General features: G+C 44.0%; 3 protein-coding genes across 3 annotated transcripts; 1 reads left to right on the top strand and 2 right to left on the bottom strand.

The window, feature by feature from the left end:
• Nucleotides 1-31939: 31939 nt before the first annotated feature.
• LOC133064564 (olfactory receptor 9Q2-like) lies at nt 31940-32884 on the top strand. The gene has a single exon (XM_061154832.1). It carries the CDS (start codon nt 31940-31942, stop codon nt 32882-32884), a length of 945 nt encoding a protein of 314 aa, XP_061010815.1.
• Nucleotides 32885-43878: 10994 nt separating this feature from the next.
• On the bottom strand, nt 43879-45553 carry LOC133064572 (olfactory receptor 1S1-like). The gene is made up of 2 exons (XM_061154846.1): nt 45534-45553; nt 43879-44818 (listed from the first exon to the last, which is right to left on the bottom strand). Exons 1-2 carry the CDS (start codon nt 45551-45553, stop codon nt 43879-43881), a joined length of 960 nt encoding a protein of 319 aa, XP_061010829.1.
• Nucleotides 45554-56095: 10542 nt separating this feature from the next.
• On the bottom strand, nt 56096-57055 carry LOC133064577 (olfactory receptor 10Q1). The gene is given in 1 exon segment (XM_061154859.1): nt 56096-57055. A coding segment is annotated over 1 exon segment (960 nt).
• Nucleotides 57056-60948: the final 3893 nt, after the last annotated feature.

The following is a 60948-nucleotide window of genomic DNA, read 5'->3' on the forward strand; positions in this document are numbered from 1 at the left end:
GGGTCCCTGCAGGAGCATCTCCCCCCTGGGCCAAGTGCAGGGTCTACAAGCTTCCCTGCTGCCGTCTACCCAACGCTTATAAAATTATGCTTTCATATTTTTGTAAATAAAAAACGAGCAATCTTAATTCATATCGAAATGATTTTTGATGTTGTATGCCAATTTCCTAAACGCTGTTACTTATTTTCTTTATTCATTAATTTTACGCTTTGTGTTTATATCATGTTTCTAAATTTACTTGAGTTTGTTTTCAGTGTTTACTTTTTTGTTCCACAGATGTATTTTAACCCTATAATAGTTTTAACTCTATTCCAATTCCTGAAGCTTTGAATTGTCCTTTGATATCAGAGAGGGTGAAACATCTTATTCTTCTTCAGAAATTTCCTGGCTTTTATTATGTGTCTAAAGTTCTAGATAAGCTTTAATATCAACTGGTTCTGTCAAATGTATCAGTATCTACGTGCATGCGTGCATGCTAAGTCACTTCAGTCGTGTCCAACTCCTTGCAGCCCCATGGACTGTGGCCCACCAGGCTGCTCTGTCCATGGGGTTCTTCAGGCAAGAAGTCCCGGCATGGATTGCCATGCTCTCCTCCAGGGGATCTGCCTGATCCCGGGATTGAACCCTCGTCTCCGAACGTCTCTTGCATCAACAGGCAGGTTCTTTACTGCTAGTGCCTCCTGCGGAGCCCGTATCAGAATCTACTTCATAATAACTCAATGGATGAAGACGAAGAGGTTTGGTTATTGCTCATACTCTAGGGGTTAGCCAGCTGGTGTTTCTGACTTTAGCTGGGGAGCCTTATGCACCTTCAGTGAATCCTGGATACGGCCGCAGCTTGGCTGTCTCTCAGCTCTTTAATCTGGGGTTGGCTGGCTAGAGGGAGCCCTTGGGCCCTCCACGACGACTGGGTTCTCCACGTAGTGCCACAGACCCCAACAGAGTAGCCTAGACTCTGCACAGGACAGGGGCCGACTCTAAGAGCCAGCGTCTCTCTCTCTTTTTTAAAAAGTTATTTTATCTATTTACTTAGTTTCGGCTTTGCTGGGTCTTTGCTGCTGCACAGGACTTTTCTCCGGTTGCGGGGGCGCGGGCCCCTCTCCGGTTGCGGGGGGACAGCTCTCACTGTGGAGGCTTTCGCCGCGGGGCGCAGGCTCTAGGGCGCGTGGACTCAGCGGCTGCTGCGGCACACGGGCTTAGTTGCTCCGCGACGCGTGGGATCTTCCCGGACTGGGGATTGAACCCGTGTCTCCTGCCGTGGCAGCGGGCTCCTTACCCCTGAGCCATCAGAGAAGCCCAAGTCAAAGCCTCCTGAAGCTTGGTGTCAGCATACACGGTGCCACCCCTTCAGCCACGTTCTGTTGGACAAAGTCACAAAGCAGGACAATGTTGGAAGAGGGGACAGATGGATTCAGTCTCTGGGAGGCTGGAACTGCAGTCACATTGCTAAGGGTAGGCTAAAGGGAAGCCCTTGATCGGGGTCATTGATACAGTCGTGACACAACCAAGCAACATGAGCAGAAAGCTCACTGGGTTGGATTTGCACTAAAATAATGGATTTAATTCTATGAGAAGTGACATTTTCACATTTTTGAGCCTTCTCTTTTAACAACATGGCAATGTCCCCCAATTTATCTATTTATTCTGTTATGTCTTTCTATTGTGCTCACTCACTCATGTTTGACTCTTTGTGGCCCCATGGACAACAGCCCACCAAGCTCCTTTGTCTATGGGATTTTCCAGGCAAGAATACTGGAGTAGGTTGCCATTTTCTACTCCAGGGGATCTTCCCAACCTAGGAATTGAGGCTCCATCTCTTGTGTCTCCTGCATTGGCAGGCAGATTCTTTACCATTGAGTCACCAGAGAAGCCTGACTTAGTCACATATCAAATGCTAAATGCCAGGTGTAGTTAGCTGTTACCCTAATGGACAGTTCAGCATTGGTCAGTTACAGCTATAGTTATCTTTTATGTTTTTCTTCCATGGACATCAGACTAAGATCTTTTATTAGGTCATGATAATTTTTCAGTTGGTTCTCTCTCTCTCTCTCTCTCTCTTTTTTTTTTTACATTGCAATATAACAATCTGTCAACTGTAACTTTTTTATTCTACTTAAATATTTAACAATTTATTTAATTTTTTAAATCTGCCATAGTGGTTATGATTATCAGAAATATGTTAAATAATTACTGTTAGGGACAACTGTTTTGTTCCATATGGGATGTTAATGGAAATGACTTTAGTATTTCACATTCAGGATGATGTTCACTGCTAATTTCTGGAACATACCTTTCCTTACCAACATAAAGAAATCTACTTTTATTCCTAATTTTAAACTTGTTATTTTTGTTGTCCCTAAAGTGTGTTATATTTTACCAAATGCTTTCTGGGCATATGTTATGATAATCATATTTCCTCTTTTAATATATAATAAGATAAATCATATTAATAGACATTCTAACCTTGGAAGGAATTCCAACTTTAGTTTTTCATACCAATAAAAAAGACTCACTTGGCTAATCTTTTATTTCAAAGCTTTTGCAATTGACTAAATGGAATTTTCTGTGATTTTATTTTGGTGTGTGTACATGTGCTATCTGATCCTGGCTTTGATATCAGTGTTATATCCATTGTGTACTCAAGAGTGTTTAAATATCACAGGAATTATCAGTTCCTGGCAGGTTCCAAAGAACATCAACATACAAACCATCATATTCTGATGTCATTGATGGCAGATGGAGCTTAGGCTACTTTTCAACTCTGATAATGTATTTACTATTTTTTCTGTTTCTTTTGTGTTAGCTTGTGTGTGTGTGCGCTCAATTGCTAAGTCGTGTCTGATTCTGCAACCACATGGACTACAGCCCACCAGCCTCCTCTGTCCATGGAATTTTCCCTTCAAGAACACTGGAGTGGGTTGCCATTTCCTCCTCCAGGGGATCTTGCCCATCCAGGGATTGAACCTCATCTCCTGTGTCTCCTGCATTGCAGGCAGATTCTTTACCCCTGAGCCACCTGGGAAGCCCGTGTGTTAGTTTAATAATGTATGTTTTCCTGAGAAATAAAGCACAATATTTAGATTTTTAAGTTTAAAATTACATAGGATACTCTCTTGTAAATTTTATTACACAATATTTTAATCATTCCCTAGAACATAGAGAATATCTGATGGATATGCACTCACCCAGCACCTATCAACATTTGACTATATTTATTTAATATTTTAAAAAAGCAATAATAATACTCTTGAAGTTTTTGTGTGCCCATCTCTGATCTCATTTCTTTTCTCTCCAGAGAACTCACATTTGTCATTAACATTCCCATATCTGCTTTTCTATTTTTACTACATATTTATGTCTCCATTATAGCCCATAGTTTATTTACATTTATTTTAAAGCTTCACATCTAGGATGTCCTAATGTTCATAACATTCACACCTCTGGCAATTTTTCAGTATAGTGGTTCTGAGATTTATCTGTACTGATATACAGAACTCCTGGTCACATTTAATTTTTTTTGATCAGATAAAAATGAACTGTTCTTTCTCATAATTTAAAATTACCTCTAAGAACTTTCCCCCCTCATTTCTCAGTCCCAATGACATTTATTTGTTTTGTTTTCTATATCTTTTTTACCTAAAGGACTGGTAATATGTTTTCTATTATACTGGTCATTTTAAAGATCTAGTTCCTGGTTTTATTTATCAGATCCATTAAAGGATTTGTCTTATACATCACTACTTTCTGCTTTTGCTGTATTTATCTTTAATTTTTTTCTAGATTCTTTTGGCTGTGTGTATGTATGTATGTGTGTGTGTGTATGTTGGTATTTGCTTGCAAAGTGTTCATTTACTTTAGTTGTCCACATAGTCTAAAACACGCGTTTACAAATATAGTTTTTCTCCTTTACCACTGTTGCTTCCATTCACAGATCCTGATACATACTTAGCGTCAGTTATTTCTAAATAGTTTGAAATTTGAGGATGAGCTTCACTTTATCTCGAGTATAAATACACAGGCTATTTCAATCTGCCAGAATGGTTGATATTCTTGACTAGACTTTCGTTAATTTCTATGGTCCTTACATTGTTGTCAGAGAATGTGTCTTGTATAATTAGTTCATATCTGAATGATAGTTTGGTTGGAAGTTGAATTCTAGATTCAAAATAATTTGATCTTGGTAGACATTTTTCTTTCCTTTGACTTCTGGTATTCTTTAGATGCAAAATCTGATGGCAGTCTACTTCTTGGTTCCGTATAGATCACTTGTATTTTTCTTTATCTTCCATTAATGTGTGATGTATTCATTCTACCCTTGTGGCTAGAAGCACGTCTAATTTTCAGTGTTGTTGGCAAGATCTTGGCGAGCTGTTTGGATATTAAAGCTTAAGATACTTTTTCAAGCCCAAAGAAATTTCCTTCTGTTGTTTAAAAGATTTTATCATCCTCTTGTTTATTTGTCCTGAGCTTTTATTAAACAGGTATTTATTTCTTGTGTCTCTTAACTTTGGTTCATGATTCTCGTTCCTGCTGCGGGCATTTCTAATAATTTTATAATTTATAGTCCCAACACCAGTGTGAAACAAAAATAACTTCTTAATATTTCATTATAACTGAACTCAATATTTTTTCCACTGAGGGCCAAAAAAAAAAAAAAAAAAGGAATTCTTTCCAATCTAAGGCAACTAAGTCAATTTCAGTTGTAAACATGGCCCATTCAGGATTTAAACAACTCAAGTCAGTTCAAAATTCTCTCTCCTTTTTACTCCCTTCGTCCCCCTGGCAGGGATCCAAGCCCCCAGCACGTTTCTGTGTCGTCCTGGCACTGCAGGTTGGACCTTTAGCACGATGCGCTCTGAAGTGAGGACGTTTAGTACAAGGTGCTTCTCTGTTCTCACCAGCTCTGTGCGGACCGAGCTGGTGCTTCTGGTTTCTGTTGTCATGCACTCATAACCGCTGCTGCTCGTAGCCAAGCCTTGGCGTCTCTGTTAAGAAATGCATACTCAGTGCACCAGGCCCGAGCACTTGTCTCATGCATCCAACCTGGGCTGATGATCTGTTTCACCCTTGATGATATACATGTTTTGATGCTGTTCTCTCGAAACATCCCACCCTCGCCTTCTCCCACAGAGTCCAAAAGTCTGTTCTGTACATCTGTGTCTCTTTTTCTGTTTTGCATATAGGGTTATCGTTAAACATCTTTCTAAATTCCATATATATGTGTTAGTATACTGTATTGGTCTTTATCTTTCTGGCTTACTTCACTCTGTATAATGGGAAGACCCAGAGGGATCGGGTGGAGAGGGAGGTGGGAGGGGGGATCAGGATGCGGAACACATGTAAATCCATGGCTGATTCATGTCAGTGTATGACAAAAACCACTACAATATTGTAAAGTAACTAGCCTCCAACTAATAAAAATAAATGGAAAAAAAAAAGAAATGCATACTCTGGATTCTCTTTGTGTAGTTCTGAGGGGCCTTCAGTTTTCTAACGTTTGTTTCATAATTTTTTTTCCGTAGCTTATCAGTGTTTTCTCCTGAGGTGTCAGGACTCTGTGAAGTCACTCTTGGCCCTTCTGCCTTCATCATCCATTGCTGGCATATTGTTTTGCTGCCATGTTGGATGCAGAAAAACCCTAGAAGGCTTGACATGACCCTAGGAAGTGAGGCACAGGTATCTTCTCTTTCAGATTCCTCTACAAAATGAGGGGGTCTTTTAGCACCTATACTGACCTTCTCTGGGACTCATCTGGGGTTGGAGGTTAAATGGGGTACTGGGTCCCTTCTTAAGATCCAGACAGCATCTATAATCTAATCAGGTATATTCAGTTTGTCCTCTTGCCTACTGATCATATCTTTTGTTTTTTTGCTGCTGTCAGTCTATTGATAGTAATGCTATCCCTAGAAATGCCTAGGGGCCCAGTGACCTTCCCACTGACATCTGCTCTTTGCAAACTAATGTTGTAACTAGACTAACTCATGTGGTTCTTATTATTATGGGAAGATACCCTCTAGCAATAACCATTAGGGAACTTTGAAGACAGAAAAAGTTTATTACTTACAAGCCCAAGAGTGTATAAGGCATGCCAGGGGGCGTACAAGGAAGCCTCTGGTAGAGACACACGGAGAGAGTTGACCACAGGCCTGGGAATTTGCTTTGATTGAGGTTGAGGGTCGGGGTCTAGGGTTTCCCTGGATTGCCCTTTATTAGTGAATTAAAAACATAAGAGTGGGAATTTAAAGCAAGGGAAGAGAGAAAAAAAGAAAGACAGAAAAAAGTACCCAAATGGCCACATAAACCAGTGTCTCTAAAACAAAGGAACCTATGGGGTAGGGAGCAGAGCAGATATTCGAGATGGCCTTCCTAGATGTGTTGAAGCAGATGCATCTTTGAAGTGGATGTTTCAGCAACCAAAGCTTCAAGTCAGACACTTGTATTACAAAAAGAAAAGGCAACTGTCAGGGCTTACATTGCAATCTCTTTTTCCTTTTAGGTAAGAAAATGACTCTCTATTCATAGTGTGAATTTTAGCTTCTTGATATAAACTCTTTGCTTCCTGTCTTCCAGGTCTTTACAGTAAAAGGTCCATGTTGGGGCATTCCAAGGAAAATTCTTTGTGTTTAACACAGCCTTTTTTGCAATTAAAATCAACACTATTCACTATTTTTCTTTAAGGCATTAGACAAATATATTTAGACATTTAATTGGTTTCTTTAGTTCAGGATGTATCAGGCCCACTCCTGAAGGGAAACATTTTGACAAATAATCAGTGCTTTCTGAATCATGGGGATAAAACAGGGCTATAAGGAACACAAGGTATTGAATGGTGGTGCTGGCCTGAAACACAGACTGCCAGCTATTTCTCCAGCAAAGGTGGATTTATTTGGATTTATTTATTTATTTGGATTTATTTTAGTTGCAATTTGAGAATTGCAACTCAGGGTCTCCAACCACGGTGAGCGTGTGCAAATTCCCACACAACAAGGAGGATATTTTCATAGAGGGGAAGAGGGAGTTGGGAGGGTTACAGTAAGCAAAAAGCCCATGACTTTTCATTGGCTGAGTCTTTGCCAGGGAGGAAAGTGAAAGTTGCTCAGTCGTGTCCGACTCTTTGCAACCCTATGGACTATACAGTCCACGGAATTCTCCAGGCCAGAATACTGGAGTGGGTAGCCGTTCCCTTCTCCAGGGGATCTTCCCAATTCAGGGATCGAACCCAAGTCTCCCACACTGCAGGTGCTTCTTTCCCAGCTGAGCCACCAGGGAAGCCCAAGAATACTGGAGTGGGTGGCCTATCTCTTCTCCAGCAGATCTTCCCGACCCAGGAATTGAGCTGGGGTCTCCAGCATTGCAGGCCGATTCTTTACCCGTTGAGCCACCAGGGAAAAGAGCAGCTTTAGTTCTTCCTGCTGGGCTCTGCTGTTGTTGCCGGATGTGAGAGCTCCCCCTGCTTGGCTCCTAGCTTTATTTAATTGAAGTTTCTTCTCATTATTATTATTATTTTTTGCCATTCCCCCTTTGATCAAGGCCTTTCTCTGAAAACATTACTTATCAAGAATCAGGTTTTCTAGTTTCATAGGCTTTTCCCTCCCAGTTCCATGAAAGATCTTTTCTGGGTGTAGTGTCTCATGTTGGAGGGAAAACGCATAGATGGGAAATCTATTCAAGTCAACAGGGAGGGGTTCAGTTCAGTTCAGTCACTCAGTCCTGTCTGACTCTTTGCAACCCCATGGACTGCAGCACGCCAGGCCTCCCTGTCCATCACCAACTCCTGGAGTTCGCTCAACTCATGTTCACTGAGTGGGTGATGCCATCCAACCATCTCATCCTCTGTGAGGGGTAGGAAGGAGAACTCTAAGGTACTTTTTATCTGTTAAGTTTACATGTTATCAAGATCATAGACATGAGAAATCATCTGAAGTGTTATTTCATCCTCAAAGCTTTGGGAAGGAATTTCCTACAGGCCTGGTCTGGATATCATGGGAAAGTGGTCTCATCAGATGGCTGCTTCTATTCCAGAAAATCTTTACTTTTAGGTCACTAGATGATATGCAGGTACAGTCAGTATCTGGTACTTTCTTGAGGGATGTCACACGAATCTATGAACCTATTCCTTGGCATTTGGTGACACAAGAATTGGTTAGCACCATCTAATGCTACTGATCTTTCCAATCAGGTTGAAGAGAATTCACCTGCAGTTGTCTTTTCCAGTAGACAAAATCTCTAGGTTGCAAGGTGTGATGCTTAAGGTCCTTTTCTCCCAAGGTCACCCTGTAAAAAATTGCCCGAGCAAAACATGATGATCTTTAATAGAAGCAATTAGGGCTTTGCAATGTTAGAGTATCTCTCCTTTTATCAGTTGTGGGTCAAATGAATTAGGAGCACAGTACATTGGGCATCCTGTGATTATCTCAAAGGTGAGAGTTTATGAGTTTCTAAAGAGGTAGATACAAGATTTAGGACTAAGCCAATGCTTTTGGCCAAGGAATCTTGAGGGCCTCTACAAATTTTGCCGACTGAGTCTTAATAATGCCATTGGTGTGTTCGGCTAACCCAGAGAATTGAGAGTGGTGAAATGAAATGTTGAAAACTGGCCAACCAGCATGGACTGGCTTAGGCACCTGGCCACTACAGCGGGTTCCTTAATCACTATGAAGTTCAAGAGGAGTTCACCAGGGAGAGATGATCTTTTCCAAAAGAACTTTCGCCATCGAGGAGGTATAGTAGCTTGTCTGCAATGGAAGGCTTCTGTCCAGTGTGGAAACATACAGGCTATGTCTAAAACATATTTATATCTATTATTCAGAGGACATTGCGTGAAATCCATTTGCCAGACCCTGAAAGGTCTGTTAGGCAGGTTAAAAAGTCCAGAAGGTTTTTGGTCAGGCTTTTGGGCAGTATGGTCAGGCTTCCTGGGTTGTACTTCGGACAAGTGGGACAAGTAAGGAAGGCACTTTGGGGGCTTATTAATACTTCCCCACCAATACTGACTCATGAAGACTGTCATTTGTCAGTAGACCACTTGTTTAATGTATGTGCAGCATTGAGGATTGGGGACTTTATAGAGTGTCCGGTAGGACTTTGTTGCTATTTGATCTAAGCAACAGCTTTCTCTTTTCATCAAACCAACAATTGTTGAATTTCCAATTTTGCTTTTCCCTTTTTGAGCCCAGTTTTTCTAGATTATCATTCAGGAGACTATGTCTTTGCACCATGATGGAGGTTTGGCTACTGTAGGTCTCTTTAAGGGAAATAGCAGAAGGTACGGGAATAGCAGCAAGGTGATTTCCCCACATTTCCAGAAAGTTGAGTTTAGGATGCCCCAGAATCTTAATAGAAGTATTAAGTAAAGTAATACTTTTACTTAATGCAGAAAAAGTATTGCATTCAATAATTCTTCAACATAGGGGCCAATTTTATTTCCCCTGGAAGTAAGGAAGCCATATTGCTTCTAAAACATTCCAGAATCATGAGCTACTCTAAAAATATATTTACTGTCAATATAAATATTGGCAGTTTTGTCCTTGGCTAATGTACAGGTCTGTGTAAGAGCTCATAATTTAGTCCGTTGGACGGAAGTAGCCATAGATAAAGATGCTGCTCAACAACCTCAAAAAGAGTTCTAATAGCACCTCCAGCACAGTCCTTGCTATTGTCCCCTTTTCAGCAAGAACCATTCGTGAGTCAGGAGAAGTCAGGGTCCAGATTACCCGGTGGAATCTCCTGTAGTTCATCATCAGGAGTCAGGGGCTGGTCCACCAGCGCTGAGCAATCCTAGGTGGTCTGTCAGTGCTGAGGAGGAGAAGAGTAGCCAGGTTAAGGGTATTAAAATGCCAAAGAATTATGGGAGGTGCAGTTAATGGAAGGACTTCATAGGTGGTGAGATGATTGGCTGGAAAATGTTGACATGATGAAAATTCAGGAGAGATTCTCCTGAATGAGGAGCAGAAATGATTACGGGAGAGCCCTCAGTGGTTTTCCTGGTGGCCTTCACTGGGAGGGCCGTGGCCTCAGGGGCCCCAGGCAAGCCTCATGCCTTTATGCCCCTGGGTCCTGTCGCTGACTATTCTACACTATGGATCAGTGGTGTCTCTGTTCTTCTGGATGAGCACCCCAAGGGCGCTTCCTCCCTTTTCATGAGAAAAAAGAAAGGGAAAAGGGAATCTGATCATCGGGATGCTCAAGGGCAGGTGGGTTCATCAACGGATATCATTCCGTTCTTCCCATAACATTGAGTCAAGGTTGTTTTTATTGAATAAACACATGGAGGAGAGGTTTGGTCATGAAAGAGAAATTGGAATCCAGCTTTGGCAATAACAGATCAGCTGAGAAAACCTCATAGTTAGTGCTTAGTTTTGGGTTTTGGGAAACTTGGGTTACCATGAAGTCTATTTGGGTCTAGATGTAGTCCTTATTCTGGTATCAGATGCTCTAAACACTGAACTTGGATTGGGCAAACTGCAATTTTTCATTTCTTTTTCCCCCCCAGTTTACTTAATGTTTTAAAACACTTTTTTGATTAAAAAATCTTTATTGAGGGATAACTTACATACTGTACATTCATTCACTGTAAATGTACACTTTGATAATTTCTAGTAAATTTGCAAAATTGTATAACCATCACCACACACCAGTTTGAGAACATTTCCATCCTTCCAAAATGTTTCCTCATGTCCATTTGCAGCCAATCTCTACTCCCACCCTTAACCTCAGACAACCACGATCTGCTTTCTGTCACTACAAATTTACCTTTTCCAGATATTTTATCTTTAAAAATTTTAATTGCCACCACATTTTGTTTATCCATTCACAGTTGTTGGACACAATAGGGACAGACTAGGAATAATCCAAGTGTCTAACAACTGTGAATGGATAAATAAAAATGTGGTTGCAATTAAAATTTTAGAAGATAAAGTATCTGGAAAAGGCAATTTTTCTTCAGTGACCTTCTGTCCCTTTAAAAGGAAGGGCATGCTGTCATCCTATGAGGAGGTCATCATGGTCTGTGCGCAGGTTGGAAAAGAATTTCCAAACATGAGGCAGAATGAAAAAAGGAAGAAGTTTATTAGAGTGGGGAAAGCTGTTAGGACTGCGGGCAGGCTCAAGGGAGAGCCGAGCCCTTTCGCAGGCTGCATTGATGTGCTCAGTGTTATCTGACTCTTTTGCGACCCCATGGACAGTAGTCCACCAGGTTCCTCTGTCTGTGGGATTTTCTAGGCAGGAACACTGGAGTGGGTTCCCATTTCCTTCCCCAGGGGATCTTCCTGACCCAGGGATCAAACCCAGGTCTCCTGTGTCTCTGGCATGGCAGGTGGATTCTTTACTGGCTAAGCGAATGGGGAAGCCCAAGTTAGTAGCTAATTTTTCAAACCTGGAGATGGAGAAAATTCCTATTGGAAGGGTGGCATAGGTGATGGTTAGGACGCTAGAGGGTGGATAATAGGGTGGGTATTTACCTAATATGGGGCCAGGGAATGGTCAGATTTAGATCCAGAGGCTCACAGCAATAGTGGCTATGGGGCTTGGTTCAGTTCCAGATATTTTTTTCCTGTGACCTTGGTATGGAACTCCACATCTGTGACTTTGGTATAGGGCTCTACAGAGGCCTGGTGAGGAGAGCAGAGAAGCAATTCATCCACATACTGCAACAAAGTAGAACCTCTAGGGAACTTTATATTATCCAGATCAGCCTTCAGGATTAGAACAAATAAGAAGCACTCTCAGTACAACCCTGAGGCATGACTGTCCAGGTGAACTGTTTCTCTCCTTAAGTGAATGGAAAAAGGTATTTTCTAGCTTCATGAACTGGAATACTAAAGAAGGCATTGCAGAAATCACTTATAGTAAAAATAACTTATTTTCAGTGGGAATGAATGTTAATAATGCATGTAGATAAGGAAAGCAGGGTGTCCAGGGATAGTGGTGTTGTTTATTGCTTGAAGGTCTCGGACAAACCTCCAAACTCCGTCCTTAGGCTTTCTCACCTAAAATGGCGATGTCACAGAAACTAGAACAAGGGCTGATGAGGCCCTGACACTTGGAATCTTCTGTTACAGGATTTACGCCTTGAAGGGCCTCTTTACTTGTAGCCGCTCTTGTTCAGTTGCTAAGACAGGTCCAACTCTGTGACCCCTTGAACTGCAGCACACCAGGCTCCTCTGTTCTCTGCTATCTCCATTGAATTGGTGATGCTATCTAACCATCTCATCCTCTTTAAATGATTAAGTCTGGAAATACTGAGGGGTCTATTTGAATTTTGATGGGAGATGTCCTGTGAATTTTGCCATCAGCAGTTGGAGGTTTTGCCCCTAAGAAAAGTGGTCACTGACTTAATAAGAATAAATGCTCAGTGTTTAGAGCAGAGGAAGTGCTAATATTGTCAGAAACAGAACAAATAAAAATGTCAAAGCATCATTTACTTCCTCTGGTTGGTTACTTTGATGATAACTGTCAAAGTCTAGAATCATTTTTCCCCTTTGGGAGAAAGAAATTCTGGCATGATACTTCTCTGAAAAGTCTTGGCCTAATAAGTGGATAGAGGTAGTGGAACTAAGGGGAGAATGGTAGGTATCTCTCTAAGGGCTTAAACAAAAAGGGAAAAATTCAGAGACAGGAACCTCCTGAGGTTCATTAGAGATCTCCACTATTTGAGGCGGGGGCTGCTTTACAATAGCAGGCTTGAGCACTGCGAGTGTGGTTCTGGTGTCAACTAGGACTGGAAGAGATTCATCCCCAATCTGGAGAAGTGTTCTCCAAGGCAAATGTGAAGAGTGCCTGTAGTTCTCGGAATTTTGTCATTGAGAACTGGGAGACCATTGGAAAGGCTGGCTGCTTAGAGGGTTGAAGGTGTCAAAGCCCTTAAATTTGTGACATTCCACTTCCCGCCTCCCTGGCCGTGTCCTGATTCGGCAATAGCAGAAACTGGAGGTGTTTTGGTTCCATTTAGGAGCCTTCATATACTGGAGTCGAAGATTAAGAATTTTAATGATCTTCTTTTGAGATGACTCATCTAGAGTGCAAGCGGACTCATTTGCCAGATTAACTGAATCTGGAGTGGACATAGTTTCTTGGTCCATCCTGGTCCTTTTTTACTGGAAGAGAAAGATCTTGGTTCAGCCCATTTATAAACATGGAGTTAAAAGCTGCTCCGGTGGAATTAACATCTGAAGGAAGATCAGAATTTTTAAGTCAATTGTAATAACCATGAATAAATTCTTTAGAGCTTTCGTGCGTGCAAGCCTGAATTTTGTTGCAATCAACAGCATTTGGAAAATCCCAGAAACTGCTTGATAAAGTCCCCTAGCCATTGCCTACGCCTGTTCGTATAATAGAGCTTCTCTAGCGGCTCAGATGATAAAGAATCTGCCTGCAGTGCGGGAGACCCGGGTTCCATCTCTGGGTATAAAAAGCTAGTAGACTGGTCTCCCAGCTCTAATTCTAGAAACTTTTCAGGGCTTTTCCTATTAGCAGGTTTCATCCAGTGTTGAGCCTGGCCCTCCCGACAAGCATATGACTAGCTGATATGAATCAGAGAAAGGAGGTTGATGAGTTTGAATGACTGTATTAAATTCCAGGAGAGAGGAGGCTTCCTTCCTCCTGCCGGCCTCCGCTCTCATCACAGGGCACGAGAGCGCCCCCTGCTGGTCTCCCAGCTCTAACTGAGGGTTCTCTTCACTCGGTGTTTTTACAGTGGGAATGGACGGTGGTGGCGAAAATCCAGTGCTTAAGATCCCCAAGCATTACTAGGCTGAAATTAGGCCCTCATCTTTGGAAATACTAGTTATATTGTCAGACGTGTTTGTGATTATTTTGTGGCCACTGTTGGCCCCTGCTTTATGCCCTATCAGGACTCCCAAGAGGTCTGGCAGAAGTTGGTGACAGCACATTTGAGAGGGTTTGACATATACAATTCTGTCTACGCATTTCACCTTCTTTGTCTGCCTCCATGGCCCTTATAAACTGGTTTTATTTTCTGTGACTTCCCATTGTTATTGGCACAGTCCTGAGAGATAGCGTCCCCTAGCAGCTGCTGCTATATATATAATTTCTCTCTGCGTAATTTCTGTTACATATATGAATTGCTCTCTGTATGATTCTGACCAGACTAACTGTGATCCTGTTCACTCACCTGTTCATCAGCAAGTCCATCTCCACGTCCGCACATCAGGTCGCCAGGCAAAGGCCTGCTCTACCCTCGCCTCCTGTGTAACTGAAGTAGGGCTGGTTTCTGTGACTTGAGCTTTAATCTACGTGTGCAATGATATAGGCAAGTCCCTAGAAGGGGAAAGGGCTGTGACCATATTCTACACAACCACGAGCCCCAGACTGCATTTTCTGATTCTACAGCCTGAGGAACAAGGAAGTGAAGGAGGCCCTGAGGAAAGCTCTTCATAAAGCCAAGTTGTACTAATTATCTTCACAGTTCTGCAAAGTGCTCATCAAAACCCGCCTCTGTTGTACCAGCCGTCTGGGCTCCGGTTATCATTTGCCAGCGGTTGCCCCACACGAGACGTGGAATCAGCTCCCCAGAGGTCGGGTATCTTCCGGTAAGGAGTTCCCCATGAAGCCTGCCTCCAGGGAAGGCAGTGCAAGACAGAGGCAGAATACCAACAATGAAATCCCATATTTTAATGGGGGGAGAAACGCCAATAAAGATTTGAAATTAAATTGAGTAATGGCAGCAACAGGGAAGCTTGACATCAGCAGTAACATTAATATTGAGCTAGAGTAAAACGGAATAGGGGGATGAGGAGATGACAATTGCACGTGGATTTATGAGAACTACTAACCAAAGATGGCTTTATCATCTATGAGGGTATTTCCTTATGTGATTAGGAATGTTGCATTTTGTCTGAGCAACTTGTAATTTTATTTTTAAGTGAGAAGTTACATGTAAAGTGCTTGGCCTGATGCCTGGTACTTCGTGGCCCCTTAGGGATGTGGGCTGTTCCGTGGCATCAGTTATTATTGGTGGATTCTACATTCTTTAAAAAAAAAAGTGTTAGTGGCTCAGTCATGTCTGACTCTTTGCCACCCCATGGACTGTAGCCTACCAGGCTCCTCTGTCCATGGGATTCTCCAGACGAGAATACTGGAGTGAACTGTCATTTCCTCCTCCAGGGGATCTTGCCGCCCCAGGGATGGAACCCAGGTCTCCTGAATTGGCAGATGGATTCTTTACCACTGCACCACCTGGGAAGCCCACGAGTGTGAGAATAAATTCTTACTCCTGTGTGTCACTGAATTTGTGCGTAGCTTAGTAAACATTCTATTGTCATATACTTTTGAGAATTGCTGCACAAAACATGCTTCATTTTGGAGATTTATAAAGCATATTATCACACTAAAGTGTCCGAGAAATTATTTAGTAACGACAGTTTACGTCACTTAACCCAGTTTCCAGGGCATCTTTGAGCACTAACTCGTTTTTTGGTATGTTAAAAGTAAAAAAAAAAAAAAAAAAAATTAAATGCTAGCTGGAATTTGACCTAATTTTTTTTCTATTTAGGAGAGACATTTCCCTTTGTTGAGGAAAACATCTTAAAGGGCATCTGGATTATGGAATTTAAGAACCTCTAATGTATGGTCTAAGTGGAAGGTATTTGGGTATTAAAGATTTAGATTATCATGCATAACAATATACCAAGAATTTTGAGTGTTCTCTTGGTGGATTGGATTGGATGGGGATTTGGAAGATGGGGGAACTGGGAGAAGACAGATATAAATAAAAGATGATCTCAGTAGAGAAAGATATGGGTCATACAGTAGCAGGCAGGTTTCAGGTGGGGGTGGGGAGGAGCTGGTGACTAATTTCTTGCGATGGGCATGACTGGGGGATTTGTAGCACAATGACAACAATTATTTAATTCTAATTTTCTCCCTTTTCTGTGTAGTACTATGAACCTAAGTTTCTTGCAATAAATTTTATTAAAAATCCGTTACCCAAACAAGCACACCATGTTGATTTTGTTTAAGAGAGTGCAGGATGAAGAAAACAGGCCATGCTGTACCCTGGTGTGATGTGGGTGCGAAGTAACGGGAAGTGGGCGAGAGTGTAAATAACACTTGAGCGGACGCAGGAAAGCAGAGCCTCACGAATGCAACCGTGAGCCCTTGCTCGTCCTTGGAAATTCTGGGGGGAGTTCTGGACCTTACGCTGCACAAAGGATGCACAAAGGGTCAGGGGCGTGGCAGAGATTTTAGCCCAAGCAGTTGTTGGCACAAAGACCTGTGTGCTTCTCTACATTTTCTAGATTATGTAAGCAGGAACACTGAAGCCACATGACCGGATTCTGGCCACTGGGATGTGGGTGGGAGGGAGGCAGACCAGACCTGGTCCTTAGTGACATCCTCGGTGATCTTTCCCTGACTTCCTCTGCACTAGCAATTTTGATGTCCGCCTGTTCTAAATGGCTTAGCTGCAGGGCAGATGAGAACGACTCAACCCACACTGGATTTTCCATGGGTAAATATAAATTTATTCTGTTAAATCACTGTGATTTTAAGGCAATTTGTTAATACAGCATGACCCAGAGGACTCACCTCTTCACCCAGCGAGCTTTGGCATGGATGTGTCTTGTGTGTGGTCCTAAAAATATGTTGTCTTGGGCAGAAGGGACTGTGGCTTAGGCAGAATCCGTTAGCAGCTAGTGAGCCCAGGGCGGACTCGATTTCTGGCCCACTCCCTGGGCAGCTCTAAGACGGTGGGCTTCTCTTTGCCACGCTTCCTCATCAGGGCCAGTGGGCAGTTTTCTCCCTCTTTCAGTCCCACAGGGATCTTGTGACGATGAAGGGAGCGCTTTGAAATCGTTAGAGCTGCTCTGTGAGCATTAGATCTGATTGACTTCCCTACGCTTTCTTTTCCTAAGTGGAGGGCAGGGAAGAAAGATGATGGACTATCCTTAGGGGAGTAAACGGCCCTTGTTAAGCCTGTGCCCTGGAAGCCATTGGTCTCACCCCCTTTTCAAGCACACATCCTAGCACCGGTGCTAATTTGAACTCTATTCGAGACTGAGAAAGAGGGAAGTGAGTAATACCGGTTCTCTTTAAAATTTTGATATTTTATTCATTATAGATTTTTGCATTGAAATTTACTTTTTGGCTATATTTTATGATTGTCAATCTTGTTTGCTAAAGGTTTGGGTGCCCCCTTAACTTTGGCATCCGAGGTGAGTGCCTCACTCCTCACACTAGTCCTGGACTCGCCTAATACCATCCTGTACTACTGCCACGGGGCCTCTCCCTGTCCCAGGAGAAGTCCCTGGGCTTTCTGGACCCTGTGAAGTTGCTCATGTTGTCCCCCTTCCTGAAGAGTCTTACCCATCATTCTCGTACCAACACTTGCATCCAAACTGCCTGCCGAAGTCCACCTCCACTGGGAAGCCATCCGTGATCTACCCCAACTGTGAGCAACCTTGCCTTACACTGACTCCCCTTGGCACCTTATTTATGCCTCTCTTCGGAGCTTAGTACTTGTTACCCATAGGCTGAATAGTTATGTAACCTACCAGGTTGCCTAGTCCTTGTAGATAGCCGTTGTGTTTTCTCTTTGAGAGGGGTTTGTTTCATTATGTATCTCCTGCTCTTCATTTAGGGTGCTTAGCACACTGATGAATCCATGATAGAGGTGGTATCATTTTCTCTTGGTTCTCATAATTGTCCAAGAGAACAATTATTCTGTAATTATTCTGTTCTTCCCGTCTTCCTTACTTCCTTTTCTGAACTGAAACATCTTGAAATTCAGTGACTAAATCAAAATGTCTCTGAATGTGGAGCTAAAGAAACACTGCAGTGTTAAAGATGCGGAGTTGGCAAAGGCCATGCCAACAAGAAGGATGTGCCAGTTTCTCCTCTGGGCAACATGCTAGGCTTTTGTTTTCCCTGTGATTTCATTTGTTTTTAAAGGAGAAAAAGGGAGCAAGGGTCGGGGGAAGACAGTGAACCCCTGGCTTCCAGACAGGGCCAACTTAGAAGACTGATGTATCTGGGTGAGGTCGCTGTGTTGAGTCCCCATGGTGTCCTTCTGAATAATGTGATCAAAGCCTCGTGTTTACAAAACACCTTATTCCGTCTAGGATGTGGCCACACCGATGAGGGCACAGTTTCTGACATTGTTTTGACTAGAGAAGCTAAAGCCAGAGACATCTCACTTCTCCAGGGACCGTGTAGAACTGGGATTTGGGCTTTTCAGACTCAACTGAGTGGGTGTGTTGAAGGGCTTTGCGAGCCGGGACTGGGACCAGGAGCCTTGCTGTGAATCTACGTGAGAAATAACTGCTTTTCCTTAGAGACCACAGCAGCTGTTGACTGGGGACTTCAAGACTTCCAGAGACTATCGGTGTCTTAACCAAAAGAGATTGATTTGCACTGGAGGTGGGAGCCCAACAAAGAGGCTTTTCTCCAATCTTTCCTCTCCAAGTCTGGAACTGAACAAAAACTGGAATGAAGCGTATATAATGAACCAGGGTTAGCAAATCATGGAAACAGAAGGATTCAGGGAAGAGAGAGAAGAAACTGCTTGACGACCAGAACTGGCAAGGAACTTGAGGATGATGCATGCAGGGACCACCCTTCAGGCAGCTGTGACATGACTGTCCCCAAGTTGATTCAGTGTGTGTGTGTGTGTGTGTAGAGTGTAGGAGGAGGGGGAAGGACACTGAGGCCTGGAGAGAGAAAGTAATTTGCTCAGGGTCATCACTAAGCAGGTTTGGGAGGATAAGATCCACCCAGACCCTCTGCACCCCACCCAGCACAGCAGTCTCTCCCCAGACCCTTAAGATTCTCAAGCAGTGGAAGATAAATGACTTTTTAGAGACCCAAAGGAAAAATAGTGAAAAAGAGAGATGAGGACTGCAAAGAAAAGGTGAAGTGGAATTCAGGTGAGGAGACTGTTCTGGTCCCCTTGGTTCATGCTCAGATCAGAGCACCAGATCTGATTTCTTGGATTCATCATTCTCTCCAATATGTCAGTGCAACGCTGGCCTTGCTGCCAAAGTCTAATGCTTTAAAGATGATCAAATACCTTCTCTACTCCCCTGCACTGCAATTCTGCCAAGGGAATTTCTGTCCATCAGCACAAGAGTCTCCATCAGCCTTCAGATACGAAGAGACTGTAGAGGTGGTTTTCATACTTGTCTGCGTAAAGGCAGACATTTCCCAGGTCCTCTTGGGCTGCTGGAATCGACTTGTGATGCGTGTAAAATCCTGCTTTAAGAAAAATAGTGCTTCTGTGTGCAGTTTTGTTTCTAATGGCAGTTCCATTTTAGCTGTGCAATCTTGGAGGCAAGATGGAGTTACTTAAACTCTGTCTCAGTTGCCTCATCTGTGAAGTGGGGATAATAAAAGTTCCTGCCTCATAAAGTGAATGTGGGGAATAAGTGACTCAATATATAAATCACTTAGAATAGTGTCTATATATGTGCACTCTGTTATTAAAGAAAATATCTGTCCCTTTAAAATCTATCTTTGTGCCCTATAGCAGCTTCCTGCTCGATAGCTGTTTTACACATTGTAGTGTACACATGCCAATGCTCCTCTCCCAATTCATGCCACCTCCTCCTCTGATATGACCCAGAGGAGAGGGAGGGGGAGGTAGGCTCAGAAGGGAGGGGATTTATGGATACATATAGCTTATTTATGTTATTGTACAGCAGAAAGTAACACAACATTGTAAAGCAATTATATTCCAATTAAAAATTAAAAAATAGCAAAAAAATTAAGCTAAGAGGATCTAATTAAGACAACAGCTTTTTGGCAGGTAAGCACACTGTTATGTTGAGATTGGGAGGCTAAGTCCAAGGATGGTTTATGATCTCTGCAAATATTTGTCAATTTTAGTGGGTTCTTAAGACTTTAGCTTTTATTTTTAAATATTTTCATAAAAATAATCACTTGAAGATCTGCACAATGTCTTTCTCTCTGCAGTGTGCTTTATATCTCACTGATAACTTTGCATGTTGAGGTTTACTGTGTGCTGAGCTCCGGGGCACATACGCTGACAGGGAAGACAGTCTCAAGGAGACCTCCTGCGGGAAGTAGGCTCTGAGGTGGGGCCTGAAGGTGGTGTGAGAGTTGGGCAGGACCCTGAGGATGGGGAAGTTAAGATGTTGCAGCAGAAGTGATGGCCTGCGGAAAGCGCAGAGGTGTGAGTGAAGGTGGGGGATTAGAGAAGCCGCAGGTAAAGCAGGTGGCTGGAGAAAAGGGTGAGGGTGGGCCGTGGCTGCGGGTGCGAGGAGTGAGACGTGAGAAAGGGGCACGCGGGAGTAAGTAGGGGACCTCATGGAGGGCTTTCCCCGACACACCCAGGAGTCTAACAACATCCTGTCCCCGACGGGGCGCCAGGCCTGGAGTTCTTAAATCAATTATTGGCTGCACTGAGTCTTTGTTGCCACGCACGGGCTTCCTCTCCTTGTGGGGAGCCGGGCAGTGCTCTCCAGGCGTGGTGCCGGGTCTCTCACCGCGGTGGCTCCTCTTGTGACAGAGTTCGGGCTCAGTAATTGTGGTTCATGGGCTCCGTCGCTCCGTGGCAGGCGGAATCTTCCCAGATCAGGGACTGACCTCATGTCTCCTGCATCGGCCAGTGGATTCTTAACCACTGAACCACCAGCGAAGTTCCACGTCTGGATTTTTTAACAGGGGAATGAAGTGGGATCATATTAAAGTCTTAGAAGTGTCACTCTGGCTACACTGAGGAAGAATTGGCAAGAAGCAGGCCTGAGGGCAGGGGCAGCTGTTAGTTACAAGGCTCTTGTTTTGATCCTGGCAAGAAATGAAGAGGGTTTGAAATCAGAGAGGAGCTATGGTCACAGAGGAAAAAAAAGGGAAGGAGTCCTGAGATAGATATTTGGGTGGGAGGCAGGGCCCCAGCATCAACCCCTGTTGGAGAGAGAGGGAACTTCTGGTTGAGCGGTTGTCTGGCATGCAGGGGTTCACACAGCTAGCAGGGAATAAAGGTGGGCGAACAAGCGCTGCTTTTCTGAAAAGGTTCACCAGTACTGGTTTTCTTGACATACCAAGATGACGCCATGTCACAGAACTCCCTCGGAGGTAGGAGTTCAGACCAGTCCTCTCCGAAGCCCCCACGTAGCACCTGGATTTTGTCCACAGCACATGCTCCGCACGGTAAACCTGGAAGGGGCTGAAATCCCATGCGAGGCTGCATGACTTGCTTCTCAGCCTCGCCTTCTCGGGTACCCCTGGCTTCACGGCAGGGAAGAAGCTCACCTTTGTGACGGAGGTCCTCCTCGCCGCCCTCACTGCGCGTCCTGAAGGGGCCCTGCCTGCCTCTCTTCCGCCGGCTCCTGTTCGGCCATCTGGTCGCCCTGACGGGGACCGTGGGCCTCATCACCCTGACCCGCGTGGCTCCCCGGCTCCAGAGCCCCCTGTGCTCCCCGCTGACTCACCGCTCGCTCCCGGTCACCGTGCGGCGGACGACGGCCGCCCTGCCGGAGCGCGGGGCCGCGCCCGCCGGCGCGCCGCCGCCCGGCTCTTCCGCTTCACCTTCCCGGGCTCCGTGGACCTCCCCTTGCCGGGCCTCACCTCGCGGCCTGGCCGCGCGCCGCCCGCTCGGCGTCTCCGCCATGACGCGGAAGGCCCGGGCGCGGCCGTGAGGGGGGCCGGCGTGGCGGCCGCCCGCAGCGCCTTGCTGAGGACCGGCTCGGCCTGCACGCTCTCCCTTTGTGGCCCCAGTGAGGTCGCCTTGGTTTTCCGGGAGCTCCCACCTCTCTTAGAGAGGACCTGTGGGGACAGCTCTGCCCAGGCAGCGGTAGTCACTGTGTCTGCCGTTCTCGTCCTCCCTGCCTGCCTGGCGGCGATTCTGGTGTCCCGCCTGCTCACCGTCGTCGCGGCCATTTTGAGGACTCCCTCCGCGGGAGGCCGCGCCAAGACCTTCTCCTCCCGAGCCTCCCACCTCACTGTGGTGTCGCTCTTCTTTGGGACCCTCACCTTCACGTGTCTGAGAGATCACTCCGGCCGGTCCTCGGAGGAGGGCCGGGTGGTGGCTGCGTGCTGCACAACGGTGATCCCCATGTTGAACCCTCTTACCTACAGCCTGAGGAACGAGGACGTGCTGGAGGCCCTGAGGAAAATTCTCAACAGGGCCAGGGTGTCCTAACCATCCAACTTGGAAATTCCTGAGAATCGTTTTCTGCGCAGTGCCAGCATTCTGGGAACTCATTTATTTATAGCATGCTCGATGTTTAAATGAGTATGTCATGGTATAAGGCATAAAAAAGAACCGGAACTTTTAGTTCCAGGGAAAGAAAAGAAGGAAAGGAGGAGGCAGCATAGGAAGAGATTGGAGTGAGAGCTCTAACTCCCAGGACAGTGACAAAAAAAAATCTGAAATTAAAGCCCGTGTAATCTGTTCGTTTATCCATCCATCAGTCCATCCATTAATCCACCTTATTCTTTTGAGGCATTTCAAAGTCAGTGAGAGACATCAGTATTGATACTCTTCTATCTTATATAGGCAAGAATGATGTCATCAGGTAGGATTCAACATGTAGATTATGTTTATATAAAAATGTTTTAAAATTGAACTTTCAGTTCAGTTCAGTTCAGTCGCTCAGTTGTGTGCGACTCTTTGTGACCCCATGAATCACAGCATGCCAGGCCCCCCCTGTCCATCATCAACTCCCGGAGTTTACTCAAACTCATGCCCATCAAGTTGGTGATGCCATCCAGCCATCTCATCCTCTGTCGCCCCCTTCTCCTCCTGCCCCCAATCCCTCCCAGCATCAGGGTCTTTTCCAATGAGTCAACTCTTCACATGAGGTGGCCAAAGTACTGGAGTTTCAGCTTCAGCATCAGTCCTTCCAATGAATACCCAGGACTGATCTCCTTTAGGATGGACTGGTTGGATCTCCTTGCAGTCCAAGGGACTCTCAAGAGTCTTCTTCAACACCACAGTTCAAAAGCATCAATTTTTCGGAGCTCAGCTTTCTTCACAGTCCAAGTTGGTTTAAAATATTGTTAGCATCAGTTGTACAGCATAGTAATTCAGTATTTTTGTAGATTTTACTCCAATACAGTTTATTACAAGAAATGGCTATAATTCCCTGTACTATACAATATATAGCCTCTGCTTATCTATTTTACACCTAGTAGTTTCAATCTGATAATCCCATACTCCTAATTTGTCCCTCCCCATTTCCCGCTCCCCTTTGGTAGCCATAGATTGTTCTGTTTTACATGTACATTAATTTGTATTACTTTGTAGATTCCACATATAAGTGATATCACATAGTATTTGTCTTTCTCTGACTTGTTAAGCATAATAGGTCTATCCATGTTACCACAAATGCAGTATTTCCTTTTTCATGGCTGAGTAATATTCATTTATATACATAGAGAGAGCACATCTTTTTTTTGGATGTGCTGTGCAGCTCATGGGATATTAGTTCCCCAAGCAGGGATTGAACCCAAGCACCCTGCAGTGGAAGCACAGAGTCCTAACCACTGTCCAGGAAGTTTCCATAGAACATGTTCTTAATTCAGTCATCTGTTGATGGGCACTTGAGTTGCTTCCCTGTCTTGGCTATTATAAATGGTGCTGCTATGAACACTGGGGTGCATGTGTCTTTCTGAATCAGAATTTTCAGTTTTTCTGGATATATACCCAGGAATGGAACTCCTGGATCATACAGTAGTTCTATTTTTAGCTTTTTAAGGAAACTCATAATAGTGTTCTCCATAATGGCTCACCATTTTACATTCCAACTGATAGTGTACATCCTATGCAATGTTTGTTATTTGTAAGACTTTTTTTTATGATAGCCATTCTGACAGATATGAGGTGATAGCTCATTGTTGAAATAAGCTCAAAATTGTTTAAAGACGAAATATAAGAATGGGAACCATGAAATTCCAAGAAGAGAACATAGGCAGAACACTGACATAAAGCATAACAGTATTTTCTTGGCTCAGTCTCCTAAAGCAAAAGAAATAAAAGCAAAAATAAACAAAGGGGACCCAACTAAACTTAACAATGTTGGCACAGCAAAGTATACCATTGACAGAAATGAAAAGATAACCTAGTGAATGGGGCAAAATAATTGCAAATAATATGATGGATAAGGGATTAATATCCAAAATATACAAACAGCTCAAATAACTTCATGTCAAAAAACCAAACAACCCAATGAAAAAGGGCAGAAGACCTCAATAGGCACTTTTTCAAAGAAGATATACAAATGAGCATGTGAAAAGATGCAAAATTCAACTAATTATTTGAGAAATGCAGATTATGTTCTTTGTTTTATTTTTTGGGTTTTTTTTTCTTTTTCTTTTTTTCGCTGCATTGTGCAGTATGCTGGATCTTAGTTCCCCAATCAGGGATCAAACCTACACACTGCAGTGGAAGCATGGAATCTTAACCACTGGACCACCAAGGAAGTCCCAGATTATGTTTATTTTTAATAATTAAATTAAGGCAGTGACTTGATAGTTCAGTTAATAAAGTGGACCCTGCTCTTAGTACTCTTCAGACTTCTGTCGTAGTCTCCCAGATACTCACATCCATCTCTGTGTGCTCCCAATGACATGTTTGTCAATTACTGTCACCACTGGAAATATGCCCTGTTCTTTCTTCTTCTTCCCCTCTTACAGCTCCCATTCCTCATATCATTTGCCCGGGAATCCACTTGGTGATTTCTTCCTTTTCTACTGCCCATAATGGTATCTGCAGAATCCGTATCATAGATGTTGACTCTCTCTGTTCTTAAAGCTTTTGACCTCGGGAAGGCAGAGCATTGCTGTGTTCCATGCCTGGGTGGGCAGGAGGGAACCCTTGTCTGCACTTGTCACTGGGCTCTGCAGTAGCTCCACTTGTATCCAAAGCCTTGCAGAATCTGTTGGGTCTTGCTCTTCACTTGTCTGACTATAGGTACCTGAGTCAATTCCAAAGCACTAGGAAGGAACAGGCACCACCTACTTATTAGTCTTATACATTTTCCCTGTGATCCCCATTCTTGGAATTCAAACTCCTTTTCTTCTTCCTGTTCTTGGCTTCCAGACCTTGATAAGTTGGCTGTTTTGAGATATTAGTCTGCCATCTTCTTAGTCTGGCGGCTTTCTGAATAAAGTCATATTTCTTGCCTCAACACCTCATCTATAGACTTACTGGCATGTCATGAGGTGAACTGAGAGAGTCTGGACTTGGTAACAGGACTTCTCCCATCACCCTTCTCAGGTGCCTCCCAACAAATGATTTCCTCCAAGGAGACTTCATATGATAAGCCAGCTCCTTCAGGAACCGTCAAAGAAGGGACTTGTTGGTATTATGGCATCTCTAGTGACTTAGGAGAGCATCCCACCATCCTTTGCCCCAGACCTGAAAGAGGAGTCCTGGGGACCACACTGCTTAGTAGAAGAGATGGGAGAAGAAAAGCCACCACCTTTCCAGGGACAGTACAAGATAGCAGGTACTACCTACATTGGCTGCAGCAGACCTGAGCAATATTGCATGATTTTCAAGGTGCCAAGATGTGGTTGGATTCCCTCTTAAATCCCCTTTCTTAGTTTCTGATTCCTTTGCTTGAAATTAGCCTGCTTAGCTTTGAGAAATGGACTATTTCTTGCCATATCAGTAAACAAATGATGTCACAGCCTCCTAGTGATTGCAGCCCTCCAGTGTGAGCCTGTGAGCCCTGAGGAAACTAAGGAAGGAAAAGAATACCTTCCACTAGCAGCCATCAGACTGCTGTCACTCCCTGTGGTGAGCCCTGTGGAAACTCAGTATGTGAAAATACAGGATACTGGCCCCAGATAGCTGAGGTGCACATCAAAGGAATGACTTCTGTGAGCCCAGACTCTTGCATCTTTTCATATATAAAGAAGTGCTAAATTCCTTAACCTGGCCTATCTGGTTTTCTTTAATTTATGATAATCTTTTGATGTTTTTAGTACCTACCCTTTGTTGCAAAACTTCTATATAACCTGGTTCCCCACCTTGCCTCCTAGGAGCAGTTCTTTCAGGCTTATATGAGTTGCTGTCTCCTGGGCTTGAAGTACTAAAATTCCCACTGAATAAAACATAACTCATCTTTTAGGTTGTGAATATTTTTTTAAGTTGGCAAACTTTTCTGGAGATTGTAGGATATAATAGAAAGAATGCTGACTGGTGACTGCTGCTAATCAACTGTGTGTTCTTCCATAAGAGAATTCCCATTCTGGACCTCAATTTCTTCTTCTGCAAAATTGGGGAGAGGTTGGAATGAGAGCATTTTGAGTCCCTTTATGATCTGACATTCTATATAGCCAGGCTTTAATTCTGTTCAAGTGTAAATGATTTTTACCCTTCAGAGAACCCACATTATGCATTGTCAGCCACTTTCTTCAGAAGAGGACCATCTCAGAGATGTCTCTGAGCATGAATTAGGATGGGAAGTGAGTCCCTGAGAACCGGGTAACTGAGAGATATGGAAATGGGTGCCAAGACTAAGGAAGATGTAATAGCCTGAGACAAACTTTCTATACTTTACATAGCCATCTTATAAAAGAGTATAAAAATTCTGCAGTTCCCGAATATGTAAAGTGAGGGCAGAGATACCAAGATAAGCTGTTACAGCAAGATGAGTTTTTCCAAAGCAAACTTATGGGGGCTAGGCTATCCTCTGTCTTCCTGGTTGGCTTAGTGGTAAAGGATTCTGCCTACCAATGCAGAAGAGGTGAGACAGGGGTCCCATCCCTGGGTCAGGAAGATCCCCTGGAGGAGGAATGGCAACCCACTCCAGTATTCGTGCCTGGAAAATCTCATGGACGGAGCAGTCTGGTGGGCTACAGACAATGGGGTCACAAAGAGGCAGACACAACTGAGCTCACATGCATGTAGGCTATCCTCAGCCTTGATCTAGCCTGAGATCCACCCAAGTATGGATGGGGGAAGATTGTAGAGACGGATCCCAGTGGAAGAGCTTGAAACAGGGAGGAGTCAAAATTGACTCTTCTGGGCTAGATCTGTTTCTTTGGCCACTTTTGTTATTATAATCACATAAAATGGCCTGGCTCAGAGAATCCTGTCCCTCTGCCTGACCATTAAGCTAAAGTGCCTTTGTTCAGAACCCTATCCACCTGTAGATGGCAGGAAGGAAGACATTAACACATTCCCTTTCCCGAGGCTTGCCATTTTAGGAGATACATGCAAGATTAAACGACCCTTTTCACTTTGTTTCTTCATCTCCCCCCACCTCTGATCCATAAAAGAACCTGGCATCCAGACCCCGAAAAGATGGTTATTTTGAGACATTAGTCTGCCATCTTCACAATCAGCAGTTTTCTAAATAAGACTGGATTCCTTGCCTCAACACCTTATCCCTCGAATTCACTGGCCGGCCTCTTGTGCAGTGAGCAGAGTGAGTGTGGACATGGTAACAAGCTGATGATGTGTCCTGCTTTCACGAAAACCCGCAGAGGCTCAGCAGTTGGACACACCTAATAACTGAAGGAATAGTCTTTCTTTAAGAAAGGTTTCCTCTTCCATAGCTCTTGAGACATCCATCTAGAAGGATGTGACTCTCCTGTTGCCCTCCAAATTCTTTTCCCAGTAGGAGTGATTGCTTCAGGGGCAGCCAGTCTGACTGAGACTTAAAGAAGCCATATCCTGAGATGAGTCATCAAGAGATGCCTTTCTTGGAATGATTACTGCTCTGCTGTTTGGCATTTGATCAATTGCTGAGCTTTTCAAGAGATGCCCTGCCTAAGGATATCCTTTCCCTAGGAACTCTAGTTCTGCAGGGTGCTAATCTGCTTTCAGTGAAAAAGTTCTGTGGTCAAATACTTTCGGGAAATAGTGGGTTAAAGGAAGTTGACAAGGTTTCTTAATAACTGGACCATATAGATCCATTAACATGCTGATATGCCATAAGATTTTCCATCAGGAGAATGTAGTATGCAGTGATTTCCAAACTTATGAGAATGGTAAGCCTATTTTCTTCCCTGATGTGTTTACTAAGACACCTGGGTAAACATAAGCCTTTATAAAGTAGGAGAACCCTTTGGCAGTGGCTCTCAAACTTTGCTGCCCAATGTAATCAACTGGGGATTTAAAAAATATGGATGTCTGGCTTGTACACTCAAATATTCTGGATTAATTGTTTAGGGATACACTCTGGGCCTCAGGTTTTAAAAACTTCCCAGGTGATTCTATTATGCAGTAAAGTTGAGAATCATTACCCCAGATCCTCTTCTCTTGTGCCATCTTCCAAACGGGCTTAGTCAGCAGAGCACTGACTTGGCTCACATCATTGTTTTGCCACCAAGTAGCTGCATAGCCTTCTCTGTAGCTATGTTTTTAAGATTTATGTGACAACAAAACAAAACAAAACAAACAACAAAACATAAACCCACCCTGATGGTCTTAGACCTCCTAAAAGGAAGGAAAGTACTGATGGGGCTTCAGAAAAATGGTGCTCTTCAAGGATATGCCTTTGTTATTTTACTTTACAGTACATTGTATGGGCTTCCCAGGTGGCTCAAGAGGTAAAAAATCTGCCTGTCAAGGCAGGAGACTCAGGAGACTTGGGTTTGATCCCTGGGGTGGGAAGATCCTTAGAGGAGGAAATGGCAACCCACTCCAGTATTCTTGCCTGGAAAATGGACAGAAGAGCCTGGTGGGTTACAGTCTATAGGGTTGAAAAGAGTCGGACATGACTGATCACGCCCACGTACACACACACAGCACAGCGGATCTAGCAGGACTAGAGTGCCTGAGAATGCTTCCCAAGGCACCATGTCTAGATCTAATTTTTGAAGATTAATTTATCAGAACCCCCTGCAGTGCCTGTTAGCAATGCAGATGCCTGTGCCCTCTGGCATAGACACTGCACCAGAATCTACGGATGTGGAACAATAGTATTCACGTGTTAAATCAATTCCCTGCGTAAAGCTTCTGCACGCTGAGTTTGAGAAGCAGTGCCCTGGAGCAGAGGCAGGTCACGTTAAGAGTGTGCTCAGTTTGCCTGGGGGAAGTCTGCTCAGGACCCGCTCACATCTGCCTTTGCAATTATCATCTTGACCCTTCCACTCTGAAGATTCTCTTCCTGTCAAATGGCGAACTATCAGAGTCACCAATTACAGCATTTCTTGGCCATGGCGGAGGAAAAGCGTGTGTTTACAAAACAGCCTCCTTTGGCGATCAGGTCTTCAAACGGTTAAGAATCTGCCTGCAATGCAGGAGACCTGGGTTCGAGCCCTGGGTTGGGAAGACCCCCTGGGGAAGGGAAAGGCTACCCACTCCAGTATTCTGGCCTGGAGAATCCCATGGACAGAGGAGCCTGGAGGGCTACCATCCATGGGGTGGCAAAGAGTCAGACATGACTGAGCGACTAAGCACAGCATATAGTTGGCTAGGGCGTCACTGTGCAGAACGCCTGATGAAATTCTCAACTGACATACAGAAAACCTTCAGAGAAATATTTTCTTTTGGTACAAGGTAGAAATGAGACAAGGAATCATCTGCATCAGACCCTGGTGGCAAGATGTAGGATGGGGCTTTGGGAGTTTGAAATTAAAGAGAAAACTTCAAAGATATTAGACATTTTGGTGGGAAGATAAATTGTCTTTCCCTGGAGAATTACCCTGGGGACCAATTATGGCATGATGCTAGGGCAGCAAGTACAAAAAGCAACACCGGAAAGGTCTAGTGCTGGATCAGAAGCTCAGAAACAGAGGCTGGTCCCCAGGCCCTGATATCCTGGGATAAGTCTAAAAAACATCCTGGGTAACTCTAATGTCAGGGATGTATTGTTTTGTCGAGGGTGAGAGGAATTCCATGAAGTTAGAATAAGACATAGTGATTCTGGAAGCAACCCCCCATGAACCAAGTTGCTGGGATTACGGACTCACGCTGCATTTTTGTCCATTTAAAGAGAACAAAGACAAAATACCTGAAATCCAAAGAAGAAAAGTGGCTTGTCCTGGGTCATATGTCTAATGTGAGTGAGCTAGACCCCAGGTCTCCTCTAGATCAGCCCGTCACTGACAGAGGAAACACTAAACAAAGAAAGAAGACACCAGTGAAGTGGAAATCAGGTAAGCTTGGTTCACGCCTCTGCTTGTGCTTCAAAATCTAATTTCTATTCTTTGTTATTATGTCTAATGGGTCAGCTTAGTTTTGGCCTGGCTGCTGGTACATCAGGTAAGCAAACATGACTGACACCCTCCTTTACAGCCCGATTCTAGAACTCCATTAAGAGCCCTCAAATTCATTAACCCAGATTCCTCTACCAGTGCTTGGGCAACGCCAGGCTGCAGAAATAGTTCTGCTTTCAGAGTTGGATGCTGCTTATTATCAAGGGCTTCCCCGGTGGCTCAGCAGGTAAAGAATCCGCCTGCAATGCTGGAGACCTGGGTTTGATCCCTGAGTTGGGAAGAAGCCCTGGAGAAGGGAAAGGCTACCCACTCCAGTATTCTGGCCTGGGGAATTCAGTCCATGGAGTTGCAAAGAGTCAGATAGGACTGAGCGACTTTTACTCACTTATTATCACTGCTGCTTTTACCAGGGACTGTGAGAACAACCAACAATGCTTATGGAGCTTTGTGAGGCGCTAAAAGGAGCTTATGTTTGCTCTTTGGAGTCAAAGTTTAATGCAAGTACTTGCAAAAACCAAAAAACAAAACAAAACAAAACAAAACAAAACAGGAAACCCTTGATAAGCCAGCCAACTCTAATTAGGATAACAGCTATTTGTTAAAGATGCAAGTTGTCAGACTGAAAATAGAAATATTCCTATAAGCACAGCTCACTGCTGATTGCTAATGGATTTTTTTTTGTTGTGTTTTTTTTTGTTCATAGAATATAAATTGCCTTTTCTTAAAATGTTCATTTAAAATTTTATATAGCCACCATATATACGTACAGTGCTTCTGCATCTATTTTAATCTTTGCATTAATATTATCTCATAAGCAGGGCTGATATATTGATACCCTTTTGGGAGAAGAGGAAATTGAGGTTCAGAGAGGTTAAGTGCCTTGTGAAAGATCAAACAGCTAATTGGGGACAGAGTTGCAAACACAAAAGCTGCCTTGTGGGGGTGGGGAAGGAGAGGGAGGGGTGAGTTGAGAGAGCAGCATTGAAACATATACATGATCATATGGAATAAAGTAGATAGTTTGTGGGAGGTTGCTGTATAACACAGCTTAATCAGGTGCTCTGTGACGACCTAGGGGGCGGATCGGGTGAGGGGTGGAGGGGAGGTTCAGGAGGGAGGGAGCAAATGCGTACTTATGGCTGATTCACCTTGCTGTATGTCAGAAACCAACACAACATTGTAAAGCAATTATCCTCCAATTAAAAATAAACAGAAGCCTGCTTGTAGGGGGGATATATGCATACATAGAGCTGATTCACTTTGCCATATGGCAGAAGCTAACACAACTTTGTAAAGCGACTATACTGCAATCAAAATTAATTTAAAAAAAAAGAGCTGACATAGGTTAATTACTTGGTCTTCATTCTTAGTATAAGGGAAGCATTCAATAGGTTTTAAACTTAAATTAAAAAATTTTTACACTGTTGTGTTGATTTCTGCTCCTTAAAAATCTAAGAACAGATCTACCATATGACCCAGCAAACCCACTCCTGGGCATATTCCCTGAGAAAACCATAATCAAAAAGAGATATGTACCCCAGTATTCACGGCAGCACTGTTTCCAATAGCCAGGGTGTGGGAGCAACCTAGATGTCCATGGGCTGATGAAAGGACAGATAAGTTGTGGTCAATATATGTGGTGGGCGCTTTCATGACTTTTTATCCTATACGGCAGTGAGCCCTGTATTTGCCCATTTCCACAGTAGGCTGCCAAGTTTGTTGATGTCCAGAGCTTTATCTATCGGACACTCAGCTTAAATCTCTTTCTTTAAAATGGCTTGAACGTCTCTTCAGGGATCCCCTTATGGGGCACTGGGTTCTCCGCCTTCACCCGCAAACCGCTGAGTGGATGCCTGGGAGGAATTCCACGGTAGTGACGGAATTCTTCTTGACAGTGTTTGCTGACCATCCCGCCTGGGGGCTTCCGCTCTTCGCGGTCTTTCTGGGTTTCTACCTGCTCACTCTGCTGGGGAACTGTGGAATGATCCTGCTGATCCGCCAGGATCGCCGGCTGCACACCCCCATGTACTTCTTCCTTGGCCACCTCGCCCTCGTGGACATCTGCTACTCGTCCACCGTCGTCCCCCAGGCGCTGGTGGTCCTGCTGGAACGCGGCATGGTCCTCTGCAGGGCGCGCTGCGCCGCCCAGTTCTTCCTCTTCACCTTCTTCGCGTCCATGGACTGCTACCTCCTGGCGATCATGGCCTACGACCGCTGCGTGGCCGTGTGCCGCCCCCTGCTCTATGCGGCCATCGTGACCGAGAAGGCCCGCTGGGCTCTGGTCGCGGCGGCGTACGCGGCGGGCTTCTCCAGCGCCTTGATTCGCACGGTCACCGCCTTCACGCTCTCCTTCTGCGGGAGCAACCAGATCGACTTTATTTTCTGCGACCTCCCGCCTCTGCTAAAGCTCTCGTGTGGGGACAGCTACACCCAGGAGGTGGTGATCATTGTGTTCGCCGTTTTGGTTATGCCCGCTTGTATCCTGGTCATCTCGGTTTCCTATCTGTTCATCGTCCTGGCCGTCGTGCGGATGCGCTCCCCCGGGGGCCGGGCCAAGACCGTCTCCACCTGCGCCTCCCACCTCGCCGCTGTGGCGCTCTTCTTTGGGACGCTCATCTTCATGTACCTGCGGGACAACACGGGCCAGTCCTCGGAGGCCGACCAGGTGGTGTCCGTGCTCTACACGGCGGTGAGCCCTATGCTGAATCCTCTCATTTACAGCCTGCGGAACAAGGAGGTCACGGAGGCGGTCTTGAAATCCTTGGGCCGATCGAAGGTTTCCGGAAGGTTCTAGATGGGCCTTCATCAGCTATGTCACTCCTTAGTTGCTCCACCTTTCCCGTCTTCCCTCAAGTATCACCTACTTGGGGAGATTTTCCCCAGATGACCTTATTAAACTGGCACCTAACATTCCATCTCCATTTTCTGATTTACGGTGTCATGCAACACTTGTCAGGGCTTTCCTGGTGACTCAGTGGTAAACAATGTCTGCCTGTGATGTTGTAAGGATGCGGGAATGCTGGCTCAACCCCTTGGTCAGGAGAATCCCCTGGAGGAGGGCATGGTGTTGTCCCACTCCAGTATTTGTGCCTGGAGAACCCCCTGGGCAGAGGGGCCTGGTGGGCTACAGTCCTAGGATCCAAAAGAGTGGAGAAGAGTAGGACACATGCACATAATACTTGTCAGGATCTGATGCGCTATGTTATAAATATTTGATATTGTCTAGTCCTCACAACTAGAAAGTGAACCACGTGAGAGGAAGCACTTTTATCTGTGAGATTCATTTCTGTATGCCCCGGGGCTTAGCAAAGCACCGACCACACAAAAAGCTCTCAATAAATATTTGTTGAGTGTATGAATTTATCTAAGCTTCCAGTGTCAACCTTTAAGTTCCAAGTTCTTCCGTCAGAGTTTTCTTATCTGCCAAGTGAGTTTACCTAATGTAAAGGACCATAATTTTGAGGATTCAATGCATGAATGGGTAAGAACCATGTCGATCTTATTCCCTAGCATCTGTTGACTGTAATGCATTGCCTGGCACAACTGATGAATGAAACAAATTAAAAAAACCTATCTACCAATGCAACTATGTTTTGATCCAAAGGGATTTTCCAAACCCCATCATTTATGTTTTCACTATTTCTCTTCTTATTGCTTCTGTGGGTTTTGAATGATGATAATATGAATATTAGTGATGATAATGATGGATAGATAGCAATGATCAAGATTTATTAGGCATTTATCACCTTCCAGGAATTGTGATGTCTGCTCCAGGAATTATTTGATTTAATTCTTTCCAAAACACTGTGAAGCATGTTTTGTTATTATTCCTTCTTTATAGGTGTAGGAGGCCCCTGGGGACTTAGAGTTGAGTAATTGTGCCAAAGTCAGCGAGCAAAGGCTAGAGTGAGGTTCCCTCACACCCCACCCAAAACCTGAGCCCATCACTGCCACGCACACAGTCTCCTACTACGATCTATTTCCCACCCTCTGTAATTACTCAGTCTGGAATTTATTGTTATTGCCATTTTCTTTTTCCTCTTACCTGGTGAAGAAAAGATAAAAGGCTAGTCTGTAGAGGTAGGAGGCAGTCAGCAACATTTATTTTATAGCCCTGATGTGCTGGTACTTTGTAATATGGAAGTGTGTGTCAGTGTGGGGGGTGTGTGTGTGTGTACACATGCAGTTGTGTATGAGAAAATGAAGTGCACAGATTAAATAGGCAGTGACTTCTGAACTCTAGGACCTTTCATTTTAAGGACATAATAACAAAAATTTTAGAAAAGAGTTGGGTGGACATGTTTCGGAAGATACTGGGAGAAAATTACAGCTGTGGCCAAGAGATGTGGATTCACACATCAGCCTTTGCTCGTGTTTTTGTGCAAATCACTTCACTTGCGGTGATGCAACTCCATGGAGAGCATCTTGATCATTTTTCAAATATTAGCTGCCATGTGTTGTTCCCTGACCCATCAGCTTTTGTCATAGGTGATAAGAGGCATTTTTGTATTGTGGAAAGAGCTCAGAATTTGGTACCAAAGTGTCTAGTCTGTCACTTCTTAGCCCATTATGGCTTCAGATTCGTTAAGGCTTATCAGCCTGCTTTCTCAGCTATGAAGTAAGATTTACTGAGCATTTACTGTGGGCCAGGTTTCACGTGCATCTCATTTGTCCTCACAGCTTGGCGCATGTAGAGGGTGGGAAAGTGCTGGGTGGCGTTCATAAGCATAAACGTGAATTCATAAACAGCACTTTCATGGTGATTGTCCCAGACCTCACAGTGCACATGTACCGATGGGTGGAGGGACCCACAGCTGATCAGTGGACATCTTCATTTCAGAACCATCTGGAACAGTATTTCCTGGGCCAGGATTAGCCTTGGATCCAGACACCTTCTGAAGTAAAGAGTTCACTAGTAGATTTTAAACTAGTCATCAAGCTGGCATAAATTTAAATGCACACTTAAGCTAACAGAAGACACTAGGCTAAAAGCTTTACATGAACCATTTATTTTAGTCCTCCCAACAAATTTAATGGAAAGTAATTATTACTGACCTCATTTCCAAAAGGAAGAAATTAAGACCCAAAGAGACTGTGTAACTTGCCCAAGTATCAAGAAACTGACAGACCAGGGAAGATGTGATCTCAAGTGTCCAAAGTATGTCCTCTTAAATGATATCCACACTTCTGTATTTTTCCCTCTCTTTCTTCAGGCCATAGTACTCAGTTGCAGTTTGCTTCAGAGGCATCTGAATTTCAGTTGCTTTCTTGGTCTCAATGTTTGGTGGGTCTGGGCTGGCGTGGATGCGTCTAATGGACTGACATAGATATGAAATTCATGGAACTGATGTTTGCCTTCTTGTAGGGCAGTGATGTGAATCGGAGAATTTGCAGCTCCCTCAGAAAGAGCAGGATTGACTCAGATGAACTATTGACTTCTAAAGACCTTCTAGAGCACCTCTGGAGTCAAAGCGTCCTCCAATAAGTAGTTCATTAGCATGGGGTCTCCGAACTATCTTCCTGATGGCTCAGACACTAAGGAATCTGCCTGCGATTCAGGAGACCTGGGTTCGACCCCTGGGTAGGGAAGATCCCCTGGAGAAGGAAATGATGACACCACTTCAGTATTCTTGCCTGGAGAATTGCATGGACAGAGGAGCCTGGTGGGCTGCAGCCAGTGGGGTCACAGAGAGTCAGACACGACTGAGCAACTAACACTTTCACTTTCATGAGGTCTTCAAACAGTTGTCAAACTTATCTCCATATCTTCTTTTCCCATCTTTAATGACTGTCTAAGAAGTCAAGATTCCTTTCCAAACACGGATCATTGCTATTTCCCACCGTTTAACAGCATTAAAACATGTAATTTATTATTTTCTTGTATTTATCATCTATCTTCATCATCATCATCTATTCATTATCTATTTATCATCTATCTATTATATCCATCTATCTATATATATTTTCTATATCTATCTACCTATTCATCTATCATTTCATCAGATATGATTCAAAGGATGTGCCTGAAATCCCTTCTGATTTACAAAAACTTTTTAAAAACAGCTTCACTGAGGCAGAATTGACAAGCAATAAATTGCATATTAAGTGTACAATTTGGTAAGTTTTGACATGTGAATACACTCAGGAAACTGTCTCCACAATGAAGATAATGGACATATCATCACTCCTCAAAGTTTCTTTTGCCCCATCCTACTTTCTTGAATGTGCCCCTTCCCACCACCCACCCCTTCATAAACCCAGGCAACCACTCATCTGCTTTTTTCACTATCCATTAGTTACAGTGTCTTAGAATTTATGTAAATTTTATATAAATGAAATGCTTGACTTTTTTCACTTAGCAGGATTATTTTCAGATGCATTAGTGTTGTTGTGAGTATCAGTAGTTCATCCCTTGTTATTGCTCTTTCATTGCATGAATATACTAACCACTGCATGGTTAGTTTATTCCTTCACCTATTGATCTGCATTTTGGTTGTTCCTGGTTTTTGGCTCTTTTAAAAAAAGCTGCTGTGAACACTCCTGAAAAGTCCTTTTATGGATACACACTTTCATTTCTCTCAGGTAACTATCTAGGGCAAGAATTGTTGGATCATATGGGAGATGTATGATTAACTTTTTAAGAAACTGCCAAACTGTTTTCTAAAGTGGTTGTATCACTTCGCATTTCCACACCTTCCACATCCTCTTCAACGCTTGGTATGGCCATCGTCTTCTAATGTTAGCCTTCTAGTGGGTTTATATGGTACTTCACTGTGATTTTAGTTTGCATTTCCCTGATGAGTAATTACATCGATATTTAATTTTTAAATGTGGTCACTTGCCTTTAGTAAGTCTTTTGTGAAGAGTCTGTTCAAATCTTTTGCCTGTTTTAAGTGGGCTTTCTGTTTTCTTATAATTAATATGTAAGAGCTCTTTATACTTCTAGATACAAGTCCTTTATCAGATATATGATTTGCAAATATTTTCTCCCATTTTCTACATCATTGCTTGTGTTATTTTTTTTTTTTTTTTTTCCCTGGGTCTAGGGTACTTTTATTGATGGTACACGACAAGGCAGGGCTCCCTAAGCCCCTCCTCTTCCTCAGGGCCTCGGGGATGGAAACTGTGGAGGTCGGGAGCTCGTGTTATTCTTAACAGTGTCCTTCAGAGAGTAAATGCTTTTCATTTTGATGAAGTCCCACATATCAATTTTGTCATTTATAGATTGTGCTTTTGGTATCATATTTAAGAAACATTTGCCTGTCTCCATGGTCGCAAAGATTTCCTCCTTTGTCTTCTAGAAGTTTATAGTTTAGGTTTTACGTTTATGTGCAGGACCCATTTTGAGTTGAGTTTTGTATATGAAACAAGGCTTAGGTTGAAATGAACAGTTCTGCATATGGACACTCAGATGTTCCAGCATCATTTGTTGAAAAGACTGTCTTTTCTCCACTGAATTCCCTCTGCGCCTTTGTCAAGAATCAGTTGTCCGTGTATGTGGGCCCATGTTTGGGCTCTTCTGTTTCAGTGATGTATTTGTATGCTTTTACTCCGGTACCCCACTGACTTGAATACTAATGTCAGAAATGAGGCAGTGCTTGTCCTTCAACTTCAGCCATTTTCATAATCATTTTAACTATTTTAGGCCCTCTGAATTTCCATATCATTTTTAAAATCCAATTTTTCAATTTATGCAAAGATGTCTTTTGCAATTTGATTGAGATTTCATTGAATCTGATTGATCAATTTGGGGACAATTGACATAATACCAATACTGATTCTTCTGACCCATAAGACTGATGCATCTCCTTTTATTTTAGCCTTCTTTAATTTCTGTGTTTTGTACTTTATAGTGTATAGATTTTTCAATTCATTTGTCAGATTTATCCTTAAATATTCTATTACTTTTGATGCAATTGTAATGGTATTGATTTTTAAATTTCAGTTTCAACTGTTCCATGCTTGTGGAAATGCTATTGATTTTTTTATATTGCTCTGACAACACTGCTAAACTTACTTATTAAATCTAGTAGTTTTTTGCCGATTCCAATGAATTTTCTACTTAGAAAATCATATAAATAATGTTTTTTTCCTTTCTAATTTAAGTGACTTTCGTTTTCTTGCCTTACTGTATTGGCTAGAACCTTTGATACAATGTTTCTCTGTGTTTTAATTCCAAATTTGCTACCATAAGTTCTCCTTGGGCGCTGTTTTCTGAGCCTGTGGCATATTATTTTATTTTATATATTTTTGTTATTTTTATTTCTTTAATTTTTCCAGCTTTATTGAGATGTAATTGACATATAGTATATGTTTAAAGTGTACAAAATAATGATTTGATTATATATATTGAAATGATTACTACAATTAGTTAACATCCATCACCTCAGTTCAGTTCAGTTCAGTCGCTCAGTCAAGTCCGACTCTTTGCAACCCCATGAATCACAGCACTCTAGGCCTCCCTGTCCATCACCAACTCCCGGAATTTTCCCAAACTCATGTGCATTGAGTCGGTGATGCCATCCAAACATGTCATCCTCTGTCATCCCCTTCTCCTCCTGCCTTCAATCTTTCCCAATATCAGGATATTTTCCAGTGAGTCAGCTCTTCACATCAGGTGGCCAAAGTATTGGAGTTTCAGCTTCAACATCAGTCCTTCCAATGAACACTCAGGACTGATTTCGTTTAGGATGGGCTGGTTGGATTGCCTTGCAGTCCAAGGGACTCTCAAGAATCTTCTTCAACACTACAGTTCAAAAGCATCAGTTCTTTGGTGCTCAGCTTTCTTTATAGTCCAACTCTCACATCCATACTGGAAAAGGCAATGGCAACCCACTCCAATATTCTTGGTAGGCTACAGTCCATGGGGTCGTGAAGAGTCGGACACGAATGAGTGACTTCACTTTCACTTTTAGTCTCTCACTTTTCATTATGCAGATTTTTCACAGATGACTTTTACCAGGTTAAGGGAGCTCCCTTTGATTCCTAGTTTATTGAGAGATTTTTTTCCCCCCTAAAATCAAGGATGAATAATGGATTTTGCCCATAATCAATTTCTGCATCCATTAGCATGATCACACAGTTTTTTATTTTTTGTTTTTTAATATGGTGAGCTACATTGATTGCTTTTGAAATGTTAAACAATTCTTGTGTTTCTAAGAGAAACTGTACTTGATCACAGTGAGAAATCCTTTGATTACCAAAGAAAGTAGAAGATGTTCCTGAGTATTCTTAGCTCATTAAAAGGTCACCAAGGGTATTGCCTAAAGTCATAGGCCAGTTTTAAATGGGATTCGTCATTCTGAGTCATCTGAATTCCTCTGTTAAAAAGAGACTACAGAGAGAGACATAAGCCATGGAAGCAAGACAGAGGCAAATGAGAAATCTGAGGTGTTGCCATCTTCTGAGGAATATGTCCTGAAGGAGGCATTCCCAATCTGAATTCAGCCCTGAGGATGTAGATCTGGTGGGGAGATGGCTAAGGATGAGAGCAGCATGGACTGAGGAGCGCAGATGGGGACGTGTGGTTTCCGGAGTGATGGTGGCCCCTGCGGGTTTGAGACAGGTGACCCCCCTTCTTTGGAAGAGCTTTCACCTCCTTCCTCCATCGTCCTGACTCTGGTCTGTTTCCCTGCCTCCTGGGCCGCTGCTCCTCAGCCTCCTTTGCTGGCTCCTTACTTCTGACTATCAGAGTCATCCAGGACTTAGTCGCAGGTCTTCCTCTCCCTCTGAGGTCACTCCTTGGGTAATTTCATCCCGTCTTATGGATTTAGGTACTTGAAGTATTTAAATAAAATGCAAATTCTTTGCTATGATCTCCAAGATTCAAGCAGGTTGGGTACCTAACTACCTCCAGGACTATATCTATGTACCCTCCCTTTCCCCCTAGTCCAGTGCACTTACTGTTCCTTCAGGACGTCAGACATGTTCTCATATTAGGATCTTTTTTTATTTATTAAAGGATCTGCTCTTCCTTTTTCTTGGAATGTTACTCCTCAAGATGACTCATGGCTTACTCCTTAAGTTTATTCAGGTCTCAGCTCAAACACCTAAGACAAGCCTTCCTCCACCCCTGAACTTCCCTCCCTAAAACAGCTATTCCAGCTTGTGACACTGTCTGTCCCCTGATCCCGTTTCACTTCTTATCACAGGCCTTCTAGTTCCCTCATAGTATGGCCAACATTTATTTATATGTTCATTGTCCGTCTCATGCATTATAAAGTAAGAGCTGGGAAAGAAATGGTGCTGCCTTATTTTGACTCTCACTAAATACTAAAATTATTTGTTAAGTGAATAAATATATGGACATTTACTGACACTTTATACAGTAGGTTTTACAAATTATTCTTACTAGATATATGAATTTTTTCCTACACATTTCTGAGGCATTTATGTTACCTACAGTTAAATAGCAGAGGTTTTTGTTAATTTATTCATAGAACCACAAGTCAGCTTTTCTCAAGTAAGACTAACACAAAAGAACAATTATGGCATAAAATTCAATTTATCTGTGCTTTGAACAAATCTGTATGCTTTCTAAATCTAATGACATGAATTATTGCCTAAATATTGTCTTTGTTTATCAAATCTTAAAAATCATTTAAATTTTTTGTCAGTTTCTCTCTTTAGTTTGTGAGTGTATTAAGGGTATAGACTGAATTATTCATTCTTTTGAACCAGGGCCAGACTCAGAGCCTGGTGAACAGAAGGTTTATAATAGGTGTTTGTTGAAAATGACGAATAGAGGAATGATTCAGGGAAATACAAGAATTTAGGTACAGATTTATGCCTTTCTTCTGTGAAAACCTGTCAAGGTTTTCATAAAAGCTTGTGATTCCTTATTTCCTTAATCAACTGTCTTTTGTGTCCCAAACTTAATCTTCATTTAATTTTTCAGGCAAGCTTCCAACCTGCATTCAAGCCTATTTCTAGCCAACTCAGCTTCTCCATTACTCACAGCAGATGGAGCAATATCTTAGAATGAATGCACCTTCTGTAGGACCTATAAGACAGAGGTAATATAGGTCCAGGACAGGCCCATGGGGATGAGGCCCAGTTCAAACCAAATGACGGAGGTCTGACCATCATGGTACTTATTCCATCAAACATGGGCTCGATAAAACCAGAATAAAGAGACAAAGTTATAGCTCTGCCTTATTGATGTTTATGTAGCTGAGAAGATTCTGGTACCATGGTATCCATGATGACTTAATAGGCAAGACAGCTTATCTTCCTTAATATAAAAAAAGCACTTTTTGTTCCTAAAATGGTGGCTACAGTAAAATGTTAAAATGAAATAATGTGTGTGTGTGTGTGTGTGTGTGTGGCAGGGGTGTGGTATGTATGTACCCAGTCACGTCCAACTCTTTGTGACCCCACACACTGTATCCTGCCAGGCTCTCTGTCCAGGGAATTTTCCAGGCAATAATACTGGAATAGGTTTCCATTTCCTATTCCAGGGGAACTTCCTGATCCAGAGATTGAACCCACGTCTCTTACATCCCCTGAAAGCGCAGGCGAGTTCTTTACCACCGACACCGCTGGGGAAACCCCAGAACGATATAGGATGTGATATTAATCACTCTATCCCATGAAACAAAACCAGCATTTTGTTACATACTGTATAACAAACCCCAAAAGTAAGGGACTTAATAATAGTCATTTTATTGTTATCCCTCAGAGTTCTCAGAGTTGACATGCAACCAGGCAGTTTTCACTCAGGTACCTGCCATCAGAGCTGAGGCTGGGATCAGCAGGAGTTTCACTCCCTCGCGTGGCGGGTGCCTGGCAGGAAGGCTCAAAGCCTTGTCGGTTGGAACACCCGGTCCACCCTGCGCATCTCTCTCTGACTTTCTGGTCTCTCCAGCAGGGCGACCTCAGAATAGAGGGACTTCTTCCATGCTAATTCAGGCCCCAGAGTGCATTCTTGAGGGAGTGCTTCAGGAACGTGTACTGGGTTTTCTAAGAGCCTCGGGGATCACGCAGCACCCCTCTGGGATCCTCTGTTGGTCAAAGCCACCCCCACAGTCCTGCGGGTTCAGGGGAGGGCCTCAGACTCCACCTCTTGATGAGGAAGTGGCCAGTCCTTCAAGAGCACGTGGAACGGAAATGTTGTCGCGTCCATTCTTGGAAAACCTAACCTGCCACGGCCGCTGTTAATGTTTTGTTAACTCTCCTCCTTGGCCACAGGGTGTTTTTAAGATGGATGTGTGAAGGACGTGTCCGTTAGGCAGTAGGCATCTACATTCATAAAATCCTGGAGCTGGAGTGCAACTTAGGCATTTTCGGAATACAAGGGAACAGGTTCCTTCACGGGAGTCTGGGCTAATAGATCCAGGCAAGGGTTCGGAGGGAAAGCCGTCAAAGATGATTTGCAGCCTCTTCTCAGCCTTGGAGAAGTCTGAGCTTTGACACGCCATCAAATTCCTCTTGCAACTAACTTAAGAATTGTAAAGGTGTATATTGGATCCAAGACACTCCAAAGTCCTGCTGAAATGGCTTTGAGGTGACAAGGGCACTTGCATCTGTTTAAATTGGTCATGGCGGGGGGGGTCTGTAATCGATGAGTAACCTTATTTGATGAGATGCAGTTGTATGCTAGAAAATGGGGCCTAGTTGCACACCCCTGAGGCCTTTGTGCAATAAACAAATAAATGAAGTTTCCTTGACTTCCAGCTCTTTCTCACGATGGTCCATACCCACTGCCTTCTCTCTCATGATCATCGTTCCAAGTGTGGAGTGAGTGAGGTATGTAGAAGGCAGGTCTGTGCCTCATGGGATCTCCACCTGGCTGTCACTTTGTGTTGCATGGCTGTCCTGCATGCTGTCTTGATGGTTGCTTAAAGCTGAACTCTTGGTGCATCTTGTGAGTTTGATCGGCAATCTGAATCCAAGACCACTGCAGGCGATCGAGCAGAAAAGGCATTGCAGCATCTGACGGTGTGAATTTTGGAAAATCCCTGTAGGCACCCTCAGTTGGAAGCAACTGTGATCAGTGGCCTCAGTTTGCAGATGAGAAACTAGGGTCAAGAAGGTGAGCTGACATGCCTAAAGTCTCACATCTGCTTGTGGCCAGAGTCAAGACTAGAAGTAGGTCTTCTGTACACATGCTCTCTGGTTTTCTATCGGCATGCACTCCCAAAAATGTGGTTTGCACAACACCAGTCCCATCTATCTCTGTGATGAACCGTGTTCTTTATGACAGAATGAGTTTAGTTTGGAGAAATGCTGCGTACCTAAGCTCCTGGAGATTTATACTGTACTAAAGGCTCTGAGAAATCATCTAGTTAAGAAATTTTGCTCCATTTACCTCAAAGATGCCCCAAATTATTTGAACATGGGCCTCTTCATTTTTATAACTATTAAACATCTTGTGTGAATAGCAAATTTGGTGAAACAAACTATGAGGAAAGCTGGCACTGAGAAAGCTAGATTGAATAAAGGAATTAATGATAACAGTCCTCAAAGATGCAACAACTAGATTGTAGGTACTCCATGTGCTTGTTATTAAAAAATTACAGCTCTGTTTTTTAATTTATAAATAGTTTGCACCAAAGTTAGTAGTAACACAGACTATAATCAAGATGTGTAGAACTCTTGTGAGTTACCATGGGGGTTAAGGGTCTTGTTTAGAAAAGTCAGTGCTGTGTGGAAAATCCCCAAACCCTCAGAGTTTGGAATAGGAGACAGATTTCTGAAAGTTCATCAAAAGTTAAACCATCACGTCTATGCTACGAACTCTGAGCAGAATCATCCATTTTGCAGTGGGGACAAAAGGAATTCAGACGCTCAGGGCATCACAGGGGAACCCTTTTTCCCATGGAGGGGTATCCTCAGGGCCCCTTTCATGTCCTTGTTCCTCAGGCTGTAGATGAAGGGGTTCATCATGGGGGTCACCACAGTGAACAGCAGTGCCCCGATCTTGTCTCTGTTGTCAGGGTCAGGGGACGAGGGGAAGAAGTAGACCCCTATGATGGTCCCGTAGAAGAGGAACATGACTGTCAGGTGAGAGCCACAGGTGGAGAAGGCTTTCCACCGCCCCTCTGGGCGTGAGAGTCTCAGGACAGCCCTGGTGATGCAGGCGTAGGAGACGAGGATGAGGGCGAAGGGCAGGGTGACGACCGACGAGCCCACGACAAAGAGCACGAGCTCGTTGACCGCCGTGTCTGAGCAGGACAGCCTGAGCAGCGGGGCCAAGTCACAGAAGAAGTGCGGGAGAGCGTGGCCGTCACAGAAGACCGATCGGAGGAGCAGAAGGGCGTGTGTTAGGGCGACGGCATTACTGAGGGCCCAGGGGGTGGCGGTCAGCCAAAGGCAGAGCCTGGGTCCCATGATGGTCGTGTAGCTCAGAGGGTGGCAGATAGCCACAAAGCGGTCGCAGGCCATGACCCCCAAGAGGAAGTTGTCAGTGACAACAAAGACAATGGAGAAATACATCTGTGTGATGCAGCTCTCATAGGAGATGGACTGACTCTTGGTCTGAATATTCATCAGCATTTTGGGGACTGAGGTGGAAATGGAGGAAATAGCCAAGGATAGGTTGGCGAGGAAGAGGTACATGGGGGTGTGAAGGTAAGGGTCCAAGCCGATGGCCATAACGATGAGCGCATTCCCCACCACGGCGACCAGGTACATAGCCAGGAGAAGCGCAAAGAGGAGCTCCTGCTGCCCAGGTTGGCTGGAGAGTCCCAGGAGGAGGAACTCAGAGAAGCTCATTTGGTTTGGTTTCCTTCATACGTATTTCTGCTGATCTGGAGAAAGGACCGCAAAGTCTTCACCCCCACATGAAAACCCAGTGTGGGACCATTCTTCTGGGGTCATGGCGGGGAGGTGGGTGCTCCCTCTAGGCTGAAGGGGAATGAAGGGTGAGAAACATTACTTAATAAGAAACTCCGTCAGCAGTGCAGAGACTCAAGAAATGCCTTAGAAAGAAAAGTTGAGGACATGATAGATACTTCTTGATGAATATGTTTTAAACTCTAACATGGTTCTGAGTGTGATTTTTACAGTTGGCTTCAAATGTGGTTAGATGCCCTGAATTGGAGACAATAAGTGATGTATGCTCTGTTTTCTGAAGATGCTAGATTAGCCCTGAAGGAATTACTTAAAAATGAACTAACTGGTCCTAAGACCTTTGCCACCATTCACCTGCATCCTTTTGAAGAGTCATTAAAGTGAAGAGTTTGGAAAAGTAGAAACAGCTAAGTGTTAGGAACCCTTACGGGAATATACTGTCATGTGGGTGCTCCTCCCCATTCAAGTTAGGGGGACTCTCCCCCAAAAGAACTGTTCTTGGAGAATGTGTACACGAAGGGGAGACCAGAATTTTACTTCGTTCGTGCTTAGATGTTAGGTGGATGGAGACGTTCAGGGGACACGTAAGAACCTAAAGACTTGTGTTTTCCTCTCTGTCGGAAGATGGGAAGCACAGTGGATCTGCTCACTGCTTATATGGCAGGACCATCCTGCATCTATCCTCACACGGGACACAGCGTGACTTGCCCACAGGCCAAGTGGTAGCTGCGGGAAGTTGCTGAGCTCAAGCCTCCTTGTTGGGACTCCAACCAGGAAGGAGCCTTTTGGGGTAGAGGAGGTTATAGAATAAGGGGTCAGGGAGGGGCTGTCTTAGGAAACGGCAGTCAGAGAGAGATCAGGGAGAAAACTCATCGCCCTTGTCAAGGAAATGCTTCGTGGAGCAGTCCCTGAAAGGCCTCTGAAGAATCCCAAGCGTTCTCACGATGGAGCCGGCCTGCCACCCACAACTCACCACCCCCGAGTACTCCACGGCAGCAGAGAGAAGACGCCCCCTTTCCACTGCCTGTCTTCCCCTTACGGCTCCCTGCGCCACACCCCACGCCGCAGAGCTGACTCGGCTCAGAAGGGAGGACGCAGGCTGCGAAGGACGCGAGACTGAAGTTTCTAACTGGGCTGGGCTTTTGGATCCCTGGTGAAGTAGGCCTTTAGTACCAAGGTAAAACTTATTTTTAAAAACTAGAAGCAAGCAGAAAGACATTGAGACCTCCCGAGATCCCACCCTGGGTCAGGGAAGGGAGGTTGGACCCAACGTGGCTTTCTTTGCGGCTTCCTGGGAAGAATACTGCCTGCAGAGCCAAGCCGCGCTGCTCCCGTCTTCCTGATTTCTCCTTCTCACTTCTCGCTCTCCTCCACTCATTCCCGAAATTCCTGTCCTTAAAATATTAGAGAGACAGCCAAGTCTCCACGAGCTTTTCTTTCCATGAAGAGGCTGGAAAAGAAAGAAAGAAAGAAAGAAGCCTCCACCCCAGGGCCCGGGAAGACTGAAAGGGGGCCGGGACTACAGAGGGTCTCGAGGCCTCTCTGGCCCTGAGAAGCGTGACTGAGAGATGAGAGAGGGAGGGGATGGAGGGAGAGAGAGACTGAGGCTTCGATGTAGGAGAGAGGAGCCGAGGCCAAACCAAAGAGACACAGAGGAGCAGCAGGCATCTCTACCCAACCTCGGGGCCAGACACGGAGCCGCCTTCGCGGGTCTGGGAGGGTGAAGCCCTGGGCTGGTTTGCGCTTGACTAGCATGAGCAAGTGTGTATTTTGAGCGACGATCTCTAACCTCCCCTTCCTGCCCTACGTGTCCTGCCACCCGAAGTTCTGCAAAACCCGCCCCGAGTCCCTGGGGCCCCTGCCTAGCTAGCTGAGAGCAGCAACGCTGCAGCCTAACCGGGCTCACCTCTGGAAGAGGCTCGGACCTCAGGACGCCACTGGGCTTAGACCAGCAGCTTAGCTTGTTGGGGGCAGGGCTGCAGGGGAGACAGACAGCAGGTCCCGTGTTCTTCCCAGAACCCGGCTCTTTCCCCAAGCGCAGCGCTGGTACAGTCACGGCGCCGGGCTCACACGGGACAGGGAGCTCCTCCTAGGTCCTTGGGGACAGTGACCCTGAGGGTTTTCCTCTGGACAGAGGGCTGTTTTCGCATCCCAGGCTCGGTGAGGCGCACGGGGAATAGACCGGCCGCTCTGTTTTCTTCTTTGTCTTCAGGCGCCTCTTCCCACCTGTGATTTCCTGTTTGTGACTTAGGTGCTTATTGCTCTTTGTAGCAACTGAACTGTTTGCTGCGTGTCTTATGTTCCCAGTGAACTGGCAAGCATTTTGAGATTTCCTTCTCTGTTTCCTCTCTAGTGCCTAATTGAGGGGAAACAGTAAATACCTTGAGAACTGAGGGTAATTCCTGCACTAGGGATTATGACTCCAAAGAGACGCCATCTCTCGCGGAAGCGGGTAGACTACAGTTTCCTTCCCACTTGAGTGAAGGTCGGTGTTGGAAGGGAATCTGGGGACGAAGGGATTCAGCACTCGGGGCTCTCAGTTGCAAACAAAAGAAATAAACTCTGGGTTTTTAGGACTGGAAGAAACAGACTGCAGTGATATTCAGTTGTTCACAGATACACTGGGAAGGCTGGAAATACAGACCCTGAGATAGACAGGAGAAAGGGAGGGTATATAACCAGAGACACAATCAAAATTCATAGACTCCTACTTCTAATGACTGCATCTGCTTCATAATATAATTCAGTGATTTCTCACCCTAGGCAAGAACACTTACTCCCCCTTAACGAGAAATGACTTAACCTATAGACTGATTGAATTCATGACTAATGTTCAAAATAACTGGGTGATGGAGAAAAAAGCAAAGGCAAGTTATTTTATCTACTTATCTATCATCTGTCTGGTTATGACTAGGAAAGAAATGTGTGTGGAACCAGAATCCTTTTTTCTACAACTTGTCTGTGAGGCATATTTTTGAGTTCCTTCTCCAGTACTGTTATGGTCTCAAAGTCCGTGTCCTCTTAAAATTCACACTTTGAAGCATGACCCCAGGTGATGGCATTAGGAGATAGGGTCTTAGAAGCTGATTAGGTCATGGGACAGAGCCCTCAGGAATGGGATTAGCATCCTTATAAATGAGGTCTGAAGGAGCTCCCTTGCCCCGTCTACTTCATGACAATGCAATGAGGAAATGGCAGTCCGTGAACCAGGAGGCAGGCTCTCGCCAGACACTGAATTGCCAGAGCCTTGGTCATGGACTTCTAGCCTCCAGGACTGTAAGCAATTCATTTCTGTTGTTTATAAGGCACCCGATTTATGGCATTTTGTTACAGCAGCCTGAAGGGACGATGATAACTTCTATCTTAGCATGGGTCTTCTCGTTTTTAGAGCCTGAAGGAAGAATCTAAGTCTTGAAATTTTATTTGGAAGATGAAATCCCACGATGTAAAGAAGAGGACAAGAGAAGGAACGGAGCCTGGGCTAGATGCAGTATAATGCAGTGAAATGAATTACGCAAGGGTGAGTGTTCACGACGAGGGGCACGAGCTGGAGAAAATTACTCATCAGATAAACTTTATTACAGTAGACTCCTCTGCGAGGAGAAACCACAGCTAGGATCAGTCCAGGGAGAGCAGAGAGGGACACCTGCATATCCTGTTTCTTTTCGTCTCTTGCTTCCCGTCTGCCAAGGCTTGCCCCATGCGGACCTCACTGTCTTGAACTTGCAAGCTGCATCGTCTGGCCCCTCGGTGGCTACAGAGAAAGTCAGGAACTATATTCCTCAGTTCGACTGTTGATCTGAGTCCAGAAGCTGTGGGGAATTGGTGTGGCCACATGTGGCCCAGGTTCAATGTGGGTGCCGGTCAGCTGGAGAGCTTGCAAAGAGGCAGCAGCGTTTGGAAGGAGAACTGTGTCGTCAGAAAGGAGAGGGTGACATAAGGCTTGTGTCCAATACGATCCACCTCTTGTGCTGCTCACATCTGTTCGTGCCCTCTCAATATATGTCTCTAGACTCGATAGCTCTGGATTCTATGGAACGTTTTTTGTAAAACGATGAAAATACTGATAAGGGAAGTGTAAGTCCAGTCTGTCGAGAGCAGTGATCCTCGTCCTGTTATTCGTCATCGCCCAGGGGTCCCTGTAAGGAGCCTTTAAGGGGACGGCAGAGGATGAGCTGGCTGGATGGCATCACCCACTCGATGGACATGAGTTTGAGTAAACTCCGGGAGTTGGTGATGGACAGGGAGGCCTGGCGTGCTGCGGTCCATGGGGTCGCAAGGAGTCGGACACGACTGAGCGACTGAACTGAACTGAACTGATAGATGTTTTATTCTCAATTCTCTCTGCTCCCATATAATCAAATACTATGAAATAAGCTTTTTGTCAGACTGGGCTGAGCTTTTTGTTTTTCTGTCGCTCAGTCGTGTCCGACTCTCTGCAACCCCATGAATCGCAGCATTCCAGGCCTCCCTGTCCATCACCAGCTCCCGGAGTTTACTCAAACTCATGTCCATCGAGTGGGTGATGCCATCCAGCCACCTCATCCTCTGTCGTCCCCTTCTCCTCCACCTTCAATCTTTCCCAGCATCAGGGGCTTTTCCAATGAGTCAGCTTTGAGCTTTGGAGAGGCACAGTTAAAAGGTTTCTTTTTCACTCCTGAAGTACTAACTTTTGACCACTTGGGGGCAGTATCACCATGGTTGAGACCTCCCCCGCTTCAAGGTGGTGGACAGAGTCACCTCAGGGAAAAACCAAGACAAGAATGTCATCACAGTCCTCAAGTCTGTAGCTGATGCTGAGACTCTGATTAATATTCTTCATTTCCCTCCGCCGTCTCTAAATCCTAAATGATGGAACTGTGTGCTGGCATAACATGGTGTTTCTAAAGTTGCTTCATGAAAGAAAATCAGCCAAGTGTGTGGTCTGTGTCTCTGAAGATTGTATCCATCTCTGCTGAATAGCCTCCTTTGCTCAATGCTGTGAGGGCCATACCTTTCCTTCTCATGAGGACTGGATTAAAACCAAAAAAAGGAAACTAGGGCAATTCACAAATTGGAGCCAGTGGACAGAGAGAAGGCCAAGCAATGATCACCATCACATTTAAAACACGTACTATTTTCCGTTGTTGTTGTCTAGTCACTAAGTTGTGTCCGACTCTCTGTGACCCCACGGACTGCAGCACGCCAGGTTCCCTTGTCCTTCACTACCTGCTGGCGTTGGCTCAAATTCACATCCACTGAGTGATGTTATCCAACCATCTCATCCTCTGCTGCCCGCTTCTCCTCCTGCCTTCAGTCTTTCCAAGAATCAGGGTCTTTTCCAATGAGTTGGCCCTTCACATTAGGTGTCCAAACTATTGGAGCTTCAGCATCAGTCGTTCCAATGGATACTCATGGTTAATTTCCTTTAGGATTGACTGGTTTGATCTCCTTGTGGTCCAAGGACTCTTGAGAGTCTTCTCCAACACCACAGTTCAAAAACATCAATTCTTCAGTGCTCAGCGTTCTTTATGGTCCGACTCTCACATCTGTACATGACTACTGGAAAGACCACAGCTTTGACTATACGGGCATTTTCTGGCAAAGTGATGTCCCTGCTTTTTAATACACTGTCTAGGTTTGTCATAGTTTTCCTCCCAAGGAGGAGGTGTGTTTTAATTTCATGGCTGCAGTCACCATCTGGAATTTGGACTTTGGACTTTGGAGCCCAAGAAAATAAAATCTGTCACTGCTTCCACTTTCCCCCCTTTTATTTGCCATGAAGTGATGGCACTGGATGCCATGATTTTAGTTTTTTGAATGTTGAGTTTCAAGCCAGTTTTTCCACTCTCTTCTTTCACCCTCATCAAGAGGCTCTTTAGTTCCTCTTCACTTTCTGCCATAAGGGTGGTTTATTTGTATATCTGAGTTTGATGATGTTTCTCCTGGCATCTTGGTTCCAGCTTGCGCTTCATCCAGGCCAGGGTTTTGCATGATGTTCTCTGCACATAGGGCTCCCCTGTGGCTCAGACAGTAAAGAATCTGCCTGCGATGCGGGAGACCTGACTTCCATCCCTGGGTCGGGAAGGTCCCCTGGAGGAGGGCATGGCAACCCCCTCCAGTATTTCTGCCTGGAGAATCCTCATGGACAGAGGAGCCTGGAGGGCTACAGTCCATGGGGTCACAAAGAGCTGGACACGACTGAATGACTAAGCACACAGCACTCTGACTATAAGTTAAATAAGCAGGGTGACAATATATAGCCTTGTTTAACTTCTTTCCCAGTTTTGAACCAGTCCATTGTTACATGTAAGATTCTAACTGTTGCTTCTTGATCCACATACACGTTTCTCAGGAGACGGGTAAGTTGGTCTGGTATTCCCATCTCCTTAAGTATTTTCCACAGTTTGTTGTGATCCACAGTCAAAGGCTTTGGCATAGTCAATGAAGCAGAAGTAGATGTTTTTTTTTCTGGAATTCCCTTGCTCTGTCTATGATCCAACAGATGTTGGCAATTTGATCTCTGGTTCCTCTGCCTTCTCTAAACCCAGCTAGTACATCTGGAATGACTCAGTTCACACACTGCTGAAGCCTAACTTGAAGGATATTGAGCATAACCTTAGTAGCATGTGAAACGAGTGCAATTATACGGTAGTTTGAACATTCTTTGGCAGAATCTGTGATTTTATGTGGTTTTCAAAGTCACTGCTGAGAGAAAGAGATAATTGTTATAAAAATACCTCCTGTGTTGATTCTTGAGGGTGTACTCCAGGTTATTTCTAACCCACCCAACACCCATAAACCAAACTGCCAAGGTGAATTGCCGTATGATAATCTCTTGCGTTCAAGGACTTCCTTATCCAGCCGTCTCCCCCTCCCCTTGCAGCAGTTGTAACTGGATAACACAGACGTGCTTGGGCAAACACTCCCTGTATGGTTTCCTTGGTCTTCAACACATGGGAATGGGAAATTGAAATTCCTGGGAATTTTTAGGAAAAGTGTAAGATTATAAGTCATTCTTAAAATATTTTCAGCATCCTTAGTACTCTTTACTCATTAGTTCAGGTATCTAAAATTTGCTTACTAATTACAAATGTTAGGTATTTTAGTGTATACTAAGTACTGTAGACTATAGGGGTGACCTGGTGGCTGAGTCACTAAGGAATCCCCCGCCCGCGATGCCCAGGACTGCCCATTGTGCAGGAGACCCGGGCTCAATCCCCAGGTCAAGAAGATTCCTTGGAGAAGGAGATTGCAACCCCCTCCAGTTTTCTTGCCTGGAAAGTCCCATGGACAGGGAAGCCTGGCAGGCTACAGTCCCTGGGGTAGTAAGAGTTAGACACGACTGAGCAACTAAACCACCACCATTGTCGACTGCAGAGAACAGCCAGACACTGGAAAACGCTCCAGGGACACGACTGGGCGGTAGTGGGATAAGTGAGCATTCGGGTCTCCCAGTACAATTAGAGGCATTAGGCAGAGTCGTGTCAAAACCTCCAGGTTAAGAACTTGTTTGTTTCTATAATTTATTATTTCCTGGAACATCTCTCACAGGATTTGTATAAAGTATCTTACGCACATAAACTAATGACTGCTTCCTTTACTTGGAAGAATGACTCAGTGTTAACAGCAAAGGGGGCCATGAACACACACACGGGGACAGCTCCCATCAAGACGGACCGATCAGACCGTGACTGTGTTTCTCCCAGTGCTTAAGGTTCTGGTGTCAGAAATGCAGGCGTAACCTCTGACTCTGTACGTCACACTTCCTGGTTGGTCCCCACTTTCTTCCTGACCTGAGTGGATCCCTCTGAACCAGTAACCTCTCTACATTGATCATTATGCTTTATTTGTTTTTAAATTAAATTATATTTTGTTTATTTTTTAAATTAATGTGTAGTTTATCTGTAGCATTATATTTGTTTTAGGCATACACCATAGTGATTCAATTATTGTTGTAGACTGTATTTCATTTAAAGTTATTATAGCATTTTGGCTATTTTCCCTGTGCGGTACAATATATCCTCGCATCTGATTTATTTTATACATAAAAGGTGCATATTTTGTAGCTCTTGCTCCTCTTTCCCTGTCCTGCCCTTCCTCTCTCCTCTCCCTGCTGGTAACCTCTAGTTTCTTCTCTGTAGACTTTTTGATGAGAGCCATTCTGACAGCTGTGAGGTGCTATCTCATTGAAGGTTTCGATTTGCATTTCCCTGATAACTGAAGGAGTCTTTGGGCCTAGGAAAGAAAACAACAGTCTCAAAGGCCCTTGCTGAATCATCTAACGTGGGAGAAAACAAAACCGAACTTTAGTCCAGCCATGATGCTCCAGGCCGGTTGCATCTATCTGGGACTTACCACCCCCTGTCCAGAAACCTAAAATAATCTCGCAAGTTCTGACTTCCACTTACGCTACCATAAGTCTGCCTTGTTAACAAGGGCTGGGGGATGGGGGCGGGATGTGTAGGGGAGGGGGAACCATCATTTTCTCAAGGAAAACATCATTGATTGACATGTCAGTCCCGTGATATGACTCATGATGCACTGATATTCCACTCAGTGTTCTAATTCCAGAATCTAGTATCTTCATGCAAAGAGTCTTATTTTAAGGGAATAATTTATTAATAAGAAGGAGGAGCTCATTACATTCAGCTAAAATATATTCAGGAAGGTAACTGGGGGAACTCCGTCATTCAATGGAAAGGACCGATTAGCACCTCAGAGCCTTCTTCCCAACGAGGAAACATTTCAACACTCTTCCTTTTGCGCACTGCTCAGTCATGTCTGACTCTTTCACAACCCCATGGACTGTAGCCCACCAGACTCCTCTGTCCATGGGATTTTTCAGGCAAGAATACTGGAGTGGGTTGCCATTTCTTCCTCCAGGGGATCTTCCTGGCTCGGGGATTGAACCCGCGTCTCTTGTGTCTCCTGCATTGACAGGCAGATTCTTTACCACTGAGCCACCAGGGAAGTCCCTTCCTTTGGAGTTCCAAGTTAGTTTTCTCTATGATTTGTGACAATGAGTACAAATGAAAGGAGACAAGAAAATGCAGTTGCAAACTTTTGTTCGAATTCTCAACAATGCCAAGCTCAGTATATACGTTTAATTGATTCCTTATGTTCTGATGTGACTTGACCTGGGTTTGTTCATAAGCAACCTGCCCACCAGAGAACTTTCTTCCTCTTCTTTAATGTTTAGTTGAAAGCAAAGGCATTTTTAATATTGTTAAATCTATAGCTGTTCCTGGAATAAGTAACACGTGTTTAGTTCTCCTTATCACCATTGAAATTATCTAAAACATTTTAAAGCATTAAGTCTAGTTTTGAAGAAAGGAAGTAACCAAAACAAAAAGTGTTAATCTAGGAAAAACATTAAGAATTTAGGAAAAACATGAAAACATCATAAGCGTGATGATGGAAAGTTTACTTGTCAAATAAATTTATATGAGCCTCAGATTCCTCTTATAAATGACTATTTTCCCAATTATAAGAGTAACAGAATCTTATATTAAAAATCATGAAAAATGCCTAAATGGATATAGAAGAAAAAGATTATCCATAATTCTATAAATCACATATAACAACTGTTAACTTTTTGGTGTATTTCTATTCATCATTATGCATATGCATTTTTACAAAATTGGGTTCCAATTATAAATAAAGATTTGTGCCTTGTTTTTTATCACTTATAAGTGCCTTTATTATAAAATATTAAATATAATTCAAAGTACACTCTATTTTTGTATCCAATATTTGAAATTATATTTTAATAGCTTTTTTAAATGAAATAAGAAACTGCCTTGTATTTTCATTTTTGTTTGACTCAGTTATTTGAGGTTACACTTTTAGAATAAGAATTATTGAATCAAAGAATAGAAAGTTTGCTAGGCCTTTGGTGTACTTAGTCACACGGCATTCAGAAGGTGTATCTGACTACAGAGTTAAAAATTTAATAACTAGCCTTCTCTTTTAACTCATGCATTAAATCAAATAATGTGCATATGCTGATTTTTCTACTAACTATGCTGATAAATTCTTTCCTGTTTTGCTAGTTGTTCTTATCTTGAGTCACAGGTGCTTAGGACCAAGTGGTGGGCAGAAAAACTTTGAGAGTGTCTTGACTAAAGGCAGACAACCACAATGGCCATGAATCACAGGAATGTTAAGAATAGTTGGACCTGCTCAGCGAAGCCTTGGTCACATAGTCCTGCCACCCCTACCCTCATAGTTCTCCTTAAATTGACCTACCCTCTTTCAGAGAGCAGGAGGGTAATTTTCAAGATACTGGTCTGCAACCCTCCTTGTTTGCCGGCAAATTAATGAATTTCTCTTTCCTTTGTCCTCACAACCTTATCCTCATTATTCTTTTTTTTTTTGTTATTTTTTAAATTGTGAAGGTATTGATAACACATTTATAAAAGACTTGGAAAATACAGAACAAAGTTACATTTAGTTCCACTATATATTACAATTATCTTTTTAAGAAGATAAATTAAGATTTTTAGTTAGAGTTTCAATATCAAACACTCAAAAATTAATAGAATGGATACACAGAAAAGTAGAAGGGTATTGTTGATGTTTAGTTGCTCAGTTGTGTCTGACTTTTTGCGACCCCATGGTCTGCAGCCTGCCAGGCCTGTCTGTCCAAGGAATTCTCCAGCCAAGTGTACTGGAGTGGGTTGCCATTTCAGTTGAAGTATATAGTAGACATGAAAAGCACTATGAACCAATTCAACATAATAAAGATTTATACGATGTTCACACACAGTAGGATACAAATTCTATTCAAGTTTCCATAGACCATAAAGTAGGAGACACTGGAACATATCCAGGTTGTCCTCATTACTCTTACTCAGCATTGGGGGCAGGGACCGAATTTTCTGTTACAAAAGGTTATACCAATTTATTTTTTAAAATTTATTTTTAATTGGAGGGTAATGCTGCAAGTGCTGTCTCATTATCGGACCAACCCCCCCACCCCCCCACTGCCACTTCTGCGAGCCAGGCGCAAGCACTCAGCACTGCAAGCAAGAGTCCCAGGTCCCAGCATGCCTCATTATCAGGGGGAAGAGGGAGTCTTTCGTCTTGGACTCTGCTATTAGGAGTACAGGTTGTGCACCTGGGGCAAACAGGGCAAAAAAGTCAAACCAATGGCACAGGGTGGGAAAGCATAAAGTGCTATCTTTGTCACGATGGCAAGTGACGACACCCACCCCAGCCCCCTAAGCCTTCAAGTGGTGTCTGAGGCTGCTTTACTGATGAAGGCATTCTTCAGAGCGCCTCTGACATCCTTGTTGCGCAGAGTGTAAATCAGGGGGTTGAGCAAGGGGGTGATGAAGGTGTAGATCAGGGCGATTTGGCGGTCCTCATCCCCCGAGGTGCTGGACCGGGGGCGCAGGTAGACCAGGCTGCAGCAGCCCTACTGCAGCAGGACCACGGCGAGGTGGGAGGAGCAGGTGGAGACGGCCCGGCGGCGGCCCGGCGCGGAGCGGATGCGCAGGAGGGCCCAGCCGATGCGCACGTAGGCGGCGGAAACGAGGAGGAAGGGCGCGGTCAGCACGAGGCTGCCCACGGCGTAGAGCGCGGCCTGGTGCACGCGGGTGTCCGCGCAGGCCAGCCGCAGGGCCGGGGGCACGTCACACAGGAAGTGGTTGATTTCGCGGCGGTGCCCGCAGAAGGGCAGGGCGAAGACGAGGGTGGGAAGCGGCAGGGAGAGGAGGAGGGCCGGGCCCGCGGCACAGCCCACCATCCGCACGCAGAGCTTCCGGGTCACGATGAGCGTGTAACGCAGCGGGTGGCGGATGGCCACGGAGCGGTCATAGGCCGTGACCGCCGAGAGGAAGCAGCCAGTGCCGCCCAGGGTGACGAGGAAGAACGTTTGGGCCCCACAGCCAGCCAGTGGGATGGGCTTCTGGGCCCCCACAATGTTGGAAAGCATCAAGGGTACCGCCACGGTGGTGTAGCAGGTTTCCAAGAAAGACAGATTGCACAGGAAGAAGTACATGGGCGTGTGGAGGGGGCTGTGTGTGCACACCACCCAGATGATGGCCGCGTTGCCGCAGAGGATCATCAGGTAGAGGACGAGGAAGAGGGCGAAGACGAGGGCCTGGAGTTCTGGGGCGCTGCCGAAGACCCGAAACACAGACTCCGTGGGGCCGGACTGGTTGAGGACAGGGCTCCTAGCAAACATGTCTCCTGCGGAAGAAGACCAGAAGGCGCTCAGACTTCCTCTCCTGAATTACTTAATTGTGTGAGTAGAATCACGGACTTAAAACGTTGCTTTTGATTTGGAATTGCCTATTTAGTATCCAGTTTCCAATCTCAATGTTTGGAAATGAATTCACAATAGAGGGCATGGTACATTCTCCCTTGGAAATCTTCATGAATGGGATAAATTCTAATTGGCAGAAGTTTCTGATGACAGAGATGTCATTTTTTTTTTTTTTTCTTTTAAACTCTGGTATTTAAAATCCAATTGACAAGGGCTAATTCTTTGCTTGTATTTAGCTAAAGAGTTATATACACTTGTACTTTGTTATCTGTGGGAGATTGATACCAAAGTCCATGAAGGCTTAAGTTCCTTTCATAAAATAGGATAGTGTTTGCCTATAACCTACACACATCCTCCCATATACTTTATATCTTCTCTGCTACTGCTACTGCTAAGTTACTTCAGTCATGTCCGACTCTGTGCGACCCCATCCCTGGGATTCTCCAGGCAAGAACACTGGAGTGGGTTGCCATTTCCTTCTCCAATGCATAAGAGTGAAAAGTGAAAGTAAAGTCGCTCAGTCATGTCCGACTCTTCACCACCCCATGGACTGCAGCCTACCAGGCTCCTCCACCGATGGGATTTTCCAGGCAAGAATACTGGAGTGGGGTGCCATTGCCTTCTCTGTTATATCCTCTCTAGATTACTTATAATACCTAATATAATGCAAATGCTTTGTAAATAGTTGCTGGTGCCCTGAAAATTCAAGTTTTGCTTTGGGGAATTTTCTGGAAATTAAAAAAAAAAAAATTCTCTATTGCTGATTGGTCAAACCCATGGGTGCAGATCCAACATCCTTTGGATCATTGTAAAAGCAAGAGAGTTCCACAAAAACATCGACTTCTGCTTCATTGAGTACGCCAAAGCCATCAACTGTGTGGGTCGCAACAAACTGTGGAAAATTCTTAAAGAGATGGGACTACCAGACCACCTTACCTGCCTCCTGAGAAACCTGTTTGCAGGTCAAGAAACAACAGTTAGAACTGAACATGAGACAACAAACTGATTTCAAATCAGGAAAGGAGTATGGTGGAGGCTGTATACTGTCACCCTGCTAATTTAACTTATATGCAGAATACATCATGAGAAATGCTGGGCGGGATGAAGCACAAGCTGGAATCAAGATTGTGGGGAGAAATATCAGTAACCTCAGATATGCAGATGACACCATCCTTATGGCAGAAAGTGAAGAAGAACTAAAGAGCCTCTTGATGAAAGTGTAAAAGGACAGTGAAAAAGTTGGCTTAAAGCTCAACACTCAGAAAACTAAGATCATGGCATCTGATCCCATCACTTCATGGCAAATAGATGGGGAAACAGTGGAAACAGTGACAGGCTTTATTTTGGGGGGCTCCAAAATCACTGCAGATGGTGACTGCAGCCATGAAAATAAAAAAATGCTTACTCTCTGGAAGAAAAGTTATGACCAACCTAGACAGCATATAAAAAAGACATTACTTTGCCAATAAAGGTCCGTCTAGTCAAAGCTATGGTTTTTCCAGTAGTCATGTATGGATGTGAGAGTTGGACTATAAAGAAGGCTGAGTGCCAAAGAATTGATGCTTTTGAACTGTAGTGTTGGAGAAGACTCTTGAGAGTCCCTTGGACTGCAAGGAGATCCAACCAGTCCATCCTGAAGGAGATCAGTCCTGAATATTCATTGGAAGGACTGATGCTGAAGCTGAAACTCCAACTTTGGCCACCTGATGCGAAGAACTGATTCATTTGAAAAGTCCCTGATGCTGGTAAAGATTGAAAGCAGGAGGAGAAGGGGATGACAGAGGATCAGATGGACATGAGTTTGAGTAGGCTCTGGGAGTGAGTTGGTGATGAACAGGGAAGCCTGGCGTGCTGCAGTCCATGGGGTCGCAAAGAGTCAGACATGACTGAGCGACTGAACTGAACTGAACTGAACTGATGGGTGCAGAACATGTGGATAGGGAGGACTGACTCTATTAATAAATTGTAGATATTTTCAAAGTTAGGTAAATGGATGTATTGTTTACATTTTTGGTAAACATTCTTTTTGAAATATAGCATACACAGAAAGAACTTCACAAATTCTAAATGTACAGTTTGATCTGTTTTTTACACAGTACATGTGCCAGCATAAACTCTATCAAAATTAAGAAATGGAAAAATTCTAGTAACCTACAAACATTCTTTATGTCTTCTCTCAGTCTTTACGCTTCACAAAGATAACTATTCTTTTGGCCTTATCACTGAAGAGTAGTTAAACTGTGCTTAAATTTATGTATGTAATAATAAAGTGTGTGCTTTATTGTACCTGGCTTCAAGATTATGTCTGCAGAGTTAGTCTTGCTGTTTTGTATAGCAAGACTTTGTCCTTTCTACTGTGCTGTAGTATCCTATTTTTTTATGGCTGTACTATAATTTATTCACGAGTTTTTCACTTTTCATCCAATTTTGACTCCATATGAAACTAGGCAAACGTCTTTTATTACAACCCTTTCTGATATATACTCTTTGTGTATTTCCTCTCATTTGAATATTTAAAAAATTTTTTTAAACCATGAACCTAAACTTTTAAGACTTGGACAAATTGAGATGAAAGGAACATGTAAGGGAATCAGGTAATAATGAAGTGGAGTTGCCTGAGGTAAGAAAAGAAAATAAGAAAACTAAAGATGCAATAGCAGAATTCAAATAGGCATTAAAACCATCAGGTGAATCAGTTTTATGAGGGAAGGGGAAAATACCTGTCAACTAAGCACTTTTATATTAGAGTGGGCTACACTTTTATTTTTGATGCAAAACCTCAAGAAACAATAGGGCAATGTCTACAGAGTTTAAAGAAAAACAAATTTTTGTGGAAGAATGCTATACCCAGGGTTTAAAGCTTTATGTTCAAAAGCAACAGAAAGACTTTCTCAAATTTACCTGGGCTTGGGAAACATGGGCATACCTTGGAGAGACTGTGAGTTCAATTCCAGACCATAGAAATAAAGCAATTATCGTGATAAAGCAAGTCACAATTTTTTTTTTTTTTTTTGGTTTACCAGTGCATTTAAAAGTTATGTTTACACCATACTATAGTCTATTAAATTTGCAATAATAGCATTATGTCTAAAAATGTGAAAGTCTTGGTCACTCTGTCATGTCCAACTCTTAGGGGCCCCATTGACTGTAAAAATATAAACACCTTAATTAAAAAGTGGTTTATTGCTAAAAAGTGTTAACCATCATTTGAGCTTCTGCCACTCACAATTTTTTTGCAAGAGTAATACAAAGATCACAGAAAACAGATCACCATAAAAAATAGAGCAATAATGAAAATGTTTGAAATATTGCAAGAAATTACCAAAATGTGACACAGAAACAACAAGTGAGCAAATCCATTGGAAAATGACATCAATAGACTGGCTCGATGCAGGGCAAGCCTACAACTCATCAAACAATGAAATATCTGTGAAGCAAGCCAGAAAGATAAAGAACATTACAGCATACTAACACATATATATGGAATTTAGAAAGATGGTAATGATAACCCTATATGCAAAACAGAAAAAGAGACACAGATGTACAGAACAGACTTTTGGACTCTGTGGGAGAAGGTGAGGGTGGGATGTTTCGAGAGAACAGCATCAAAACATGTATATTATCTGTAGTGAAACAGATCACCAGCCCAGGTTGGATGCATGAGACAAGTGCTCAGGCCTGGTGCACTGGGAAGACCCAGAGGGATTGGGTAGAGAGGGAGGTGGGAGGGGGGATCGGGATGGGGAATACATGTAAATCCATGACTGATTCATGTCAATGTATGACAAGACCCACTGCGGTATTGTAAAGTG

Source organism: Dama dama, chromosome 1, assembly GCF_033118175.1.
Source record: "Dama dama isolate Ldn47 chromosome 1, ASM3311817v1, whole genome shotgun sequence".
In the NCBI taxonomy this organism is placed as follows: Eukaryota; Metazoa; Chordata; class Mammalia; order Artiodactyla; family Cervidae; genus Dama; species Dama dama.

Bases quoted from the DNA above. Each gene is read 5' to 3' on its own strand.
- LOC133064564 (XM_061154832.1), top strand. From the start codon at position 31,940: ATGCCTGGGAGGAATTCCACGGTAGTGACGGAATTCTTCTTGACAGTG.
- LOC133064572 (XM_061154846.1), bottom strand. From the start codon at position 45,553: ATGGTCCTGCCATATAAGCA. The intron at 44,819-45,533 runs GTGAGCAGATCC...ATACGTATGAAG, and splicing joins ATGGTCCTGCCATATAAGCA to GAAACCAAACCAAATGAGCT.